General features: G+C 47.3%; 3 protein-coding genes across 3 annotated transcripts; 1 reads left to right on the top strand and 2 right to left on the bottom strand.

Annotated features, from left to right (window-relative positions):
• Positions 1 to 443: 443 nt before the first annotated feature.
• Positions 444 to 5,515, top strand: LOC109747522 (tRNA (guanine(26)-N(2))-dimethyltransferase 1). The gene is made up of 12 exons (XM_020306567.4): positions 444 to 851; positions 1,752 to 2,048; positions 2,187 to 2,274; positions 2,354 to 2,475; positions 2,932 to 3,071; positions 3,164 to 3,236; positions 3,513 to 3,601; positions 3,708 to 3,813; positions 3,911 to 4,123; positions 4,595 to 4,789; positions 4,901 to 4,978; positions 5,070 to 5,515. Exons 1-12 carry the CDS (start codon positions 747 to 749, stop codon positions 5,373 to 5,375), a joined length of 1,812 nt encoding a protein of 603 aa, XP_020162156.1. The 5' UTR covers positions 444 to 746; the 3' UTR covers positions 5,376 to 5,515.
• Positions 5,516 to 29,279: 23,764 nt separating this feature from the next.
• Positions 29,280 to 30,225, bottom strand: LOC109747524 (small polypeptide DEVIL 11). The gene has a single exon (XM_020306569.3). The coding sequence runs from the start codon at positions 30,124 to 30,126 to the stop codon at positions 29,827 to 29,829; it is 300 nt and encodes a 99-aa protein (XP_020162158.1). The 5' UTR covers positions 30,127 to 30,225; the 3' UTR covers positions 29,280 to 29,826.
• A 14,325-nt stretch (positions 30,226 to 44,550) lies between these two features.
• On the bottom strand, positions 44,551 to 47,160 carry LOC109747523 (laccase-10). The gene is made up of 5 exons (XM_020306568.4): positions 46,973 to 47,160; positions 46,624 to 46,775; positions 46,011 to 46,384; positions 44,965 to 45,927; positions 44,551 to 44,882 (listed from the first exon to the last, which is right to left on the bottom strand). The coding sequence occupies exons 1-5, from the start codon at positions 47,060 to 47,062 to the stop codon at positions 44,752 to 44,754; spliced, it is 1,710 nt and encodes a 569-aa protein (XP_020162157.1). The 5' UTR covers positions 47,063 to 47,160; the 3' UTR covers positions 44,551 to 44,751.
• Between the last annotated feature and the right edge of the window lie 24,232 nt (positions 47,161 to 71,392).

Raw genomic sequence — 71,392 nt, 5'->3', positions numbered from 1 at the left:
ACGGGCAACCGATTTCAATGTGGTAGATAGTTGTCCCATCTTGTATAGTCTAGAAACGTCTCTCCGACGTTTAACATGCGAGGAGATCGGGGCTCAGCCGGCGCGCCACTTCAATGCCGTCTGTAGTGACCGATTGCGCCCGCTTTAGACTAGCATGAATGCAACACAGAGAGTAGAGATGCGTTCGCGCGGGAGAGAGTGGGGCATGAGAGATGATTTTGAGTGGGACCAGAGCGTCGGACACACACGTGGCGACGGTGTCGAAAGCTCTCGCTTGTTTGCTTTCAGTTTGCGGGATTTTGGATAACCGAATACATTCGCAAACAGACGCGACACCATATTGAATGGCAAAGTGGACGTTTGCAGGCAATTTGAGAGTCGCGTTGGAGACGCCCTTATTTCCCTTCCCTATAAAATAAAATAAAAAAAGTTCCCAAATCTTATTTTGATGATATTTCCGAAAGAACCCTCACAGCCTACGTTAAGCCCTGGCTGCTAGTTTGGGTTCCGCGAGTTTGTCTCCCCCCCCGCCGCCGCCGCCGCCATATACCTCATCTCCGTCCCAGTTTCTCCTCCCCGCCCTACTGCTCACACATCTCGTCGTCTCTCCCGAATCCGCGTGCCACTAGCACCCAAACCGCGCGTCGCTGAGCGCTAGCTTCCGCCCTCTCTCGCCGAACCTCGTCCTTCTCGCCGCGGGCTACTAATTTCTGTTGGATTCCGTGGTTGGGTTTGGATTTGGAGACATGGGGGAAGTGGAGGACATTCTCAAGGACTACGAGGTCAAGAAGGAAGGCGAGGCCGAGATCCTCATGCTCGCGAGTAACGCCGTGTTCTTCAATCCCGTCCAGGTATCTTCGCGTTCATATTTGTCTGTTGTTTTTATTATACGCTCTGGATTAGGGATTAAATCTGCACTCCTTAAGTTAACCTTTAGGGCGTAGGCGTCTAGTGATTGCGGGGCTTTGCTTTATTGCTTTAGTATGTATTGTTACATCCACAGCTGGCTTCTATTTGATTGGGGCGTAGCAGTTTTAGAGCTTTGAGTTACTTTAGGACTCCAGATTGGGTGCTGGGGAACGATTAATATGTGATTGTGTTTGGATCTGTATGTGTCAACTTGAACTCGCTGTATTATAATGGTGGTTTCTGCCTAGCTAAACTACTTTTTCTTAATTCTGTTGATAGTTTATGTTTGCCCTCCACCTTATACTGTTTTAAATTCTAAGTTTACAAATGTTCAGAGATATATCAAAGCCCCTAACAGCTAAGCGTCTTTGCCTACGTGGTATTCTGGAACTGGACAAATCAACTGGATTGATATCTGTATGGCTTCAAATCCTATGACTTGGTTTCTTTATAGTACTCCCCTTTACGGCAAAGTTTTTCTAAAATTAAAGGGTTTCAAGTTGCATTGTGACTTTGTGAGTCCCTGAACTTTTGCCGTAGAGAAACATGATGATGAATGCAGAGTTTCTTTTTTGAAATAATTAGTATCTGTTAATAATTATATTATCAGGTCAAATATCAGCCAACAGCTCGGGGTATGGTGTCTGAAACAGCATACTAATTGGACAATTTGTTGCTGGTAGGTGGCTAGATGGGCAGTATAGATGCTTGGTTAACACTAGCTATTTTTTTTAATAAAAGGGCCATAGGGAAACTGCATACCATTGTAAACTTAGGGTTACTCCTGCAGCTAACCATCATGCATATATTTCTGTAAAGCTCAAGTTTACTGCTTTGATTAGGTGCACAACAGAGATATGTCCATTGCTGTGTTAAGGACATTTGTTGCCAAGCGCAAGGAAGAATATGAGGAACTGATGAATAAAAGGAATAATAAGTCTAATAAAAAAGGCAATCAGGTTGAAACACCTGTTGTAAATGGAGACACTGCTTTAACTAGCCAGCATGATGAAATCGGTGTTGTTCATGAAAAGGAGACAAATCAGCCTACAAATGAAATAGAAGATCTGTCAAAAGAAGAAACGAAGACACCTTCCAGGAAAGTAACCAGAGAGCTTAAGCCACCAATTGTTCTTGAGGTGAGACTTCTAGTACAAATGAGACATGTCGTATCTCTTTCTGCAAGAAGTTTGGACCATAGCGACATCCAGTCAATTATTTATTCACATATTAACACTACCTGAGGTCGGATTTGCACTGGCAACAAAAAAATGCAGGCTTTAGCTGCTTCTGGGTTGAGGTCTCTCCGTTATGCTCGTGAAGTTGATGGATTAGGAAAGGTAGTTGCTCTGGACAATGATAAAGGTAATACACACGTTTCTAAACTTCTTTCCTAGTTATGAATGCCGCCGTGCTTGCATTCAATGTGGTTTTCTTTCTTCAGCTTCTATTGAAGCTTGCAAGAGGAACATCAAGTTCAATGGGGCTTCTGCTATTAGCAAGGTTGAAGCTCACTTGGCTGATGCTCGAGTTTACATGCTCACACATCCAAAAGAATTTGATGTGGTAAGGCTTCTAAACATTTTCAAGATGCCACTGTGCTACTTTGCAGGAGGTTTGGTTGGTGTTTTGTGTTCATCTGACTGTTTGTTGGGGGATGAGGGCGTTTACTTATATTATGTTCTGTCTACTCACTTCCTGACAACTCTGGTAGAATCTTGGGCAACATAATTGTGGATTTGCTCCCTTACATGTTTATAGATTTTATGTACGCTACTCAGGTAGACCAAGGTTCTACTGTTTGAAGTGTTTGGAATCTGTATGTTGTAAGGCTTTATGTGAACCTTGTTATTGGTCTGAAGGCCCAAAGTACTAATGTAAATAGGACATTGGGTCATTGCATTAAGTATACATGATCATTACAGTAATTTTACAAATAAATGTTATTTAAGATGTTTTTCGCGTTGCTTGTTTTTCTTCCCCTACTTTCTTGCTGGTTTATGTTTCTCCAATGTCTTTTAGGTTGATCTTGACCCCTATGGGTCACCATCTGTATTCCTCGACTCAGCTGTACAGGCTGTTGCTGATGGTGGGCTATTGATGTGCACAGCCACTGATCTGGCAGTACTTTGTGGAACTAATGGAGAAGTTTGCTACTCCAAGTATGGGCAGTACTCACCAAAAAGTTCCAACTGAAGAGTTTGTATGTTGTTCAGTTGTTCTGTAAGTTGTAACAATCAATTCTGTTGTGTAGGTATGGTTCCTACCCAGTCAAAGGCAAGTATTGCCATGAAATGGCTTTGAGAATCCTCCTTGCCTGTATCGAGGTACACAACTCCAAAGCAAATTTTGAATGATTTCACTCTGAACTTTTGTTATGCTGAACCATGATCAGTTGATGAGCTATCATAAAATGCTATCATGAAACATATATTACTTGTACAGTCAAACAATTCACAAATTTCAATATCTATGAAGGTACTATATTTTTAGTTTCAGTTACAAGCTTTTGCTGAATGATCTGTAAATTTAACTCTAGTTCCCATGTTTTGTCCTTCGGGTATCTTAATTCTTCCCATGCTTACCATTTCTCTTTACATCAGAGCCATGCAAATCGGTACAAGAGATATATTGTGCCTGTTCTCTCTGTGTATATGGATTTCTATGTCCGTGTTTTTGTTCGAGTATTCACGTGAGATTCTTTGTACCTTCTTTCTGTGCAAATACTCTATTATGTTCTTTATTTAGTTCTACTTGGCAGTGCTTCTAATCATCATAACATATGGATTTCACTGCAGTTCTGCAAGTGAAATAAAGAATACCCCACTTAAACTTTCTTATGTATATCAATGTGCCGGCTGTGATTCTTTCCATCTTCAGTCCCTTGGGAGGACTGTTACTAAGGTATGTATTGCGTATCATTCACCCATCCTATAACTTCCCTCAAATTCCACGCCAGAGTCTGAAGCTTTCTTCCTTGTTCTTTCTGTTTGGACTGAAGAATAATAGCTTGAAGCATGCGCCTGGTATTGGACCTGTTGTTCCTCAAGAATGCAGCGACTGTGGAAAGAAATTTAATGTGGGTGGGCCAATATGGTCTGCTCCTATTCATGATCAAGATTGGGTACTTTCTACGCTGACAGATGTTAGGCAAATGAAGGATAGATATCCCGCATACAACAAAATTACTTCAGTTCTAACTACTGTATCAGAGGTATTGCCATGGCTAGTATCTCTCTTTTGCCAAGTTTTATTGTTGATGCATATGTGATTATGCAAAACTGGTCCGTCAATCCAGGGTGTTATTGTATCGCCAGATTGATGGGAACTCTTGAGAATTTTTAAGCAAGACTGCTCAAATGAACTATTAATCATAACCCATGGTAAGATAAAAAAAATGACACATCTAGAACCAAGGAAGAATTTTGCTGTCCAGTAAATTGGTTACTCCAGCTAGAAGTAGTAGACCATTTCTTGGTCTGTTTTTTCCCATTTTGCTTGATAAAAGCCGAAGCTTGTAAATGGTCCTTGGTTGTAGCGAAGGATTGGAATGATTTTGCAGTAATTTAGACCATCTAGCTTAGCATTTATTTGTTGTGTGCATATTTGTGGATAGACTATATGGGACTGATAAATTATTATGTGTTCTCTTTAAACTGCATTCATGTTTTCTCTTGTTATGCAGGAATTGCATGAGATTCCATTATTTTTTAGTCTCCACAACATATCTGGGACTGTGAAGTGCACATCACCATCTGCAGTTATGTTCCGGTCAGCGGTTATAAATGCAGGATATCAGATCTCAAGCAGTCACTGTAATCCGCTTGGGTTGAAGTCTGATGCCCCCTGGGATGTTATTTGGGACATCATGCGCTGCTGGGTAAATATTGATTGTTTGTGACTTTTGATCACAACTTCCATTCAGTATGTAGCCTCAAGTACCCCATGAACTTCTATTTACCTTATAGCTTTCTGGAATATTTGAACGCAGGTGAAAAACCATCCAATCAAGGAACAGCCGCGTGACTCTCCGGGCACTGCAATCCTTTCTAAATCTCCACAGCTAGAAGTATGCTATTTGTTCAGATTACAGTGTCCCTTATATGCTTGTATGTGAACAAAATTGTATATTTACTCCTCATTTTGTGTTTTCATGATAGGCAAATTTCTCTAGAGCAGTTGCTGCCCTCAGCAAGGCTCAGGTTAAGAAGGTGAATCGGTTCCTTCCAAACCCAGAAAGTCACTGGGGTCCGAAGGTCAGGGCAGGTCGGAGAATTACTAGCAAGCATATCTCTCTGTTGGGCGCAGAGGCTCTCAATGGAGCTATCAGCCACCAAGATGGAAATGGAGCGGTGACAGATAAGCCAGCTTCAGATACTGGAGCGACTGTCACGAATGAAGAAGAGAATGAGCCTTCAACCAAACGCCAGAAAACTGGCGATGGTGAACAGGCCAGCGAACCTTGATCGACATGGTCATCTAAACTTTTGTTCGTTAATCTTGATATCACTAGTTGTTTCTTTCTTGTGAACCAACAGACTATTGATATTACCTACGGTGACATGTTTTGGGCAGTGAATTTTGATCAGGCGATATATTTTTTCTACATGTATGATGTGCCAGTTGATGCTGATTTAGCTGTGACAGGTGCATTAAGTACTAAATCAATGCACGTGTATCTCGCAACTCTTTGACGAGCGACCAGCCCTAGCCGCTGCCGCCGCCAGGAGAGCCAACCCTGTGGCTCCCCTCCGCCGGTGACCTCTTGGTCGTCGGTGGTGAGGGGTATTGCCAGATCCCACGCGTGTGGATTGTTTTAACTTTAGGTTCCTAGGCCCCTAGTAGCTTAGGTTTTTGGAACATTCGACCTCTTGGTTTTGGCGGCGGCGATGATGATGCTGAATAAAGAAGCTTTGGATTCTTCTTCGAGGCGATCGTCTATTTATTCGGTGATGGAGTGGGAAACTGGTCTGTTCAAGCGGGTATCTTGTGGCGGTGGCGTCATCCTTGTGGTGGACATGTGTCCTCACGCTCCACCGTTGCGACGACGTCTGCTCCAACGTCGGCGTGGAGCATCGACGACAACTAGAAGACAGAACCAGGTATGGTTTCCTCCTTCGGCGTCTTAGTCGTGGCGGGGTGCCAAATCTATAGTTCGATGGCGTGTCCGGGGTGTTGCACTGGTCTAATTTGTTCAACGACAATGGCTTATCAGTGATGGAGCCGCGTTGAGCTCGAGTGAGGAGGTGGTCTGTCATTTGTTTTCTTTCGGTGGCTGCTGTGGTGGTGCCTGAGGCAGGTGATGGGCGTTCGTGTCAAACTCAAAGACGTTCTGCTGTCTTTTCAGTTTTGTCATGTCGGTCTTTATGTAACTTGTACTTTGATCTTTATAATATGAATAAGACACATATTATCGTGTAAAAAAAATGTGACATGTGCTATACAAACGAAGGCTGTACTCATGTCTAACCCAACAGGACTCACGTTATGTTGGCTGCTTAGTTGTGAGACCGTCCTTTGTTGTCCTGCAAAGGTCACAGGAGCTGGATAGACACATTGCGCAGGAGATTAGCGCAACAGCGCAATATTCTAAACCGAATCCCGTGCAAACCCACAGTTTTTCCTTTGCCAAATCATAAGGGCCTGCTTGGTTACCTACAACCAATTGTGTATGTGGCCGGGAGCCTGACTTCTGCACTTCGTTTCGCTGCATGTCTTGCATCATTTGTTACCTGACGTTTGGTTGAGGATTATGTTTGTTTGTAACTGGGAAAGGCGCGCGTCAAATTCATTTCATTCAGCTCACATACACAATACAGCGTGAATTACAAAGCCCTGAAGATGAACTTGGGAGATCCTAGAGATGAAAGGGCAAGATCTATGTCTATGAGCTGAAGAAGTACATGCAAAGACATGTTCTTGAGTATTGCTTAGAACCTGATTGTCAGCGACGCACGGGCGCATGATACTGAAGATCATCATCAGGCGGCAACAGGTTCAAATACTGTTCACCATCCGGCAAGCAAGGAAACAACGGCAAGGAACCAGGCTTCGAGCGGGCCCACGGCGCGTCCCACTCGAACCAAGACGAAGCCCAGGTGGAACGATGGCCCAGAATGGGCTCGGTAGTTAAATACCACTGTGTAACGTTCGAATTGACTTGGCTTGGACTTGGACGGCGGCTGCGGCCGATTGTAATTGAATTGTAGCTGTGAGGGAGGTTGGGAGGAAATACACGCTACCGAATTCCCCATTTCGCCATGAACCCTAGCTCCTCACTGTAGATCGATCGAGACCCTTACACTTGGTATCAGATTCGGCGGTCCTGGCGCTTCCTCAACACCATCACGAGACGCGGTGATGAGATCGGCGGCGAGCGGCGGCGATGGAGAAGTTGTCGGAGGATGGGCGCGGCGTCTACGAGCTCCTCCGGGCGGATCTCGCGGTCGACCTCAACAAGCGCTTCCGAGAACAAGGTGCGGATCTCCTCAAGGCCATGGAGAAGCTGATCTCGACGAATACCTTGACCCTCGACGGCTTGCTCTCCTCGCGGGTGGACGGGGTCCGCGAGCTGTTGATGGAGTTGGAGCAGATCCGCGGCGACCAGTCGAAGGGGAGTCCTTCGCGACATGAAGATCCGTCCCCGCCGCGTGTGGCTGGGAATGGTCGCGGCGGTGCCCCGACTGTTTCCCTCGGCTTCGACCACGATCACCGGGGGGAAGGCGCATTATGTCCCTCCTCCGGCCAGAGGTGCGCGCGAGTCCAATTTCCCGTTCCATCCATCGCTGGGCCGTGAGTCGAATTCCTTTGATGCTGCTGATTCGTTTGCGTTTGGTGCTCGCCTGGAATTGCCACGATTTGATGGAGCCAATCCGCGTCTGTGGCAAACGTGTTGCAAAGATCAGTTCCGGCTGTGGTGTACCCCGACTCACCGATGGATTTCTCTGGCCACGGCTCAATTTGAGGGTGCTGCTGCTCGTTGGTTGGAGTCGATGCAACGTCGTCAACTGCAGGCAAGTTGGTCTGAATTTTGTCAGAGTTTGCAGAACCGCTTCAGGCGTAATCAACATCAGACACTCCTGCGTCAGTTGTTCAGGATAGCTCAGACTTCTTCTGTAGCTGATTATGTGGAACGTTTCGCTGATTTATATGACCAGCTGTCTGCGTATGAAGAGGCGCCCAATTCGCTGCATTACACTACCAGGTTCCTGGATGGACTCAAACCTGGTGTTCGTGTTGCTGTAGCTCGCTGGATATGGAGAAGAAATCTGCTAATGAGTACCTGATGCTCGAACGTAAAGGAAATCTGTAGGTGCTGTTGAGGCCTGCACTTGAAGTTGTGTCCCTCCCTGTCCATCTGGGATGTCAATGAAAAGACCAATTCCCGTTGCTACTTCTTGTGGTTGAATTCCTGGGATTCTTTAGCACATGAAAGAAGCATCAGAGAAGATCTTTGTACCTACACCAAGCAGATCAGATTTGATTGTAACAGCAAAGAATTAGTATCTTGGACAAATTGAGTCTGAGACGTGCTATGATGTTGTTCCTTGGAATTACCCTACAAATCTTAACAATCAGCAAGTGCTTTTGCAGCGTGATGAACCTGCAGAGGGAGACCATTTCTTCTGGCAAAAAGGCAACCATTCCCGGACTTCCAAAGGCACCAGAGAAAATTGAAAATATTAGAAATGTTGGCATAGGGATGATTAATGCTCAACAGCGCCTGAATGAGTTGATGCACGGAATGATTATTCTCTACAAGATGATCTACCAAGAATGACCAAACCAAGCAGCCCTGGCAAAAGGGCAGCTAACAAATATATGCATATCATCCTCCTGTTGGTCACACCAACAGCAATTAGTGGCAATGTGCTGAGAGAACCTACCAGCTCGCATACCTGTGGAAAGGGCTTTGCAAAGGAGCCTCCATGCAATGGTTTGGACCCTTGGGGGACAGCTGTTTTGTCTTCCACACCTGCTTATGCATGTCCTTAACAAAAGAACAAACCTGTGCGGGACGATTGTTTGGCTGATTTTGTATGTCCTGCAAACAAAGCTTATATGCACCTTTTGAATTGCATTTGCCATCAGGTGTGAGATCCCAACAGAGAATGTCAGGACAATCATCATTAATAATAGGAGTGTGAATAATGATGGAAGCCGTAGGATCCTGAAAGAGCAAAGTGATCAAGTCATTGTTCCAAGTATTATGTCCCGGGTTCCATAGATCTTGGACCTTGGCTGGGTAAACCAAGTGTGGGTTATGGTTGTGAAGATGCACCAAAAACACGGCGTTTGATTGCTCCTGACACAATGTCGTGGTCACTCTTTTTCAGTAGTGATGATTTTACTACAAAGCACACTAAGTGATAGTGTCAAATAACATCCTGCAATATGAAAATAATTTCATATGCCATTGAGATGAAGGCACGAGCAGCTCACGGAGGGGAGGAGCATGTCAAGTGCAGGAGATCTAAGCTACCGACGCCGCCTCTGCTGGCATCACAGATCTAAGTCACCACCGCCATTGATGTCGATGTCGAGACTTAGCCTCGATTCGTGCTCCCGCTAGAGGTAAGCGAGTAAAAGGAGGTGAGGCGCCACATTTCGGGGCAGCCTCCACATGCAGATCTGGGTCTTCCATCATCTTCATGCCCGCACCAAAGTGTACGCTGCTTTTCCCTTGCGCTCGCCTCAGTATGTGGGTTGCTTCGATTCGAGCGTTCCTAGCGAGCCAAGCTCTGAGCTGCTTTTAAGTTTCATGCGCGTGCGGATCATTGCCTTTTCTGACCAACCAAACAAACCTTTTTTATCCACTCGACATGTTTGGAGGGATAGCCTACCAAGCATACTCTAAGAGCATCTACAACCGAACTTGGCAAATCCGACCCTTCAAACGCCCGCGGACGCGTCCGTCCGAGCGCGTCGGCGACAGTGACCGGTCACGCATCAAATAATTCATTCCACAACCGGACACCACAATTATCATACCTCAAATCCATACAAACTCATGCAACTGCCTAACGATGCATTGCACACATTGTCCGGCTACTACATCAGGACATGCTATCGGACTTTCAAAATTCGGCATGTTCTACCTACATGCTAGCTATGGAGAAGATCATCCATGGTTTCCCTTGTCCTTCCCGGCATCCTTGTTGTCCTTCTTGCGGAAGTAGCGGTCAAAGACGCAGTATGGACCCAGCCGGATTTGCTCATCGCCGGAGTTGTCTGAGTTGCCCTTCTTACCCTCCTTGGGGAAGGGGGGGGCAGTCCGGCCATGGCACGGACCGCCTGATTCTGCTCTCGGGCGAGGGCGCGCGTGTTCCTCCGCCGTCGCTTCTTTACAATGCGGGCGCGGATGGCTTCCTCCTCTGCGGTAGCCAGCGCCGCCACATCAGCCGCCTCCGCCACCGCCATTTCGGCAGCGAGCCGGGCCTTGGCCCCCCTTATCCTCTCCTTCCCACGGCGGCCACATCGGTCCCAGTAGCTATCATACTCCTGCGGACCGGTGATGGGGAAAGAGAGATTGGAAGGATCCCGGGAGGACCTTGACGATCCCGCCCCGGAGGATCCGAGCGCCCGATGCGCCGACGCAATGGACTTGTGTCGTACAGATCCCGCCGTCGGTGGGCGATGTCCTCCTGGGAGCGGCGGAGTACAATGTAGACGACTATTGCCTCCTCCAACCCGCACGGAACGACACCTGTTGAGGATATAAACCTTAGAGTCACCCGCCAGGAGGGGCCGGGTTACTCATAATGGTCATCGCCTGAAGCCCGGCGCCAAGCTTGAAGACGGCGGGCCAAAGATGGGCTTAAGACCCGGATATGGCTTAAGGCCCGTAGTTACAACCGCCATTATGATAGAACTTGTAGTGTAAGGCAAGAATAGTTGAGAGTCCGAGCCGGACACTCTTATGAGCCGGCCGGGACTCTGAGAGCTGCTGGGCGTCAACCTCTCTATATAAAGGGACGACCCGGCGGCGGTTTAGGGAGAAGAAAGATCTCGTCGAGAGCCAGGCATAGCAGTTAAGCTCCCTGGTCATCGAAATCCTAATCAATACCACCTCAACTGGACGTAGGCTTTTACCTTCACTGTAAGGGGCCGAACCAGTATAATCCTCGTGTTCCTTGTCCCGTTTAACCCCTTCAAGCTTCCTAGCTGCGATGGCTCCACGACTAAGTCCTAGCTCGAGGACATCTGCCGTGACAATTCCACGACAGTTGGCGCCCACCGTGGGGCCAGCGCACGGTGGATTTGAGTTCTTGAAGGGCAGCTTCGAAGGGCTCAAGGGATACGCTGTGGGCCGGATGACCAAGAGTCGTCGCGGCAAGCTCTACATCGACGATGCAAACTGGGGCCCCGGCGCTGGCTCAGTGGAGTACAGGTACCGGGTCCCCTTCGGCGGAATTCATGTCTTCATTGGCAAGATTGGTGAGCCGGGCCCCGAGCCGGATCTTTGCGCCGATCTCATCGAGACGGCTCAGCGTGCACGACCCGTCCGGGCCCTGCCTGCCTTGAGGCATGCTTTTGTGGGATGTGTCCATGGAGGGATCTCTGATGGATCTGGTGATGAGACGGCCGCCGGCTCTGACGGCGAGTCGTCCACAGATGAGCCAAACTCGTTGTATCAACTTCAAGATGGCAGGCTCAGGGGCTGTTCCGATGATGACAGTATTCCGGACCCTTTTGAGCCACCGAGCCGGGTTGGAATCTTCATGGCCGGTGCACAGCCTGTTCAAAACCCTGCGGCCGGGTCAGGAAATCCGGTGCCCTCGCCGGCTCAGGTGCTGATGGATCTCACGGACAAGATGACGGCCCTGTTGACCGCCACGGTCGACCCGGCAGATCAAGCTCAGCATGACGCGGAGATGGCGCAGTTAAAATTAGATCTAGTGAAAGCCAAGGAGGATCTGGCAGCGGAAGGGATCAGGATGGCTGCGGAGAGGGCGGCTCTCGACGCCCAGACTCAGCTGATTCAGGCGCAGTCCTTCCGGCTCACAATGGATCAGAACGCGTCCAATGAGGTCATGAGAAGGAGGCATCAAAAGGCCCAATCTCGACTCCCTCCGGTCTACGATCCTCGAAACCTCTTCAACATGCCAGGTGCAGGGTCTAGTAACCCGCCGGGGGTCATAGTGCCCGGGTCTGGGACCCCTGTTCAGCCACAAGTGATGGGGCCTCCCCGAGTGAACCCTGCCCCGCCTCAGTACGTGCCAATACCACCGGGTCATTATGCTAACCCGCTGGAGAACATGGTCGCCGCAGCAGCACGGCTGGCGGCTCTCCCAATTGACGGCGACTCTCCAACGGCTGTTGAAACCCGCCGGGTTAGAGAACTCCTTCAGACAGCGCTGGCACAGTAGGAGGCGTATTCTTACAGCCGAGACAGGATCCACTCAACCCCTCGTCCAGGCCGGAGTCCGAGTTACAGCAGACACATGGTCTCTGCGACCGGCTCAAGTAATGTCTGACGCCATGACCCGCCCCATGGCCATGGCCCGGCTCATAACGGAGTCTTTCACGCAGCGGACCAAGACAGAGCGCGACAAGAGGCGGAGCAGGCGCCTCAGTTGACGGCTTACCAGACACCCCCGGCTTATCCGACGACTTCCGTCGACGTGGGTATCCCTACGAGGACCGGAGGTGTCCCTTGTTTAGTGCCGGCTCTCCGTAATGAACGTCTACCCAAGGACTTCAAAGGGCCGAGGAAGGTGCCTAATTACACGGCTGATTTACAACCCGGGGCCTGGATCGAGAGTTACGAGATGGCCATGGAATTGCTGGAGGTCAGTGAAGCTGCGATGGCCAAGTACTTCACCATGATGTTAGATGGGACTGCCCGCACTTGGTTAAAAGGGCTACCACCGAATTCCATCGGGTCTTGGGCTGAGCTGAAAGCCCGTTTCATCCAAAACTTCAAGGATACCTGTAGGCAGTCCATGTCAATTGTGGATTTGACTAACTGTAAACAGCAGGAGGGTGAGTCTACGACACATTGGGTTCGCCGGGTCAAAGAGATCATACATTCATCTGATAAGATGGATGCCGGTTCTGCAGTCTTAATGTTGGAACAGAATTGTCGTTTCCTGCCCCTGAAGATGAAACTCGGGCGGCTTAAGCGCGACTGCAATGATATGGGTACGCTGATGGCGGCTCTCGTCAAATATGCCGACTCTGATAGTACTAAGGACCCCGCTTCAGATGATGAAAGGACAGGGAAGGGAAAGAAGAACGGCAATGGCAAGGGTCCTCAGCATAACCCGGGGAACCAAGGAGGTGGCAAGCGTAAGGCCGACGGCAGCCTGGAGTTCGTGGCCAACGCCAGCTCACAGGGTAATAACCAGCGACGCAAGGGGAGGCCACCTCCCCGAGCCAGCGGGTCAGGCCCGACGCTGGAGCAGCTGTTGAATGAGCCTTGTCCAAGGCACGGTTCTAGGGAGAAGCCAGCTACTCATTTATGGAAGGATTGCGCGATCATGAAGGCCTTTAAGAATTCCAATACCTTTAACGGTAATAATGGCCCGGGCGGCGGCTCAGGCGCTGGCGGTTTTCATGGCCCGGGCGGCGGCTCAAATTCTAATCCTCAGAACGGTCAAGGGGGCTTCAATCAGCAGTCTGGCCAGGGTCATCAACAGCAGCAGGGGGGTTATCAGACCAATCCGAAGCAGCTGAACGATGGACAGTATCACGTATTTACCACCAGTCTGTGTAAGCGAGATCAGAAGCTTCATAAGAGGGCTGTGAATGCTGTTGAGCCGGCGGTTCCACGCTATTTAAGATGGTCTGAGCAGCGTATCGTGTGGAGTAGGGAGGATCACCCTCCCCGGGTTGATAATCCGGGTCACTTGGCCTTGGTGGTGGCTCCTCAGGTGGGAGGATATAAGTTCTCTAAGGTGCTCATGGATGGAGGCAGCAGTATCGACATTCTTTATTATGAGACTTTCCGTCGTATGGGGTTGATTGATAAGAACCTCAGCCAGTCAAACACTGTTTTCCACGGTGTGGTGCCTGGTAAGTCGGCTTATCCAGTTGGCAAAATCGAGTTGGAAGTGGCCTTTGGAGACGAGTACAACTACAGGGTGGAAAAATTGACCTTTGAGGTGGTCAAGATAAGAAGTACGTATCATGCCATATTTGGGCGGCCGGCTTACGCCAAGTTCATGGCACGGCCGTGTTACGTGTATTTACAGCTCAAGATGCCGGGTCACAATGGGACCATTACGGTTCACGGCAGCCGGAAGGTGGCCTTGGAGTGTGAGGAAGGTGATGCAGCCTATGCAGAATCTGTTTGCGCAACAGATGAGTTGAAATTTTACAAGGACAATGTCGACCCAACAGATATGACCTCTCTGAAAAAGCCGACCACGGAGCATGAGCCGGCAATGAAATTTAAGTCGGCCGATGAGACTAAGCTTGTTGATTTCGTTCCAGGTGATTCATCTCAGCAGTTTAGCATTAGTGCCAATCTGGATCCAAAATAGGAAAGCGCGCTCATCGAGTTCATCCATGAGAATAGGGACATTTTTGCATGGAAGCCTTCTGACATGCCAGGTGTACCTAGAGGACTCGCTGAGCACACTCTCAATGTTGATCCGAAATTTAAGCCGGTCAGGCAATTCCTTCGGCGGTTTAATGAAGAGAGGCGGAAATCCATTGGTGAAGAGGTGGTCCGGCTCTTGGTGGCCGGCTTTATTATTGAAGTCTTTCACCCGGAGTGGCTAGCTAACCCGGTGCTCGTACTCAAGAAGAACGGCACCTGGCGGATGTGTGTGGACTACACGGACTTAAACAAGGCATGTCCGGCTGATCCTTTTGCTCTTCCCCGTATTGATCAAATCATTGATGCTACGGCGGGTTGCGAGCGCTTAAGTTTCTTGGATGCTTATTCTAGATACCATCAGATTAAAATGGCAGTTAAGGACCAGGAGAAGACGGCGTTCATCACTCCCTTTGGAGCCTTCTGCTATGTGTCTATGCCTTTTGGGCTCAAGAGTGCACAGGCGACTTATCAGCGTTGCGTGCAGAACTGTCTTCATAACTAGATTGGGCGCAACGTTCATGCTTATGTGGATGATATTGTGGTTAAGTCCAGGGAAGAGGAAACCTTGATAGACGATCTGAGGGAAACCTTTGATAATCTCCGGGTCTACAAGATGATGCTTAACCCGGCCAAGTGTGTTTTTGGTGTTCCTGCAAGCAAGCTCTTGGGTTTCTTGGTTTCTAACTGAGGTATTGAAGCTAACCCGGAGAAGATCAAGGCAATCACCTCTCTGGCTAAGCCGGCATGTATAAACGACGTCCAGTGCCTGGCGGGTCGTATCGCTGCTTTAAGCCGGTTCATAAGCCGCTTGGGTGAGAAGGCCATGCCATTGTACCAGTTGATGAAGAAAACTGATAACTTTGTCTGGAATGATGCTGCTAATACTGCTTTTGAGGATTTGAAGAGACAGCTGGCTGAGCCCCCGGTCCTTGCTGCTCCGGTTGACAAGGAGCCTTTATTGCTGTATGTAGCTGCTAACACACGGGCCGTCAGTGTGGCTGTGGTGGTGGAACGCAAGGAAGAGGGCAAGGAGCATCCGGTTCAGTGGCCGGTTTATTACATCAGTGAAGTGCTCATCGAGTCCAAATAGCGGTATCCACATTGGCAGAAGCTTGTTTATGGTGTGTTCATGGCAAGCCGGAAGCTTAAGCATTACTTCCAGGGTCACCCTATCACTGTGGTTAGTTCTGCTCCCCTTGGAGATATCATCCAAAACAGAGAAGCTACAGGAAGAGTGGCTAAGTGGGCTATAGAGCTCGGGCCTCATGGTCTGAAGTACGTACCACGCACTGCGGTTAAATCTCAAGCCTTGGTGGATTTCATCAACGATTAGACAGAGTTACAAGTGCCCGAAGAAAAGCCGGATAACACATATTGGACTATTCACTTCGATGGGTCCAGGCAATTGGAGGGCTCGGGGGATGGAGTTGTATTGGCTTCCCCTAAAGGTGACAAGCTCCATTACGTGCTACGGTTGATGTTTCCTTGCACTAACAATGCGGCTGAGTACGAGGCCTTACTCCATGGTCTTCGGATGGCTAAGGAGATGAGCTTGAGCCGGGTAAGATGCTTCGGCGACTCGGACTTAGTGGCTCAACAAGTATCGGGCAAGTGGGATTCCAAGGACCCTCTTATGGCGGCTTATCGCCGTGAAGTTGATGCCATTGCTGGACACTTTCAGGGTTACCAAGTAGAGCACATCGATCGCAGGAAGAACGAGGCGCCTGATGCTTTAAGCCGGCTGGGCTCTCAGCGAAAACCGGTGCCGCCTAATACTTTCCTGGATGTCTTGCATAACCCTTCTGTTAAGTTGCCCACAGAGGAAGACTTGGCTGTCCCTGACCCGGAGGCACAATTGGTGGCGGCTCTCCACATCATCCCGGACTGGACAGTGCCCTATCTGGCTTACATGACCCGGGGAGATTTACCTGAGGATGAAACTTTGGCGAGACAAATAACCCGGCGGTCTAAGTCAATGGTTGTTATCAATGGTGAGTTGCATCGCCGCAGTGTTACGAGAGCGTTCCAGCGTTGTGTCTCCCCTGAGGAAGGCCAAGAGATCTTGCGTGAGATTCATGAAGGGGATTGTGGCCATCATGCCGGCTCAAAATCCCTTGTGGCCAAAGCTTTTCGTCATGGCTTTTATTGGCTGACGGCTCATGCTGATGCGGAGGACTTGGTCAGTAAATGTGATGGTTGCCAAAGGTTCTCACGACGGGCTCATGTGCCGGCTCAGGAGCTGAGGATGATACCAATCACTTGGTCGTTTGCAGTCTGGGGGCTTGATATGGTTGGGCCTTTTAAAAGGTCCAAGGATAAGAAGACCCACCTCTTGGTGACAGTTGACAAGTTCACAAAGTGGGTTGAAGCAGAGCCAGTTAGCAAGTGTGACGCGGCCACGGCGGTTCAATTTATGAAAAAGGTGATATTTCGCTTTGGCTTTCCACACAACATTATAACTGACAATGGTACCAATCTGTCCAAGGGCGCCATGGAGGAGTTTTGTCAACGAGAGCATATTCGACTTGATGTTTCATCAGTGGCTCATCCTCAATCCAATGGTCAAGCTGAGAGAGCTAATCAGGAGATCTTGAAGGGCATTAAGCCCCGGCTTTTGGTCCCTTTGCAACGGACGCCGGGTTGTTGGGTGGAGGAGTTACCCTCCGTGTTATGGAGCATCAACACTACTCCTAACAGGTCTACGGGTAACACGCCTTTCTTCATGGTTTATGGAGCAGAAGCAGTCCTCCCCAGTGACATCCGTCATGACTCGCTTCGAGTGGCGGCTTATGTTGAGGCGGATAATGAACAGGCGCGCCAAGATGCTCTTGACTTGTTGGACGAACAGCGTGACGTGGCCGCAGCTCGTTCAGCGATTTACCAACAAGACCTGCGCCGTTATCACAGTCGCCGGGTTAAGTCCCGGGTCTTCCAGGAAGGTGACCTGGTGCTCCGGCTCATCCAAGATCAAACAGATGCGCACAAGCTATCCCCGCCTTGGGAAGGACCCTTTGTGGTCAGCAAGAACTTGCCCAACGGGTCATATTACCTCATTGACATTCGGGAGCACAAAGATTCACGCAAGTCGGAGGAGGAGACCCGTCGGCCGTGGAACATGGCTCAGCTTCGGCCTTATTACACTTGAGCCACCGGCTCTCGTAGTGTACATATTTCTATAAGCCATGTATATATTATGATAAGCAATAAAGCATGACCTCTGTCATTTTTCTCCTCCAAAGGTAAATGTGTTGTTTCCATTGCAAGATCACATGGTAACTTGGAGGTGGATCCAGCTTATGATCGTATTCGAATCTAGCCGTACGTAATATAGTCACTTGGGGGCTTCCTGTTCAAACATAGGTCATATTCGAACCAAAGAGAACATAGCTGTCGATATCGATTTGATTGGCAAAGTGCCGAGCTCATTGGGGAGTTTTCCTTGATCATATTTGAATCATGGCTCAACCCCCTTTGGGAACCGACGTGGATCGTATTCGAATCAGCGTCGTTAAACAATTCTCAAGGTCATTTGGGGGCTTCCTGTTCAAACATGGGTCGTATTCGAACCCAAGAGAACATAGCTGTCGGTACCCTCTTGATTGGCATCGCTGAACCCACTGGGGGCTATGTGATCGCATTCGAATCTTAGCTTAACCCCTTTGGGACGGGTCTCTGGTCGTATTCGAACCAAAAGCCCCTAAGTTTTGATTTTTCGGCTTACAACAAGTTCTTCTGGTTGTATCAACAGTGTACACGGCGATTCTTATTCCGCCGACTTAACTTTGATTCATTCACAAGGTTAGTTACACGCAATCAGTATTATCAAAACAGGTAAACCGGAGTTGAGGTACCAACCTTATTATCCGGGTTATACAAACCGGAAGCGGATTTGAAGGCCTGTAAGTATGTTATTACGGTTATATCAAGGATTTAATTGAGGACCGGTCTTGGGTGATTTAGATTCATATTCCGGGTTATATATATGAGACGATGATTTCTCAGTACGGTAAACCGCCAGGAGACTTGTGATTTGTTTTTCTATGCAGGATAGTTAAAGACAACTATTTGAGCTTAAGGAAAATGAATGATCAATTATGACCCGGAAGAATATAAGGAAGCCACTTCAAATGGAGTTAAGCATTCAACAGGTGCACGATGGCACGACAAAGTTAAAATATTGATCCTACTCTATTACAAGACTCCCCGAGTCCAAAAGATGAGGCATTGTTTTAAAGATGTAGTCATGAGCCGCCTACAAGTTAAGATGCTTGTCGAGTTGAAGCTTCCGGCTCATCCCTCTCCGCTCCTCCGGCTGTTCACAAGACCTGGAAGGTTGACGATTTCCAGTCAATGCCGCTCAAAGCTTCAAACTGAGCTTCCTCGTCAATTAACCCGGCCGGGTTAATGTCCGGGGAAAAGGTGTGCTTACGAGTCGGCGGGACTAAGCTGATGGCTTCATAACGCGGAGTGGGGATCCTCTGATTCTCTGCATCGTAGCCCGGCTGGTACTTGGTCAGATCAGTGTCATTCCCAATCAGGGTGGCCACCGGGCGCACGATCTTCACACAAGCAGCAAAGTCCTTTTGGTCGAAAGGGGTGCCGTCTTCCTTCAAGCTGGGGTAGCCAAGGGCAATGTCCGCCGGGTCTAGCTCTGGAAGGAAAGCCTTGGCCCGGCTCAGAGCAGCTATGGCTCTGGCTCTTGCAGAGGCCCGTCGTAGCTCTTGAACACGCTGAGGAAGAACGGCCAGCCGACGAAGTACTTCCGCCAGGTGAGTCGGAACCTCATTGGATAGGGCCACCACGACCAAGGCGCGCTGTGACCCGGTGTAGAGTTGCTCCACCAGGGTGTACACGGCCTTCAGCTTGGTCAGCACGCTCTGATTGAGGTTGGCGCTTCTGGGGCCTGTTTAACAGAGTAAGATAAGCAGCTGGCAATGATGGGAGTTATGAGACATCAAGATTATAAACTTGACGAGAGCCGGTGGAATGACTTACCGAAGATTGCGGCGACCATCTGTGACACGTGGCATTTTAAGCCGGAGAGTTCGGTGGTTCTCTCCGACAGAGCCTTCTCCGCCTGTTCAGCCCGACTCACCAGAGTAGCTTTCTCTTCGGCCCAAGTTTTCCTTTCAGCTTCAAAGTTCTTCTTCAGCTTCTCTTGAGCAGCAATACTGGACTCAAATTTGGCGTTGGCCTTCCGGGTCTCAGTTTCCTGAGTCTTCAAGCGGCTCTTCAGCTCAGAGATATCAGTTTCAAATTTTTTGCAAGCGGCCTGCACAATTTCCGGGTTATAGCCTGAACAATTATTATGAGATTTTAAAGTCCCAAGCACTTTCCAAGCAAAGACACTTGGCACTTGGGGGGCTAATGCATGTTGAAAGTTTCCATCTACAAATTACCGGTTCATGGAAGTAAGCCGGAACTTAAGTCTACAACATATTCTATCATAAGTAGTAGACTTGGGCGCTAGAGTATGGTAAAGATACCTATGTGGTAAGCAATAGAGTGGTACCTTAGACTTCTGCTGTATCTAATTCACCATGTCGATCTCCAAATCCCGGCTCTTGTGCACCTGACTAACATAGCCGGAGACGATCTCTCCGATGCTCAAGTGAGCATAGTTGGTGAGGTCCAGATTGGCCCGGCGGCGCTCTAGCAACTCTTCCTTGGCGGAGCACTTGGCCAGCGCAGTAGGTCTCCCCGGCTCAACAAACTCCGTCTGGGTGATTACCACGTCCGGGTCATCGGCCGGCTGAGCCGGGCTGGAGGTCTCCGGGTTAGCAGAAGTCTCTGCGATTGGCTTGTCGGTTGGAGCGGTGGCTTCAGGAGCAGAGGCAACTGGCGGTTCTTGAGCTGCAACCTCCGGCTCAGGCAAGTCCGGCTCTTCGACCGGCTTGTTCTTCTTCGCCCTCTTGTTGAGCTTTGCCTGGGCACTGAAAGGACAAAAAGGTTAGTACAAAAGTATGAGTAAAGATAAGCACAACAAGAGATGATCATCATTACCCGGGTACGGTCTTGAAGGCCGGCAGGTTTGATTGCATCGAGTCACCAGAGGAAGGTGAGGTTTCCTGATAGTTTGAATCAGAAGAATTGAGCGGTTGACGTATAACACCCGCCAAAGGATGAAAAGGGTACAAGTGGGAGATAACCTCGGTCCTGCGTTTCCTCGACGCTTCAGGTAAACCGGAGGAGAGGTCAGCGTCCTTGTTTGTCCGGGTGTGCCGCCGGCTCTCATGAATCTGTCGCTTCAAAAGAAATTGAGGATCTTGATAAGCTAAAGGATGTGAAAATCTTACTTTCCGGGTTACTCTTCGGACTTTCAGCCTTGGCAAGGGCTCCGAGTCGGAGGAAAGTGTCATTACCTCTTCAATCACCGGGTTACTTGCTCTGGTGTCATCCTGCTGATGAACAGTATTGATAAGGTGGACAGAAATAAACAAGAAATACAGCAAGAGCTTACAGGTTCAGGGGTTACCTCTGACTCGGAGCTGTCGCTTAGTTGGAGCAGATCTGAAGCAGTAGGCCTGCTTCCCTTCTTGCGGGGAGCGGCTCTCCTGGCGGCTTTCTTAGCCTTCCTGGCCTTCTTGGCCGCCTCATGGTCATACTTAACCTTCCAGAATTTATCATCAGCCTGAAAAAATACAATGAAGATTTCTTAAGGTTCAGATGAAAACTATCTAAAGGAGAAAATAAGATGTTTAGATCAGCGGCTTACCGCTGGAGCCGGGTTGGTCTTGCAGAAGGGGCTTAAGCCGGTCCTCCCGCAGTCTGCCAAGCTCTCATTCAAGAGGGCCTTGGTCATGTCTTCAGCAACGTCTTCAGGAAGATCGTTGCGGCTGTGTCGCAGGGGGTCATCTTTCCGGCCTGTGTATTCACACATTAAGCCGGGGCGGCGACTCAAGGGGATCACCCGCCACGAGATCCAGACCCGGACCAGATCAATTCCATTGAGGCCATTTCCCGGGAGAGCCTTGATTTTGTTGATGGTGAGGATCAGAGGTTGGCGCTCCGCCTGCGATAGCTTGTCTGACAGAGGGTGAGTTGGTTCCAGGCGTGAGGGACGAAAGCCGGGCAGCGGGCTCTCGTCAGCCGGCGAAGTGTCCTGGCAGTAGAACCACGTCTGGTTCCAGTCCTTTGGGTGGCTTGGCGGCTCGGCGTAAGGAAAAAGGCAGTCTCTCCAGCGTTGAATAGAGATTCCACCAAGTTCCAGGCTTGGTCCGTTGGCGCACTCATTCTGGCGGTTCAAATAGAATAGCTCTCTAAAGAGCAGAAGGCTGGGCTCTTCTCCAAGGTAGACTTCGCAGAATACTTGGAAGTTGCTTATGTTTGACACGGAATTGGGTCCTATGTCTTGTGGCCGCAGATCAAAGAAATTCAGCACATCTCTAAAGAACTTTGAGCCGGGCGGTGCGAAGCCCCGGCTCATGTGATCCGCAAATATTACCACCTCCCCGTCCCTTGGCTGTGGTCTCTCCTCTGACGGATCAGGGGCGCGGTAAGACATGACGTCCTTCTTGGGCAGGTAACCCGTTTTCACAAAGTCTGCTAAGGTTTCGTCAGTGACGTTGGACCTCATCCAGTTGCATGTGATGGGTGCTTTGGGAGCTTTGGGAAGCATGGTGAAAGCCGGAAGCCTATGATAAAAGGAAATGTCCGGTTTAATTATAAGCCGGAGGAAATTTACAGTTCAATGTTTAAAGTGGCGGCTTATGAAAGGGGCCTAATGACATATAGCTAAATGCATCGGGTTATATAAGCCGCTGGTGGTATTGAGAGTAATTCAATTGTCTACAGCTTTATCATAAATGAGCCGGAAAATTTTACGGCGCGTGGCTTCTTTGAGCCGGACATGTAAGCCGCCATGACTCAACAGATGCAGTTTTTACTAAGTGTGGTGAAAACAGGTTTCACACATCGCAGTAACTAATTTGGATCAAAATGGTCGACTTAAGAGGAAAATTTCTAGACCTAAAACAGACGCAGAAGAAGTTCGCGGGTTCGAACGGAGCCTCTATGCAGTAAAAGGGGATCTATGTACATTGGGAATGGAAGTGAAACAACTACCGCAACAGTCTATACAGTCTAAAGATCAAGAAGGGTGGTAAAAATGAAATCTACCAAGGGCTCGCGATGAACGGCGAAGAACACGGGAAGAACAGCCAAGAACCTAATGTGGATCTACTCTACGGAGTAACAGGGACTTACGGGTGCTGGAGAGATGCGGAGATCGCCGCCGTTATCTGGTCACGACAGGTTGATGCAGCGGCCGGAGTTGGTGAAGACAGGAAGACCCACGGCGGCGGCGGCGGCGGCGGTGGAGCTCGAGCGCAGCACAGTGGCGAGAGGAAGAAGATGGAGGTGGCGAAGTGACTGGAGGCTCATTGGGCCGGGCTACTTATAAGGGCAAGCTCATAAGTGGGCGCGAGAAACGAGGAGGCCACGGCGCGGTTATCTCACCGTAACAACGCCTCGATTTTCGGGACGGCAGTTAAAGATAAGATCCGTTGCGGATATGGTGGAGTAAAAATGGACTTAATGGAAGATGACGTCACGACGGGTTACCCGGAATCCAGAAGATGACGTCACGGCGGGTATGGCCTTCACACAATTGTAAGCCGGAGATTTTCTGTTGAAAGGATTGAAGATTGACATGAGCCGGCTCAAATCAATCTGGGGCCTAATGTTGAGGATATAAACCTTAAAGTCACCCACCAGGAGGGGCCGGGTTACTCATAATGGTCATCGCCTGAAGCCCGGCGCCAAGCTTGAAGACGGCGGGCCAAAGATGGGATTAAGACCCGGATATGGCTTAAGGCCCGTAGTTACAACCGCCATTATGATAGAACTTGTAGTGTAAGGCAAGAATAGTTGAGAGTCCGAGCCGGACACTCTTATGAGCCGGCCGGGACTCTGAGAGCTGCTGGGCGTCAACCTCTCTATATAAAGGGACGACCCGACGGCGGTTTAGGGAGAAGAAAGATCTCGTCGAGAGCCAGGCATAGCAGTTAAGCTCCCTGGTCATCGAAATCCTAATCAATACCACCTCAACTGGACGTAGGCTTTTACCTTCACTGTAAGGGGCCGAACCAGTATAATCCTCGTGTTCCTTGTCCCGTTTAACCCCTTCAAGCTTCCTAGCTGCGATGGCTCTACGACTAAGTCCTAGCTCGAGGACATCTGCCGTGACAATTCCACGACAACACCCCAGTCGACGTCGATGGATCCAGACCGGTCGGAGTCAGATCCGCTGCCTACCATGCCGGAGAAGGTCGAAGATCGCCGGACGGGAGCTTGGGGGTGAAGGGGAGTGGTTAGGTTTTAGTCCGGGGAGCTGATGGGGACAGTTAGTTGTGGGATCGGGTGGGCCAACGTGTGCTGGGTTCGACGTGGCAGACGTGCTCGGTCACGTCCGGGCCTCCCCATATGCACCCCATATTTGGCCTAGCTAGATGTGAGGGGTGCCGGTCAGCCCGGGCGTTTGAGGTAGGTTTGAGGCGGACGTCTAGGTCGTTTTTTCTTATCGGTCACTGACTGGACTGTACGCCCAGACGTTTGAGGCGGATTTAGGGTCTCCGGGTGTAGATGCTCTAAGTAAAGAAGATTTATTGGGTTAAAATAGACAAAACTGACCCTTTTTCGAAACTTCAACACAAAATGACCCAAATCTGAAAATATTTCATGAAGTGGCCCTTTTGCATGACACTCGGGGCTATAGCATGGCGCCCCGGGTTAGGGCGCCATGCTATTTGGCATGGCGTCCTAGGCCGGGGGGCGATGCTAGATATCGCTATCATGGCGCCTTAGCACCGGACGTAATGCAAAAGAGGGGCATTTTATAAAATATTTTTAGATTGCGTTCATTTTGTGTTGATGTTTCACAAAAGGGATAGTTTTGTCCATTTCCACATTTATTGGCTGTGGGCAAAACTACACGCAAGTGTGAAAGTCTACTTATACTCCAAAGCAGGTAGCAAGTCGCAGAGCAGCCTTGTGCTGGTGCCAGAATCAACTCGGCCTTCAAGTAGTCACCTGCACGCCTGCACCGTCTGCGCTGCACTTGCACGATGGAAGTGGAGTTGGTCGTGCGTGCGTGCGTGCGTGGTCATCCGTCACAGATAGTCAAAGCCACCCACTTTTGTGCAGCAGTATTACCATCTTCTCTCACGTGCACATGCATGCGCATGCGTACTACTCCCTGAGCAGCTGCGTGGGTGTGGTCTAATTTCTCTGGAACTTGTTGAGTCCACCGGCAGATCTTCCAGTGGCCAGGCGCGAGAACTCACATAAAAAGGAAGTACGTACTCTACACAGGTTTTCAGTGTGGGGTGTGAGTGTGAAACCAGTCGCCATTCATGTGAGCACGCACGTCGTGCCGGGGCTATGCGTCCGCGAGCGTGCCGTGACAGACAGTACAGAGGCTGGCGAGGGCCCGCCGCACGTGGCCCGGCTCCCCGGCTCGCCGCCGTGGATTCCACGCCGTGAGGCGCCGACGTACGACGTGACGCGCCACCCACGGGCAGGGCAGGGCAGTATGTATGTACGCCGTCGCGGTCCCGGCCGCCGGGGTCCGGGGGCGTCGAAATCAGCGGGGCGGGCCCAGGTCCGGTTGGTGGGGGAGCGTGGGGCCGCCACTCCCACGTGTGATGTTGAGCCTTGTCGCGGTTCCTCGGCTCTATGTGCATGCTTGGACGCCGGCCGGGATGCTGGTTACGTATCGCCGGACGGCCTCCAGCCCATCATGCATCCGTCCGTGGGCTCCGCGCACCGCTGTGTCTGGCTGGTCAACGGTCAGCGTCACGGCCCATGATCCCGCCCCTGTCGCAGCCGGCAGCGCAGCGTTGATCTTCGGGCACGCACGGACGCACGTCCATGTAGTACATGTGGTGGCACGACCAGCTCACGCTCGGGGACGCCGTCTGGGAGCTAGCGAGCGTGCCGTCTCCACTCTGCACCACGCCCGCACGCACGGACGTCCGCGGCCGATTGGATAGCTCAAGCCGGCAACGCCGCGCGCGCGTGCGTGCGTGTGGGGATCCATCCATGCCGCTTGTGTATTCACCTCCATCTCGCGCGGTCTGGAGCATCATCACATCTGCTGGCGGTGGTGCTGAAACCTATTTCGATGTTGAATGATGACCCACCCAGCCCGTCCTCTCCGGCTCCACCTGCGTACGTCTCAGTGCGTGCGTGCGTGCATGCGGCGGCAACTCTCGAGAGCACGGAGAAAAAGGTTGTCATCTGTCGCATCCGCGCGCACGGGTGGGTGGTTGCTTCGTTCCGCTGTGTACTCGAGTGGGAAAAAAGTCGCGGCCCGTGCTGCGTTGCCGGGAGGCGTTTCCTTCCTTCCTGCATTTCCTCGTCTCGTTTTGCGCTGCGCGGGCAAAAGGAAACGATCGTGCAATCACACTTCCGTTGCCTCGCCACTGCTTCCCAAAAAATGCGGTTTGTTGTTCCTTTCTGGCATCTTCTGTGTGAATTAGAACTGGGAACGTACCCAATTGATTTGTCACCGGTGCTATTGTCCCCGAGATCACAAATCCCCCTTGTCGTCTGTGTTATTGCGCAGAATACTCTGCAAAAAGAAAAAGGACGACCTTGCCGCCGGTAAGAGCAGGCCATTCAAGTACGTTCAACGGCACGCGCACGCCATTCCGTTTCAAAAAAAAAGTACGTTCAATGGCCCCGGGGAAAAGAAGCGGAGTAGTACGTTCAACGGCACATTTCTGCCAGTAGATCTAAACTACATATGCTGCTGTACAACTACATGGATTAATAACTATCTGCAAACCCTGATGTAGCACATGCATAAGGCGACTGAGGGGGAAGAACACAGACATGTTTACAGAAGTTGTGGCAAAGATGAAACCGAAACAAGGGGCCCCAGAGAAACGACGCACGAGGAGCGCCAGCCGGATCGAGTCAAACGAACGTGCGACAGGATTTAGCACGCGCGCTCTGACATGGATTTTACTACCGATCGCAAAGATTCGGGGACAAACTTCTCCGTTACCGAAGGAAGGCAAAAATATATCATGCCGTTTTCCACAAGTGCATCTTGGGCCGGCGGCTACAATCATCAGAGTATCTAGCGAGCAATCACTCGAAGAATCCAGCAGCAATCGGCGACATGATGAAAAAGCAAAGCATCTGGCTCCATCCTCATCATATAGTCATACGTGGTAACAGTGCTCCCGCTATCCATAATCCAATCGCTCCCTTTTTAGTTCCTTTCTTTCATACTATATGTATACTAGAGGATATATCTCTTAGGGTCTAGATGGATAAATTCTCGTTCTATAGATACCGGGAAGAAAATGGCCCCAGGCAGCACGTTTTTATTTGCACGGTCGGTCCCTGTCACTTGGGCAAGTGAAGCGAGCATCGTATCGTCTTGGCCAATGGGCATGAATGATTGGCACAGTGCTTTTCCAGCCGATTGATCTACTAATCAGTTGCCTGCTCTGCCGTGGCACGCATGGCGATTGTAATTGCCGAGCCGTGCTTATCCTTGCTACCACTACTATTACTAGACTTGTTACTAGCAGTACCAGGCAGGGCATGACAAGATAGGGAGGGTCACTTCGGTGTTTGGTGCGGGCCGGGCACATGGACTGTCTCGCCCAGGACACGAGAGGAGGGGCCACGGAGGCACAGTGTTCGTTCCTGTGCTGGGTCGACCACTTGCGCTCTTTCCTTCCCCTTGTGTTGGGTTGGGTTGTGCCTTGCACCACGGGGGTAACGTTTCCCAGCTAGTAGCTGATGATGGTGGATTGGTACAAGTAGTAGCGGTGTAATAGTTCCACAGTGCACCCATGTCCGCCGTGGCAGCAAAAGCCGTGATAATCTCCCTATCTATCTCAGCGCTCTGCTTGGGCGTGAAGAGCCCATGCATCTCCGTCAACCGGCCGGGGTCCGGTATAACCCACCGAGGGGACCCGAGTCCATCTCATGGCTAATTACTTATAAAAGTACTTCTAGTACTAGTAGTAGTAGTTTAGCAAGCCTGAAAGCGCACGTCTTCTCTTGACCTGACTTTGCCACATTCTGCGAGATGATTCAGTCTGTCTCTTGGGAAATCGGGCAGGAGTAAGCCGATATCGTAAACTAACCGGCATGCCTAGGTTTGTGCGATGAGAAAGATTAGTTTTCGCGCGATCCGAAGGAGAAAAAGGGTAGGTTGCCGTGGTGGTGGACCGGATCGAGTTCCTTCTCATTCTCAATTTGGGGCCTCAGTTCGGCACCACCACAGTTCCGTTACTCTTTTTTTATTTTTGACACGAGTTCCATTACTCTTTTGACGATACCTCACGTAGCTTTCCCCAGCCACCAACCTGTAACAGCAGACTAATTGCTTGCTCCTGCTTGCGCTCGCAAGAGCCCAAACGCCCGGGCCTACCTGTTCTGTTGCCCGTAGCCAGGTCCCCGTCACGCTGCCGACCCGTTCCAGCAAAGAGTTTCGTCCGGGCGACGCCTCGCACCAGACCACGTACTGATTGCAGCGCAGATTTGCCTAAATCCCAGGATGCTGTGAAGGATTGATCGCTGCCGTGCGCTTGGAAGAGACGATCATCGGAAGATTGTGATCGCCATGCATGCGGGTGCGCGCGTACGCTTTGGCGCATCTGCGGGTGCAGGCGTGTGTAGGTAAAGATTCAGGTGCTGCCCGGTGCGCGCCAAACGCCTCCCCAGCTGCTAGAGATCACGGGCCGTCGTCGTGCGGCGCGTCGTCCGTACGTGCGTGCGTGCGTGCACGAACAGCGAAGGCGACCCCGGCCCTCGAGATCCAGTCCACACGAGCGCACAGCGTCCTCCCGCGCCGCGGCCAATGGCGGCGTCGCCGTGCGGCGCAGAGGGGCATGATGATCGATCGGCGGAGTACTGCGTCTGCATGCGTGCATCGGCAGGAGAGGCGTGGCCCGATTCACCTGCAGCAGGGTGAGCGAGCGAGAGGGGCAAAGCCGAAAGGAGCGGCATGTGCTAGTGGTACTGCTAGCAAAAACCTGCCTTGCACACTGTTTGATGCTTTGATTCCCTCCGTTGATGTTGATCGATCTACCGCTCCAACCCCCCGTTCCCCTGCTATTAACAATGGGTTCCGAGGCCTACTCCACTGACGCAATGTGACTGCACACGAAATTAAAAACTGCATCGGCCGGCCGGCCTCAGATCAGAGCGTCCTAGCTACTACTCCTACCACCAAGTGAGGCACTCATGGCTGAGTGTGCGTATTTCTCTGGGTCACTCTGTTTTTGCGTTTGTTCCAAGCTGAGACTAGCCACAATGGAGAGTAACATACACATATCCCTAGACTATGTTATTACCTTCATAGTGGATAGTAATATAAGTGTGGTAACATGTAGAGCTTCATTTATTAGGCTATAGACTCATATTGCATTGGGACATGTGATGTTACAGTAACTAGCTAAGTTACTACAGCTACCTCTCTCCTCATTAGTGTCACGTAAGCAAAATTGCTGAGTTGGATTCTATGTTACTGCTGAAAGTTACTCTGGCTAGTCTGAGGGCGAGGGAGAGCGCAATAATGGAGTGGCGTCAGCTGGCCACGCCGGAAATGGCAGTCCCATAAGGGTGAGGACAAGGGAGAGGATGCCATCACCGTCACCACCCCCATTTACTGCCCCCTCCCTGATCCCAAAGCAAACGCTCTTCCTCTGCTCACCACTACTCTTCTCTTCTTCGTCTTCCTCCACCACACCATCCATTTGATTCCTCTTATGTCCACTTGCAACTCTCTACTTAGCATCCTTGCCGTGGGCCGTGGCCAGGAGAAATGACAAGATCGAGGAGGAGGAGGATGAGCACATACTAGTATATGCTGTGGCGTCTCATTTCTTTACCTATACATCATACAGTAGTCACAACTTTCCAGCCTTGCACTGGCAGTAGGAGTACAATAGTAGGAGTAGAAGAAGATCCACTAGATTTCAGCTAGGCCTAGCTAGCCCAGCCCTGTCTCAGATTTCTCCTAGCTAGCCTCTGCTCTGCAGCAGCAGCAGCAGCTGAACAACAACAACAACAAGATCCTCCCTCTCCTTCAGATGGCGATCCCAAAACTTGCCCACAGTACCACCTCCTCTAAGGTTGCAGCACTAACTACTCTGCTGCTAATCACTAACTAATCAAGCACTAGTAGTAGTTTCTCCAAGAACCGTCCCAGAAATGGGACGAGAAAAAAAGGAAGGAAAAACAAGACTGACTCCTAGTAAGAGGCTGATCTGTACATACATCACCCAATTAGCCGCCTACTCGACATCCTCGATCTCTTGCCTCTGTACTGTGGCTAATCCGGGGGAGAAACGGCGGGCGGGGGCGGGGGAGATCTTGAGCGCGGCGGCGGCGGGAGGCCATGGCTACGAGCAGTCCTTCCAGCAGACGAGCATGGTGACGCAGCGGCGCATGATGTAGAAGCGCGCCCGCTGCTCCTTCACCAGCCCCGCGCACCGGCTCGAGAACGAAGGCGCCGCGCACCCGCTCGCCGAGGCGGCCGCGGTGGCGCTCGCCCGCCGGCCGATCGCCTGGTCCCTTGTGCTGGCCGACCTCTTGAGGAACGGGTCGCCGCCGCCGCCCCCGCCGCTGGAGACGCGCCTGCAGCTGCCGTTGTTCCGGCTCTTCTTGGAGAACTTCCACTTCTCGTCATCGTAGAACTCCATGGGTTTGCGCTTTTTCTTGAAGTGTTGTATGCTTGGAGGGGAGGGTGAAGTGGTGGAGACTGAGAGAAGGGGAATGTGGGGAGTGCGAGGACTGAGGAATCCACGCTATTTATAACGGGTGAGGCTGGAGAGGATGGGGGTGAACTGGACCATCCAGTGGGATGGATGGATGCTTGGACTGGGCTTGGATTTCTAGTAATTGCGAGTTTCTTCGCGTATACAGATTATGTTGGCACCTGTTGATTTTTCTTTTTGCTGGGATAAAAAAAGTTTTATTTCAATATAATAGAGTTACAATTAAGAGGCAAGAATTCTTGGGTACATGGTGCCCTCTGTGTAGCGACACCGTTGTGTTACGTTCAGTACGACTATATCTTGCCAGACAATCTGTAACTCTATTCTGGCTACGATGAAGCTTTTACGAAATAAACTCCTGGTTCTCTCTCAGGGAATTAATCTCCAAAACTAAATGACCATATCGAGACTGAAGTAGTGAATCACCACTGAAAATCGACAGGGCCAAGGACGAATCCGACAACACGACAACGGGAAGCTCGGGATGTTATAGGGCTAGGGCCATGCCCTGCATTAGTGCACGTATCTCTGCTTCCCGTGCGTCATTGCAGTGGAATAGATATCTGTAAGTAGCAAAAATGATCATCCTTGATTTTGCAAGGTTGGAAATAACTCATGGGTATAGTCGTCAAACATGCTTGTTGTTAAGAGTTTGCCAATCATTTGTTGTCATAAGTAATCACTCTAGTTAAACGTATTGCCACAAAATTGAATTTGGGTGACTCGTTTTTTCTAACCGTTGATTGTTGCCCCAAGATTTGTACTCCATTTTTCCCGTCGAGTGGTGTGTCTTGTTTTGGGCTGGAATTTTTTATTGACTTCTGTTTTGGGCAGTCAATTTCTTAATGGGCTTCACCCGTGAGAACGAGCGACTTCTATCAAGCCCATTTGATGACCCAGCCTTCCAATTTCTCACTTTCTTGTTTTCTTCAGTTTTTATGTGTCTTTATCTTCAAGCTTTACCTTATTTTGATCGCTTAGAGGGCGATCGCGGAGTCACTGAATGAAGTTCTCCCTCACATTTTTTTTGTTGGTTTTATCTATTTCTCTTTCGTGGGTATTTTTACGATGTTGGGAAAGTGTAAATGAGTACATACAAAAATTATACAATTTGTGTGAAAATTGAAGTATTATGTGATTATTCTGTGGATGCCAGAAAATTGGCAATTTCAATGCAAAGTTATGTGTAAGACTTTTAAATTTGTTTTCATTTTGTTTCTTCTTGAAGGGTAATACAAAAGTCACTAATTCATTATTCCCTATAAACTTCATTGTTTTGATTTTTAGTTTTTATTTAATTTTTTTCTTCTTTAAGGGTACCACAAATGCCACTAATTTATTGTTTCTTAGAAAACTTTCTTTTTGTGAAAATTCACTATTACATGCCTATTTTTCACACTTTTTGTATATTGTGCGTAAAATTTTCATTGTTTGTCTTGTATTTTTTTACGTTTCTTCTAAAAGGGTGATACCAATGTCACTAACTCTTTCTTAGAAAATTTATTATTTTGATTTATTTATTATTTTATGTTATTTATTTTTAGAGGTAATACCAATGCCACTAATTATTATTTTTTTACAAACTTCATTATTTCGATTTTTAGTTTTTATTTCCTTTACTTTTTTAAAGGGTAACATCAATACTACTAATTCATTCCTTCTTAATTTTTTTTTGCAAAAAATCCACAATTATATGTTTATTCTTGCATATTAAAAAAATTGCGAATATTGTGTGCAATTATTGCCATTTATTAGATTATCTATCTGCCTATCTATTTATTTATATTAACGGGCAATACCAATACAACTAATTATTTTTTCATGAAAAAACTTTATTACATGATTAAGTTTTACTCCCTCCGTTCCTAAATATTTATCTTTCAAGAGATTTTAAGAAGTGACTACATACAGAGCAAAATGAGTGAATCTACACTCTAAAATATGTCTATATACATCCGTATGTGGCAGTCCATTTGAAATCTCTAAAAAGACAAATATTTAGGAACGGAGGGAGTAGTTTTTATTTTCTCTTTTCTTGATGGGTAATACCAAAGCCAGTGGTTAGTTCTTTCTTCGAAACTTGAACTCTATTCTACTTTTTATTTCATTTCCACCCTTATTTAAGGGTATATCAACTACACCTTTCGTTCTTAGGTTCTTCTTTTAAAACATTTTTTCACTATTATATGCTTATTCTTGCATATTATAAAAAAAATGTAAACTGTGTGCGAATTTTGTCATTGTTTGTTTTTGATTTTTTTAGTTTCTTTATTGTTAAAGGGTAATACCAATGCTATTAATTCATTCTTCTTTAGGAAACATCATTATTTTTGCAATACCAGTGCCATTAATTCATTCTTTCTTAGCAAACTACTTTATTTTGCAAAAATTCCAGTATTATATTCTTATACTTGCATATTAAATAGAGCGCAATTTTTATGTAGATTGTCTACAAAATTGATCATTATTTTTTTCATTCTATTTCTTCTTAAAGGATAATAGCAATACCACAAATTTATTATTTCTTAGAAAACATCAATATTTTAATTTTTAGTTTTTATTTTATTTCCTTACTTTTTAATGGTAATAGAAATGCAAAATTTCATTCCTCATTACTCCCTCTATTCCATAATGTAGTGCATATAGTTTTTTTTTTGGAAAGTCAAACTTTACAAACTTTGGCCAATTTATAGAGAAAACTATTTATATCTACAATACCAAAAGTATCAAATATGAAATTAAATCAGATGATGAATCTAATGATATATGTTTGGCATTCTATATGTAAATGTTTTTCACAACACACTTGGTCAAAGTTTGTGAGGTTTCAGAAATCTGGATGCAATACATTATGGAACGAAGAGAGTAGAAAAATTATTTGCTGTGAAAATCCGCTATCATATGCATATTCATAGACATTGTAAAAAACATATTTTCTGTGTAAACATGTGCAAGTTTTGTCACAATTTGTTTTCCTTTATTATATTTTCTTTCTTGTTTGAGGGTAATAACAATGGCACTTATTCATTATTTCTTAAAAAAATTATATTCTTCATTTTTTTCATTTTTCCTTTAAGGGGAAACAATACAAATATAAGATTCCTAATCTAAATTGAATTTTTTTCATTTCTAATCCCTTAATATGTTACTAAGTACTCCCTCCATTCGAGTTTATTGGGCCGGAGGTCCAAAATGTAAGAAATGTATCTAGTTTGAAGATCTCGACATAACAAATGTAATGGTGCAAATGGTTTATAATTTGGATGCACAATTCACGATATAGTTCGTTTTGAAAAGATGAATCTAAAAACACCACAAGACAAACACACCCATTCCTCCTGCTTGGAAAGAAATCCTATCCTCCTAGTTTTTCATTTTGTTGTTATGGTTATTCTTCTTTTGGTTTCCTATATACTACAAACATTTCTTCAGTACACTCTGAACATTTTTTTAATTACTCACTACACAATTTTCTAAAATCTGCCATAGATTTTTTTCTATATACAATGAACTTATTTAATGTACGATGAACTATTTTTAACATAATATGGTTATCTATGCCAATTGAACTATTTATAATATGCGTTGAATATTTTTAGTACGCACGAAACTTTTTTAAAACACATATAGAACATTTTCCCTAAAAAAATCGTGCTTCCTTCCTCGCGGAAGGACAATTTAGTTTCATTTGGGAGCACTGGTTAGTACAATTTGGAAGAACATGTTAGTTCACTTCGAAAGCATAATTTCACATAAAAATGTTAGATTAATGTGATCTAATTTCGAAGATCTCAACGTAAGGAATGTGACTGTGAAAACATTATTTAAACGCACGGTTTAAGACATATGATACTGTTTTGAAAAAATGAATCTACGAAAAAGCCCAAACAAACTCACTCATTTCTTTTGCACATGAGAATAAATCTCACTAAAGTTCGCTTGTTGTGACAAGTGACACACATACGATGTTCCATTTCATCATTGATCGCCATCAGACAAGGTGAGGATGGCGAACCAACATGTGATTGGATGATAAGTAGGACAGTGGTATCCTAGCCAATCAAGGTTCAAGTCCTAGATTTGACACCGGTGCTCGCAGTTTTTTGAATTTATTTCAGGTCTTTCGGTGATGTGTGTTTGATAGGAGGAGATGTTCCCGTCGATTACAAAGGCGTGTGTGGCGGCTTCGTCAATCTTAAATTGATGCGTCAACTCAGTCACTCGGGGGTGCTCATAAAGGTTGGGTATACGTGCGTGCGTTTATAGGGATGAGTATATATATGTATAGGCATGAACGCCTGCGTCTGCACCGTATTAAAAAAAAGTGAGGATGTCCTTCGCAATTCATTTTTCAAGGGAATTTCCATTTTCAGTCCAATCTGGGCTGAGTCAGATGGGCCCTGAAGCGGGGCCTGGCCGTGTTCCGTCGTGTTCCCAGGGGGCTAGCAGGTGATTTAACGCACATGTCTTCTGGCGATGCAGCCCCACAACCACCGCCGTCCGTCTGTTCATTTTTTTTTCCCGTCCAATCGGCGTTTTCGAAATGTAAAGTCATTTAGGCCAACTACACCGCGCGACCCCAAACAGACGCCCGGTTTGGCTGGATTTTGTCTTTTTAGGCACCGATGGGTTCGCCCGTGTCCGCGTTTGTCCGATGGGTCATGGGTGCGCCCAACACGCGGCCACACCCAAAACCTATCCGGGGTGGACGTGAATAAAAAAAATAAAAACTTAAATGAAATGACTAAAAAAGTAAATAAACGCAGTTAAAAAAACATAAAACATATATAGGGGTTACAGCTATAAAACGGTCCAGTTTCTCAGTCCACTTAAACGACCCGGTTTCATAATTAACTTAAAACCAAAATAAAAAACGCCTCCCGCGCCCGTCGATGCCGTGGCCGTCGCCGTCTTCACTGGCCGCCGGTGTCGTCGTCGTCGCTGACGAGGTCGACGTAGTACGGCGGTGTCCACAGGTGGGTCGGCGGTCCGTGGTGCATGGGACGGCGGGCTGGAAGGTGGCCGGTGCCTGCACCACCTCCTCCCGAGGCGAGGCCTCCCGCTCCGGCGACCGCGGCGGCGTGGGGCACCAGTTCATGGCCCCCAGGGCGGCCGCCATCTGTTCAGCGGAGCACGACCAGCTCCACCCCTGGCCCACCAGGTCAGGGTGGAACGCGGCCACCGGCGGCTCCTCCACCACCTCCTCCTTCAGCACCATCTTCAGCTTGGGGATGGCGACGTCGCCGGCCGCGGAGAGGGTCGTCATCTCCTCGAGGCCCTCCCATTGGAGCTCGTTGTGCGTGTGCATGGAGTCCTCCAGCACACGCGCCATGAGCCGGGCTTCCTCCTCCGCCGTCACGCGAGGAGGTGGGGGTGGCGATGGAGATGGCGACGGCGTGGGCGTCAGGCCGCGCACCCGCGTACGCCCGCGCGCCTGGGGAGCCGCTCGGGGCTCACGTGGCCGCCGCGGCCCCGTCGACGTGCCGGCGAAGAACGACGCCCGCCGCACGTCGTGCTCATCGCGGAGCCAAGTGTCCCACAATGCCGAGTCGGGGCGTACCTCTCGTCGTAGTAGAGGTCGTCCGGGAGGAGGAGGCGGCGGCGCTGGATCTCCTGGCGGCACGCACGGCCGCTCTGCGGGACGGGCGGGATCGGCACGCGGTCGGCCGACAGGTGCCAGTTATTGGGGAGGTGGACGTCGCTCCAGGGCAGCGGCGTGCTCGTCTCCCAATAACGGCGGCAGACGGCCGCCTCGATGTAGTGCCGGTCGCGCTCGCCGGCGACCGTGGGCGCGATGGAGAACGCGGGCGGCGCGGGGGCCCGACGTGGTGGCGATGGCGACACGGGCTCTTCCTTCTTCACCGAGCCGCAACGGCGTCCCGATGAGGAACCAGCCTCACGGTCGTGCTTGCCTCCGCGGCCGTAGTTCCATAGCCCCATGGCGGCGGGCGGCCGGCCGGCGAGTTCTTGGCTAGGGTTTGGGACTGGGGCTGTCGGGTTTCAAGGAGGCCGCGGGGTGGCGTGGGACAGTGTGGACGACGACCGGTCCACGGTTCCCATTTAAGAAGGGCCGCGACCCCTAGCCTGGGCGGATGACAGGCGGGGCCGCCCGCGCGTGCGCATTGATGTGGGAGGGTGGGAGGTAGGTGGCCGCCTGCCACGCGGCCCCGACGCGGACGAGGCGCGCGTCCGTTTGGTGTCCGCCGCGGCCCAAACCCGGCGCAAGTTTGCGCTCGAAATTGGTCGGCCCGGACACAAAACGAACCAGATGGGTCCGGGCCGTCGCGCTCTGGGCCGCCTCGTTTGTCCGTTTTACCCCAAACAGACGGGGCCGGACAGGATAGGGTCGCGCGGTGGAGTTGGCCTTTGGGTCTGGATCTGTTTTGCCGGCGTAAAATCTTGCAGCCGGTTTGGTTGATTCAGCGTCCAGTTTATTTAGGGATTCACCGCCACATTTCATCATGAGGTTCTACATTGAGTTAAATACACTACGGGTGCCTCAATTTGTACGGTGCGGTCACTTTGGTGCCTAAACTTGTAAAATACATGAAACTGGTGTTGTAATTTGTTCGAGTGTTCAAATATGGTGCCTCCATCCGTATCCAGGCGTATGCACTGCACACATGGCGTGCCACCATGGCATTGGCCCACATGTCAATGGCTGTGAGTGGATCGTGCTGGTTGTTTTGCAAAAGCACCTCGCATTTTATTTAAATATGACGAATTGCATTGATCGCACCTGTCAGATCAGGTTTCCACATGGATAAAATAGTACTAATAAAAAAAGAAAAAAGTGCACCGGCTCGATTCAAAACAAGTACCTGAGGACACAGTGTGCGCACATGTGCCGATAGTAGTGGTACGTGCAGTATGGAAACGGATTCCTATTTATAAAAAGGAGTGATACCGTGTGAAATAATAAACAGGAAGAAAAAAAATAAGTTGCCTTGCCGGAATATGAATCCAGATGCTCAGAATGGCGTCTTGTGGACCGGCACAAGGTTTCCTTCCATTTATTTTTCCAATTTCGTGATTAGTTTTTGATTATTTTTCCCATTTGAAAAGAAATATAAGAAAATATTACAACCACCATTAACTTAAAAAAGTGTTAGTGCATTTGAAAAAAAATTCAACATACTTTTGGAAATTCTCACATGTATTAAGAAATTGTAAACGTATTCTTGAAAAATGTTGAACATGTAATAAAAATTTATTGTGTAAAACTATTCTTACATTTATACAAAAACATTTAACATGTTTTAACATATTTTATTGTTTTTACACAATCATTTTTAATACACGCTGAACAATTTTTAAAATGCAACATTACATAATAAATAAAAATTTACACAATATTTTATAATATATGTTGAACTGTTTAAATCCACATAAATTTAGAAAAAGGTCATGCTTACCTCTTCGAACTACAGAATAAAGATTTAAGGTAATTATTGTATTTCTAATTTTGCATATCATAAAACCAAACAGCATACTGAAAAAAATGGAAATTGCAGAGCAATACGTAGACTATATTAGTTCCAGCTAACAGTTGTTCAGAAAGTATTCGTCGTCCCAGTGGCTAGTGTACATACTGTTAAACCTGCAGGTACCAAGATCGAAACAGTGACTGTTGTTTTTCCCGCTTACCAGCATAAGCGAGGGTGTTTTTATCACATTTAATCAAACCTTAGGGTGTTTCGAAAAAATAACTTGCACGCACCTCACCGGTGCAGGCGACACTCGCACACACTGATATGTGGGGCAGCCGCCAGCTGCCACATCACGCGTACAACACATATGGCGTCATACGGGCGAAGCCACCGTATATGCACTATGCGACAAGTTATAGCACCACTTTTGCGTATTTTACAAGTTTAGGTATTAAAGTGACCGCGCCGGACAAGTTGAGACACCCATGATGTATTTAACTCTTCTCCGTTCCGTTCTTTGGTTCGGTTCGGCGCAGTCGTGCGGCACTGGCGATCTGTGTCCGATTCGTGTGATGAGTGCTTTGACTGGACGTGTGGACGGGCGCGCGAGGCGGCACGTCCGGCCGTTGCCGTGCCCGTGATGCCCACGTGCAGCCGTGTGCCGCGCGGCCCGCCCGTGCGCGCGGCTCCGCGCATCCCCATGGAGTCGTCGTCTCGGTTGATTTTTGCGTGCTTTTTCCGCACGCCCGCAGCATAGGTCGGTCGGTCGCCGAATCTTACGCGCCCGCGGCGCGGCGGGTGCCCTTTCGGCCATGCCCTTATCACATGGGCCGAAAGCTCGAAATGCAAATGGGATGGCTTCACCGTATTGGGCCAAGAAACCGAGAATGGACGCACCAGTGGGTTGTGGATGCATTGTCGCCGAGAAAAGGAGAAACAAAAACGCTCGCGCGAGAGGGCCCCCTCCTCCACTCCAGTCCAGTCCTTATCTCGGCGGCATGGCGAGCCTGCATTCCGTGATGGCGTTTCCCGGCGCGGCCATGCCGTCTGCTCTGTCCAAACCGAAGCTGCTTCCTCGTCGTAGGTTCGCACGTCAGTGCAGACTTATCCCCTCGCGCTTCTCGAGAAAGAAAGGCCCAAGGAATATGTTACTCTACCACCTCCCAAGTTTTTTTAGATCATCACGGGGTTTTGTCGCCCCCCGGTTCCATTCAAAATAAATGAAACCAAGCCAGTCCCAACAACCATGCATGCCTCAAAAAAACGCATGTTCTGAAAGAGCAAAAATAAACAAGGTAAAGAACAAAAGGCGTGCAGCCTATTACAGGTTCAGAAATCCAACTCCCCCAAACCTGAAAACACTAAAACTGATGAAACACTACAGCAGTGAGATCCGCATTCCACCTGCATCAGCCAGCATCCTCATGTCTTCTGCATCAAGCATCTTGCGGACCTCCTTGATATGCTCCATAAGGCCCCCCTTCATCTTCTTGAGGGGTTGAGTTGGTGTGCCAGGCCAGTCGAGGGGCGACGAAGGACTGGAAATCACCTGGACCGCCTTTTTTGATGGTGGATCACTCGGCCTTGAAGAGTCTGGACTCTGGAACCCCTCTTTGCGAGCCCCAGAATTAAGCTTGGAGTAGGAAGAGGCATGAGTGGCACCTCCAGTGCTCATCAAGTTCCTTTTCACTTCAAAGTCAATTGGAGTGGGTTTTTGAGTATGCAGGATATCCAGTGTAGTATCCCCTGCATTTTCTCGAGCGAGTCCTTGGTGTACAGAATCATCCACCTCTTGAGGGTCCTCCAGACCAGCCACCAGATCTGTTTAACATCAGACCAGATTGCATTGTCAAAAACATGTTTATTTGTAGTTTTCCACAAGCTCCAAAAGACACAAGCACAAAAAGCATTAAGTACTTCATGTTTCTTGTTAGCAGGCCAAAATTTGGCAATGGAAAAGTAGCTAGATCCTACTTCTATGGAAAGAAACGAGGAGACTGCACCCCAGACGTTTTTTGCAACCACACAGTCAAAAAACAAGTGATTTACAGTTTCCTGTTCAGAGCAGAAAAGACAGTCAGGATTCCTATCTATCCCCCTTTTAAGCAAATTGTTCTTAGTCATAAGTTTATTATGCGCCAGGAGCCAGAGAAAAACCTGGATTCTGGGAGGCACAACAATGGACCAAACAGAAGGGGTATAGACAGGTTTCACCCCTCTAAAATTAATAATAGCATACAGAGAGCTAGAGGAGTAGACCCCCTTGGATTCATACTGCCAGACCATTGCATCATCATCTGTTTTGAGCACAGTCTCTTTTATGATTTGTTCAAGGCAGTACCACTCTTCCATCATGGTAGGGGTAAATATCCTCCTAAAAGTAAGTTTAATGTTACTCCCATCCCAAACTTCAAAGACTGTCACACATTGCTGGCGACAAATGGAGTATAAAGGCCAAAACTGAACAGAGAGTGGGGAGGTTCCAAACCAGATATCCTCTCAAAATCTAATCTTCCTACCATTTCCTACTACCCATCTATAGCCAAACTTAAGAGCTTTGGCAGCCCACATAACCCCTTGCCAAAAATTGGAGGAGGCCTGTGGCCTACATGCAAATATATTAGGAGCATTCCTAATATACTTGTTGTGTACAATGCTTTTCCAGATTCTGCCCTCATCTTGGGCATATCTCTTGACCCAGCTACCCAGCAAACACAGGTTAAGATCTCTGATGTTAGGGACCCCTAATCCTCCATGTTCTTTCTTCATACAAACTAGGTGCCAATTGGCCAGATGAAGCTTCCTGTTCCCCTCAAAGTCACTCCAAAGACAATGAGCTAGTTGACTGTTAATCAAATCTAGGGCCCATTTAGGAAACTTAAAGAAGGACAACAGATATATAGGAATACTGGCTAAACAAGCTTTAATGAGAGTTAGTCTAGCAGACTAGGACAGTAGCTTCCCCCTCCAGCCAGCCATCCTCTTTAAAATCTTATCAATAAGAGGCTGGATATCTTCCCTCCTCAGTTTATCATAGTGTAAAGGAATCCCTGAAATGTATCAACAGTACATCCAAAGGTATTCACAAAGTTGGTTAATTCTTCCCCCTCAACCCCTAAAGGAATGAGTTCACTCTTAGCATAGTTGATTCTCATACCTGATACTCTCTCAAAACAAGTCAAGATCATTTTCAGGTTAGCAGCTTTAGGTTCATCTTTGTCCATGAAGAGGATAGTGTCATCTGCATATTGCAGACATATCACTCCACCAGGGATAAGGTCAGAACAAAGCCCTTTTATCAGGTTATGAGAAGCTGCTTTAATGAGCATTCTAGATAGCACATCTACAACAATATTAAAAAGTAAAGGAGATATAGGATCTCCTTGCCTTAGTCCTTTGTTGGTTACAAAGAAGTCACTATCAACCCCATTGACTTTAACTCCCACAGAGCCCATGTGAGTAATTTGATAAATCCATTTGGTCCAAACAGGACCAAAGTTTCTTTTTTTGGAGAATCTCCATTAAGAAATCTAGGTTAACCTTATCAAATGCTTTCTCATAATCTAATTTAAGAACGAGACCTGAATTATCAGAATGATAAGTAGAATGCAAAACTTCATGAGCTGTCACTACACTTTCAAGGATGAATCTCCCTTTTATGAAAGCTGACTGGTTGCTGGAGGTTAGGAAATTCATAAGAGTAGCCATCCTATTAGTTAGCACCTTAGTAAAAACCTTAAAAATATAATTCAGCAAACTAATAGGTCTGAACTTCTTCATTTCAGTAGCATCTTCCTCTTTAGGAATGAGAGTAATCATAGCAAAGTTTAACCTATAAATGTCAAGATTTCCTGCATGGAAGTCATCAAACAGGGCCATGATATCCTGCTTGATAATTTCCCAGAATTCTTGAAGGAAAAGAATGGATAGGCCATCTGGTCCAGGTGCTCCATCAGAGTATGAACCAAAGATGGCATCCCTCACCTCTTTTTCAGAAAATGGAGCTTGGAGTGTTTCATTATTATCCTCAGAGATTTTCTCCTCATCAGAGAAAAAATCTTGGCTTAAATTGAAACCTCCTCTATCTTCCTTATTAAAGAGATTTTTATAGAAATCAGAGGCTATTTTAAGCATTTCTCTTGTGTCTGAGGTAGAACCATCAGGACCAACAAGGGAATGAATAAGGGTTTTCCTTCTCCTTTGGTTGGCTACAGCATTGAAGTATTTGGTGTTTCTGTTTCCCTCTAGTATATCTCTATCCCTAGATCTTTGTCTAGCTTTGGTTTATTCTTCTTTAATCCAGATATATCGAAGCTCTTTTAGAATATTCTGCATCCTAACATTCTCCACATCAGAGAGACAAGTTGTTTCAGATTTGATATCCAACTCATCATACTCTTCTGTGAGGACAGTTTTCCTCTTCCTAATTTCTGCTTCTACATTCTTACTCCATGCTTTGGATAATTTCCTGAATCTTATAACTTTCTCTTGCCAGACATCTATTGATTTGCCTTTTTTGACTGGAGCTGTCCAGTTTTTGATGGCCAATTCTTTGAAATCTTTATGTAGCAACCACCATTTTCCAAATTTGTAACTGGAGCCCCTAGGACTGCTCCCCAACCCTGAATCCCATAGAAGGGGAGTATGGTCACTCCCAATTCTAGGGAGAGCTTGGGAGGTGCATAGAGGGAACATAGCCTCCAGCTTAGTGGTGCAAAAAATCCTATCTATGGTAGTCATGATGTTATTCTCTTGGTTATTAGCCCAAGTGAATTTCCTACCTGACATCCTAATTTCTAGAAGACTCCATATCTCCACCCAGGCATTAAATTTATCAGCCCATTGGTGGTTAATATTACCATTGCTTTTGTCTTGCTGGTATCTAACTAGATTAAAATCTCCCCCTATAAGAGTGGGCATTTGGTCATCTACAAAGAGGCTATGGAGTTCAGAAATAAAAGCATCTTTACCCTCCTCATATGGGGACCCTTAAACAGCTATAACTCTAAAACAGGTCCCACTAGATTTAACTTTCAGGTTGCAAGACACAGAGTAATTCAGTGAGCTCCATTGCAGAACCTCAAAGATATCTGCATCTACACCAACCAAAACACCTCCAACAGTGCCTACAGCAGGGAGATGATGCCAAAGAAAATTCTTGTTTCCACTAATGGACTTAAGAAAGGCAGTAGTAAGCTCTTCTTTCTTGGTTTCCTGAAAAGCAACTATACTAGCATTTGTCTTAGTTAGTGTATCAATGATACATGTTTTTTTTCCTGGGGTAGTGATACCCCTGATATTCCAGAATAAACAATTCATATTAAAAGAGTGCTTTCTTGGGGTGCTTGCCCCGCCCATGTTTGGAGATTTTAGACCAGATAATACTCTGGTCATCAGCAGCAGTAGAGACCCTGTTTAACCCCACAGGTGTAACAGGAGAATCTAAGCCAGTTTCATAATTTTTCAGCCCAACAGGCTTACCCGGGGGTCTAAGTTCTCTACACCATCTTTTCCTAAAGTGTTATGTATAGAATTCCTAGCTATGTTTTCTGCTTGAGCATTTTCCCCCCTAAGTGGTTAGGCCCTGTAGGCCCCTTAGGGATATTTCTCTTAGAGACTACAGAAGCATAGCTTTCTCTATGTTCATCAATCTCTACCCCTACCATTCTAGCTACAGAAATAAATGCGGGATCATGAAAATTCTCAAATGAGTTTTTCTTAATTGTACCTTTGTGTTTACCTTTAGGTTCTTCAAGGTTCTGAACTTTCTTTGATCCTATAGCAATTTCCATGATTGTTCTCCCACCAATGTCAATTCTGGAGCTCTTCCTCTGTGCCTGAATTGGGCCCCATTTTTGCAGAATGGGTTGAGCTTGGGTTGTGTTTGTGGTGGGAATTGGACTGAAAACCACTTCCTCCTCATTCTCTATTGCCTCCCCAGCCTGGTCATCTAGCATGTTGATGTTAACCTCCTCCTCATCATCTCCAATCTCCATCTCTTTCAACATTCTAAAGCTTTCATTCAAGGAAATGGGGTCCTGGAGCTGCTGACTGGGCCTATCAGTATCAGGATTCAGGAGTCACGTACGTACACGATGCAAATGCTCTGACTCACCAGTTTCTCCTTATCTGAAGATAACAAACAATCCCCACTCACCGAGTCATTCCACCCCGACACATTCGTCCGTGAAGCTTCGTCGCAAGCGGAGACGCCGCAGGCTGTCCATCTCTGCACTTAAGCAGTGGTCGATGACAGGAACTCAATCCGGGTTACCAAGAGAAACCAAGCGCAGCCGAGACATTGTTGGCACACAAGCAGGCGAGCTGCCTGTCATGAGTCATGTACTGTACTGCCATCGATGGAATCGACAGCCAGCCGGAACTGATCTGATGTAGTGTAGAGAGATAAATGGTGCAGTGATAGTTATAGCTGATCAACACATGACCCGGCCTACATACAGGCTGTGGCTGTCGCGGGTTCGAACTCGATCAACAGGAGAGCAATGGCGGCGGCACACAGGAGCGTGTCAACTTCGTCGAGACAGAAAAGAAGGCCACGAGTTGGCACGTGGGAGCGATTGGGCCGGGCGAGACGTGTACTCATGTTGGGATCGGTCCCCATCGCTTGGTCGGACGACATAGCTCGCGAGAGAGGGACTACACGGTCAAGCGCACCGAAGAGATCATGTACAAGATCCAGTATGTCCCGGCATGGGCAGACCGGCCGCGCATTGCTGATATCGACCAATACTGCTCTGGTCCCTCTCTACGAATGCACTTCTCTCGACTGTTCTTATCCTAGTGTAGCAAATCATCTGGCTTTATGCCCAACCATAGGCAGGTAGCGTATCAACCATTCTTGTTTCAAACAAAAGCTTCCAAACAATGTCAAGTAGGAGTAAAAGCAAGCAAAGCATCAATGGCAACATGTCACAAGGACAGAGCATAACACTGGAAAGAATGATAATGGGAAAATACATACAAGATTAAGTACTAAGTACATCTTTTTAACCTTTTTGTGCTTATGTGTGTGCGGTAATTAATTTATCCACCACTGTGTTTATGCAAACCAATCGAAAAGAAATGAATAGCAATGTTGGTCAAGGTCAACGGCCGGTCTCTAACATTTGGGAAGATCGGACGGCGGAGGCATCAGCTTCTGGTGAGGCAACGGACCATCGTTGACCACCCATGCCATCTTCAGGCCCCAGCTCGTGTGCACCTCAAGGTGGCAATGCATGAACCATACACCTGCTCCGGCATGCAAGGAAAATTGTGAATTAATCAACCCCATATAACTTGTGCAGTTTTGCCAAGTGGAGTATGAACTTACCAGGGTTATCAGCGAAGAACCTGATGGCGACCCAGCCTCCGGCGGGGACGCCGACGGTGTTCCGCTGCACGGGATCGAGCAGGTTGAACCCGGCGGGATGGCTGGACGGGTCGTAGTTGCCGGCGCCTTGGCCCACGACAAAGAAGTCGAACCCGTGCAGGTGCAGCGGGTGGCTCTCGGCGCCCTGGATGCTCGTGTCCTGCAGCACCACCTCCACGCTCGTGTTGTACGGCAGCACCACCACCTTGGTCCCGTTGGAGACGTTGGTGTTGTTGGGCGGCGTGCCGGTGTAGTTGAACGGCTCCGACGGCGTGGTGGGGAAGTCCGACGTGTACACGCCGGCGGTGTTGCCGTCGTAGTGCGCAATCAGGAGCGCCGTCGTGGGCATGTTGAAGGACACGTTGTTCATGGACGCCGAGAACTTGGAGTCGTTGGTAGGGCCGTTGCACCCTTGGTACGTCGGGCACGGGGTCGTGCCGAGTCCCACGGTGAAGAAGAAGGGCCGGTCTACCCGCATCGGCACCCTGGCCGAGTAGTCCGCGCTGGCGAGGCTCCGGAGCTTGGCGCTGTAGTTGGCGGCGAACGCCGTGTCGTTGAACACCGGCAGCGTTGGCCACAGGAGTGGGCGGCTCTTGATGTGTCCCGCCGGCGCGTACTCGAGGATGGCCGCGACGGTGGTGTTGTCGTAGGTGCCCACACGTCCCGTGGCGTAGGGTCGCGCCAGCATGAGGTGTGTGGCGGCCGGGGAGCCGTCGTCCGGTTTGGCTAGGAGGAGCACGTTGGTGGTCTGCCCCGGCGTCACGAGGACCACGTCCGTGTCGAACGGCTTCACGTAGGCGGCGTCCACGTCGACGACGGTGAGCGTGTGGTTGGCGATCGAGAAGAAAAGCTCGTCGTTGAGCGCAGCGTTGATCAGCCGGAGCAGGTACCACTTGCCTGGCTGCACCTTCAGCTTGAACGTGTCTGCAAATGTTCATTCCATGATGAGCTAAAAAAAACGACATGGAAGCCGAAACCCTTCTCTTTTTTGTGTGTTACCAACCAACCTTTGGTTGAGCAGTTGTAGAGTGGGCCTGGAAGCCCGTTGATGGTGTAGGCCTCGGAGACGTTTGGCCCTCCACCGGTCTGCAGCGCCTGCGCTATGATCGCCTCGGGATCCGCGTTAAACCACTCGCCGAAGACGACGGGGACGTCCTTGTAGGGTTTTGGGAAGGGGAACGGCACGCCGGACTTGGGGAGGATGATGATGGGGCCGTAGAGCGTGGCGCGCATCCAGGAGACGTGGGCGTGCCAGAACAGTGTGCCTCTCTGCCCGGTGATGGTGAAGTTGTACACGTAGCTCTGCCCCGTCTGGATCGGGCACTGCGTGATGTACGCCGGCCCGTCCGACCACCCCGTCCGCAGTTGCCTCACCCCGTGCCTGCGCTCACATCACCGCCAGTTACCCGTAGTAAAAGAGTACTACTACACCAGAGGTGGAGTAATTTTTCGCAGAAAGATACTAGAACTGAGTCGTCTTCAGAAAAGTGGCTGCAGTTGCTAGTAGTACTACCCAACTGTGATGACCATGACTTTGTTTATAAAAATGTAGCTAGCAGTACGGTTATCGCCGATAGAATTAAGTACTAAGAGCAACTGAGCAAGGCGCCAAAGATTTACCAGTGGATGGTAACGTTGTGCTTCACATTGTTAACCACCTTGACGACGACGCGGTCGCCTTCCCTTGTGACTATTTTTGGGCCGGGGAACTTGCCGTTCACCGTCGGGATGGCGCGGGTGGTGCATAGCCGCGTCACCTTGTGCATTGTCACCTGCAAATTAATCCACACATCAGGCGGTATCTGTCAGAACAAATACACGCAGCACGGTCTCAACTGGACAACTCATGCATGCATTTGAGAGGTGCAATCTGTGCGCTCGCTTCAGATCGATGTTGAGATGCAGCATAATTCCACAAGCACCAAGGGGAAAAAGAGATCGAGAGAAAATGCATGGACACAGTACGCACATTGAAGGTGTAGTATCTGGTCGTGCCGGCGAGCAGCAGCTGTGGCAAGGTGGCAAGGAACACGAGCAGTGCGAGGCGGTGTGCTCCCATTGTCGTCCCAACCCTTTGATCGATCTGCAGTGCAGACGTTTCGCAAACGGGAGGAGCGGTGCGCGCGCGCTCGTACCATAACACGAGAGAACAGGTTATATATGGAGGATGCCACTAGCTAGGTGGGGGTGCAATTTATTAGGTGAAGATACGATGTTTTGCCTTTTTTTCTTCCGAGGTGATTGAAAATATGAGAAGTGTTAGGTGTTGATGATCAGCCAAGCTTTTTCCGAAAGCGTCATCAGCGAAGCTTGTTTGGGAGGAAGATGACAAGAGAAAAGAGAGTTGCCAGTGCTTTTTGCTGGTGATGCAGTACGAAGGAGTTGGGTCGCGCTGGGTTTTAGAGTGCGGGCAAAGGGATTGTTTCTTTTTTGACAGGAGCTAGCCCTGCTCACACGGATATTCTCCAACATCAGGAGCCAGAACTTGATCGTTCGCTTTTGAACAGTTGGTTGAATCGGAGTACGCCTCAAGAATCATGATGCCAAGTACGTATGCGACTGGAATCTGCCGTGCCTAGCCATGGTCTGATGTTCAGTTCCTCTGGAAGGTCGAGGCAACCTTGACAGCTAGCATTTGTTGCCATCTCCTTGTCATCTCGTCAGTTCAGTAGCGACCTTAAGGATAATGTGGAGATGATTGGTTCGCTCGGGGGTTGATTCATTCAAGAGTTTCATCACTGTGCATGGAGTGACTGATGAAACTGGGATTGGAACACTTCATCTTATAGGGTTCTGTTCTTCATGGGGTCCAACTAAAAGATTGCACAGCAGCATAGCTGCATATAGGGACCTAACACAAGATAAGGTACAAGCTTGGTTTAAGTTCCTAAGTTCCACCATTGCACGTACCCCAAAGACAGTTAAGATTGGTGTCTGAATGACCTGCACATCCTGTCGAGCATCAACCGCATTGGTTGGACGTCGGCTAACCGCACTAACTGGGTTACTTGCACCCCAGTTTATGTAGTTGGAACGTCAGACACGCTATGCAACAGGCGTCAGCGTACTACACCGGACACACTGCACTTCGCCACCCTAGCTTCAGTAAAATAATACTCCCTCTGTCCCAAAATAAGTGTCTCAAGCTTAGTACAATTTTGTACTAGAGCTAGTACAAAGTTGAGACACTTATTTTGAGACGGAAAAAGTACTAGTATATCACATCAAAAATGGATTTGATGCAATATAACCGCAACTTCCAACACACACGTGCTTCAACCGGACTTTCTAATAAAATGTAAAAAACGTATTACCTTGTACATTTATCTTCCACACGGGTGCGTAAAATCGACTAGTATCTTCCTGACAATGCCATTCTCTCTGTAATTCTATCATTGCAGCCTGTGATAGTGTGGCTTGATTACAGCCATGCATGTCTTTTGGAATTTGTACGCTCTTGTTCTTGTCTGAACATGCCTGGCCCGGGCATCTTTACCCTGTCTTCGACATCAAGGAAAACGCTTTGAGTAAAACTATGATCTCGCACAGGGCAACCGGATGGTTTCTGGTGGGTGACAAGCGACGGGACGAACGCGCACCTCATCTTGATTGGGTTTTAGGTTGCTTCCGGGACAGTGACGCGGCATCCTACTTGGACTCGAGCTGCACACGCGGGGCGTAAGTATCGAATCGGCTGTGGAGTATGCTTGACAGTTTTAAACTCTTTTGTAGGGTGTCATGTCAACGGTGTCCAGTTGAGCACGAAGGTACACGTATTTGTTTTGGTACTTCCAGAAAAGAAAGAAGCTGAGTTAAGACGATACTCTTAAGCCTCTCAAGATCGAGGAAATGGTGTTGTTAGCTTTTTCCATCTATCTAACATTGTCTTTGAGATCGCCCCTGGGCGTGGGCTGTCATGTAAGGAGGCATGCCCTCTTTGAGATCAGCTGCAGGAAACAATTGACCACCTCTTAGTAGCCTGTGTCTACTCCAGATCGGTTTGGCACACGGTGCTGACTGCTTGGAGTAATGCTGAGTGGACACCGGGTCTGAATGATTAGATGTTGCTTTGGTGCACTTCTCATAGGCCAGTGGTTCACCATAGGAAGGAACTCCTTTCGATTATGTGCTCGGTGCTCTTGAAGATTTGGAAACACCGGATTGCTATCGTCTTCGACAATGCTACCCCTTAGATGAGTGTGGTGCTGAGCAAGAACCCCGGAGGAAGGTAAAGCTTGGCATTTGGCGAGCCTTGTTGCAGACTTAGGCAATTTCGTGATTAATTTCAGAATATAAATCATGATTAAAACTATTGTTAGCATGCAACGGTTTAGCATACTAGATGAACAGGGAAACATGTACAATAGCATCGCATATGTAACAACAACCATAATTAGAGACAAGAACAGATCACCACACACATACTCGTTTGTAGCCGAGCTGCCCTAGGAGCGATGTTGTTGACGACGAACTTGGAGAAGACTAGGTGAAGCAGATGATGCTGGAGATGCCGGTACACGTGTCCGACTTAGATGGAAGACGACCCGTGACGAGGAAGTTGACCCGTTGCGCGAAGTGCTCCCAAAAACCTAGTTTGTCCTCTCCCAGTGCAGGATCACAAGGACGAGAGGTTCTGGAGACCTGCTCTTCCGCTCGCCGGTGCAACCCACGCGGTGTCGTGTCGCGATCACGATCTCAAATCGACTTGATTTCCAAGTCGTGAACTTACCAGACAAGAAAACAATCTACTTGTCTGCCGATGAACAAAAAAAGGCGAAAGGAAGCCGCTGTCACATCCCAGATTTTCCCCAAATCTGTTATGTTTAAAATTTCACAGGAAATTAATTATTTTGTAGAATAACCTTTGCTTGCTCCCTAGTTAGCTAACCTTGCATAGGATGTGCTTGTTGATTGACTATGTTTGCCTTGTTTGATCACCCAGAGGCTCAAAGACCCTGTGGCCACATTTAAAAGCCTAGTTGAAATTCGAGGAAAACAGAATGAACCCTAAAATTTATAGGGAATAATTTTGGATCCCAAAATAGGGTGACAAATTGAATTATTTATTTGGGCATAAAAGTATTCCTAATAAGCCCCAAATGATATTCAGACCCCCGATAAATTTTCTCAAAATGATTGAATGGATTGATGGTGGAATCAATTAAAAAATCAACATAAATTATTTAAAAGGGCCTTGCATTTATTTTGGCCGGAAATGATTACCATAAGTCCAAATAAAAATTTAACTTTTTGTTAATATTCCAAATTGGATTTAGAGCATATTTGGTTTAAACCAAATTGAATTTCAAAATGAATTGAAATAGAAAAAGAAAATGTACGGTGGGAGAAGCTATTTGCCCAAAAGGGGCAAATAAAATGTTTACCATGTAAGGAATACTCCATTTGGAATTTAGAGCAAGTTTGTTTTTGGAATAAAATTCAAATTCTAAATCAAATAGAATTTAGAATAAAATAAAAAATAAAAAATAAAGAAAAAGGGGGGGGGGCAACCACGGCCCAGCTAGCCAACCCATCAAGCATGGGCGGCCTAGCACACCCCTGCACCCTCTCTCTCTTTCTCTCTCTCTCCTAAGTTGCTGACCAGTGGGCCCTACTAGTCACAGTCGTCTTCCCCAACCGCCAGCACACCTCACCGACGATCCTGACACGCTTGAATTCGACCCCAAGCGCCCATCGTGCATGCCGCCCTTGCGGTCATGTCCTTTAGACCCCCCTGATCGCCCTCTTCTATCTGCCCCAACTAATCGACGCCCTCGCTGTCAAGCTGCCCGCCGGCGAACCCTACCTGTACGCCTCTGCCCTAACTAGTCCGGTCTCGATTCCGGCCACTTCAGTTGTCCCGTCGACCCACCGCTGCCACCACTCAACTCCGACGCTGTGCGCATCTGCTGGACACCCTCCGCTTGAGCTTTGCCTCTGGGAACGTCGACTTCATCTCTGACGAGCCCCTGCGCGATGGCTTCAAGAAGAACTTCAAGTTTTGCTCCAAGCCTCCATCAACTAAGCAGTGGCATGCTACTCCTTCCATCGAGGATTCTGATTATTCATCTTCCGCACCAACAGTTCATCGAGCTTGATTGACGAAGAAGATGATGCCACTTCCCCTGCGATATCTTCACTGCATCAAGATTCAGCGTCATGCCCTTCCGCTCCACCCAACACTAACATTAACCCGATTGCTCCAACTTCTTCGCCGCCTCCCGGGAACGTGTAGACGCTCTATGTCCTCGAACCTTTTCGGTCATTCGATGACAAAGGGGGAGAAGCATATGAGTTGATAGCCTTCAAGCGGGCATATTGGGCTGGGCTGTTTATAATTTGTTAAGTTTGCAACTCCCTTTGTGTTCATTTGATGCTTTGGGTTGTAAACTTAAGTCCTGATCGTCTGCTACATTTTCTACTTTTCATTCTAGCGTGTCACCAGTACTTAATCCTATGCGCATGAAGTCATTTCACAGACGCCCATTTTTCATTGTGCATTTCATCAACTTCAAATCATTCTTTGTATGCACAATGTCTTGACTTCATAATAAAGAGGGAGATCTCCACTTGTCGTGTGCATTTGCATTCAAAAGCAAATTACTTATATGCACATCTTCAGGGGGAGCCCTTTCAACTTCATGAAGCCAAACACCCTATTCCTCAACTTTCACATACTATTACCCGTTGAAAACTTTAACCAATTTGTCATCAATCACCAAAAAAGGGGAGATTGTAAGTGCATCTAATGGCACCCCTTGTTGATTTTGGAGTATTGACGACAAACTTGGCCAAGGGACTAATGTGTTTGTGAGATTCACATGATAACACAGATAGAAGTCCTTGGAGATTCGGTTTACCCATCAAAGATGACCCCTAATAATGTATGAAGACATTGAAGATAATGGTGGTACGCGAAGACTTTCGTTTGAAGACAATGGAGTGTGAAGACATAGTCTTTTGGTAGTTTCATTTTTTTCTTTCTTGACTCATAGGAACTAGCGTACTGTTAAGTGGGGTCAAGGTAAACAAGCGAGAAACTGGCGCGATGCTCGACCTAAAGTCCTATGTCTTCCAGTGAAGACAATGAGAGAAAACCTCTTCTATAGAGTTGGTTGAGTCAGCTTTGCTTGTAGCCCAAGCCAAGCTGCCGCGTGTGTTTGAAATCTCACCGTTAGTACACATGTCGGTTGGCCACTGACCCAGGGTCAGTTCGATCATATCATGTCGGGTTGCCCTTGGCTATAAATAGCCACCCCTCCACCATAAGTTGGTGGCTCCTCCGAGTTATTGCACGGCTTTTGTCATTTGAGAGTAAACCACCTCCAAAGCCATTGAGAGAGAATTCCTGCGAGGAAAAATCCAAACTCCCAGAGCCAAAGTGACTGAGCAACACTGGAGACATTCTGTTCTGAGTGAATCGAAGACTTATTACACTTGATGTGACACCCCCGAAATTAATCGTCACTAAACATCCACGCTGCATGCACGATCAAGATCAGTGACTCACGGTAAAATATCACAACACAACTCTACGACTCAAATTTGAACAAAGAAACAATATATTACAAGCCAGGGTCGTACGACCCGATATTAAATCAAGATTTAGGTCTAATTACAGACAAATACAAGGGCGCCTTAAGAAGGCAAAACCAAAAATGACTTTAGATCGAAAAGGCGCAGGCCTCCTGCCTGGGACCTCCGAACTACTCCTCGACGTCGAACTCCAAGCAGTAAGCACAATCGAGGAACCTACATCCGCGGTGCTAACAACTGTTGCAGCAACCGGGTTGGATGAAAAGAGTAGCGAAGCAACGGTGAATAGTCATCCAAAGTACTCGCAAGACTTACATCAGAACTATGCTAGATATGCATCGGTATCAAAGGAAAGGGGCAATATCTTTGGACTAATCTGCAGAATTGCTAGAATAAAGGGGGGAAGCTCTATGTAACACAAGTGCCTCCATCTTGCAGCATTAGAAGAGGAAGAGAGCTTCTTGCAGCAATAGAAGAGAATGAGAATGATCTTGCCACCTTGAAGAGAGAGAGCGCAAACGAATACAACTAACCATTATAGCAATGCACTACCCTTGGATTCAATCCCCATGAGAAAGCGGTCCTCGGGCATGCTACAACTCTTGGTGAATTTTATTAAGTATCGGGTTTAAGTTGTAGAAGTTCAGGGTACAACACCAAGTCGTCCATTACGGTGGATGCGGCTATTCAAATAGTTTAACTTCCCTGGAGGGGTGCACCCTAAGTATTCGAATAGTCGCCTGATACGCTCGATTACCTCTGGCCAGACACACTTTCTGGGTAATGTCTGGCCTCGGGCAATCGGCACGCCTTAGTCCTATCTAGGACCTTCAGAGAGGTCCCCGCCGGTCTACACCCTAAGCGCGAGGGGTAGTTCGGCCACTCACCCCTAAGCACTCCTGCATGTTGCAAGCAGGGTGCAGCCTCACCTCATACGGAGGATATCTGCTGTCTACCGTACCGCCTCTCTAAACTGGACACCTGACAGAGCTTTCGAGAGAATCTTATGATGCCGAGGGCCCCATAAACCATTATCCCCACACAGAACTCGTTTAGTCGTGTTATTTTAGTAGCTCACGGACAACGATGAGGGCCCAGGCACACCTCAACCGGAGGGTACCTACTCGCCCTGTCGCACCCACTGGGTGAAACATGCGCGGACAGTACCAGCCTCACCAGCATCCTCTGGATATCTGCTGGGATCCCGTTCCGCCTCCGAATGTAAACATAACATAAGATAACATTATGCAGTAATAGTCTTTGTATTTGTCGGCATCTTATTGCAGTCCATCTCGCTCCATGTCTTAGTCCACCGAAGTCCGGGGTCCACCGTAGAGTATATATAGTATGTAGTATAAAGTATATACGCGATCATCGCCCAGATGGATCACAACATGGTCATAACATGGGAAAACAGACAAGGGTGTATGTCCAACTGATGGACCATAAGCATCACTAACTAGGCATGCTAGGACTGTTGGGAAACGTAGTAGAAAACAAAAAATTGCCCTATGATCACCCAGGAACAATATGAAGATGCATATCAGGTTTGGATCTACGATCGTTACCAACTTCGGAGTGCAGCGGAAGTAAACAAGTCAGTATAGATTGTACTTGGAGTCCCTCGAACGTCAATGGCGATCCCTTGAACCTCCCTCGAATGATCCCTCGAACAGAAGACCTAAAGCACGGCCTCTCTACTTGGATGCAAGCGTACAATCTTCACGATCCGGCAGCGCTTCGCCGTCCAGAGTTAATCGTCACCGGTGAATTAGAGCGAGGAGATTAGAACCACACGGGGCTTCTAATTATGAGGATTATAGGTGGCTAGGGCTAGCTCTAATTGATCAACTAGGACCAACAAGAACTAGAACTAGATCAACTAGAAGAGGCTCCAAAACTTGTGTTAACATTTAATGGAAATCCTCTAGTATATATAGGTTAGAGGAGAGGGAGATGGCAGTCACCAAAGGGGGAAAGTTCCCCTTGGTGCGCCGGCCTACGGGTAGGAGTCCCACTCCTTCCCCAAGTCCAATTCGCCCCCCACGAGGAAAGGGGGGCGCCTTCCCTAGTTGGGCCCTTGTGGCCCAAGTTGCCTTCCACCTCTTGGCCTTTTAAGGCCCATTGATATTTAATTTAAATATAAAATGTTCTAAACATTTTTAGAGCATTATATATGTAATTTAACATCCCTGGGAAACATTTTCCACCTATATATATATTAATTGGTAATACCCAGTATTACCCGATATTCACTGAAACCCTTCCAGTGACCCCGAAACGCTTCCGGAACCTCTCGGAACTATTCCGGATATTAATAAAACAATTCCACAAATATATTCTCATCACTACCGTCCCACTAACACTCGACAGATCATGATTACCTTAAGCTTGTGACCCCGTAGGTCCGGTAAATCACAGACATGAACAAAACCCCTTCGTTCAATGACCGATAGCGGAACCGTGGACATTCATATCAGTCGCTATGGTTACACGAATGATATTCGAGTGAACCTTTGGTTATCATGTGATGTTCCCTTTGCTTTGTGATACTTTACAAAAATCAGTGTGCATCGGTATCCTCCTGAGTCATCATGCTCACTATACTGTTGCTCCCGTTACCGGTTATGTTCTTCTTTCTCGTTGACGTGTTTTGGCATCCTCGTGACGTAGTCACCTGTGTCTAGCCAGACGATGATTGATGCCATTAAACCGAGAGGTCCTTAATAATATCTCTCCATTGTCGGGGGAGCAAATCCCACTCTTGAGCTATCCGATCACTTGTCAAACTTTCCGGTGAGCCTGGAAGTTGTCATTATGATCACCTTGTTACCAATGACGTTTGAGCAGCCCCAAAGCCCACCGTGTAGTAGGAAGTGACCGAGAAACTCTCATGGTCTAAGGAACTAAAACACATGCTAACACTCAGTGTTACAACAGATGATTTCGGGCGATGTAATCACAAAGTATAACAGAAAAGTATTGGGTCAATTCAATATGATCGTTCTTCTAAAGTCATACCCTCGGTGTTGTTTTAGGATTATCGTTACACTTAACGATATCCTAAGATCCGGAAAACATGATCACCAACAACACTTGAGCCAATCTTAGAGGCAAGACCAGGAACCTATGGTTATCGTTTATTACTTCACACGTACATAAGAGTTTTCCACTGAATCACATATTCTAGGATCATAGCAGTTATAGCATGAAATATAAACTCTTAATTATGTATAATTGAAATATAATAATACAATATTATTGCCTCTAGGGCATATTTCCAATAGTCTCCCACTTACACTAGAGTAAAAAATCTAGCTGCATAGTCTTCAAAGACCTATGGCTTATCTAGCGTTGCTCATGCATTGCTTGTGGTAGAGCCTTTGTCATTAGTTTTGACATATTCAAAATACCTGTAATATTTGTGTTAATCTTGTCTGATTTTAAAGATCTCAGTCCATCTTGCTTTGAACTATATATAACATTTTATTCAAAATAAAATATCATTGGACTCAATGCACTTATAATCACACCAACTATATCAAGACTCTTCTTGATTATACTCATAATATATTGTAACTGGTTTCATCATACTTTGGATCCATCCATTTATATTAAGACTCTTCTTGATTAGTCATATTCACAATATAATGTTTATGGGTTTCTTACAACTCTTAACATCCAACTATATCAAGATATTTGTTGATTCAGACAATATTGAAACATCTAATGTTTTCAAAACATATATCGTTACAGAATCAACAATATTGTTCATAAAATAATACTAGGTAATTATCATAGCCCTATTATATCAATTATGAAGTAGATGTTCATATATTCTTAATAATGAACTTTAACTTCATATTCTCAAAATAATACATTTATTCTTTTGAGATCCCTGATATCTGCTACTAACAATTAGTAAAAACTCTTTTGGCCCTTTTATACATCATACCTATCAAGATGAATTCATTCATCTTCCCATGCTTATCAATAGATTCTCATAAGCATCTAGTTATATGACATTGAGATAAAACATTTCCTCTTTTTAAACCTTTGTCAATAAATATAAACTTATTTTAGTTCAATCAGACATTTTGATCTATCTTTATAGATTCTTTTATGCCCAATATTTGCCTTACAGTTTGATAGAAAACATGTTTCGAAACCATTTTGTTTGTGCTCATAAGCTTTATTTTATTTCCATTCCATAATATGTCATATACATACGAGATTGGAAATACTATATAGCTCCCACTGAGTTCTATACACACACAAAGTACTTTTATCATTTTGACAAGATCAAAATCTCAATGCCAGCTCACTTGTTATAATCTTCAAAAACTCTTTTGAAGTTTGCACATTTATCCGGTGTCCTGAGGATTTTAAAACTTTTCCGGTTGTATCATTCATACATCCATTCCTATTTAGGAAACTTGTTTTGATATCCATTATATTTACTTCATACTCTTTGAAGTATCAAGTTCTAAACTTGTTTATTATGTATGAAAATTAACAACTAAGTTCTAAACTTAATTGCATACGAATTTTCATTCCAGTGTGCATGGCTATGAGCCACTCCTTGAGCTGGGCGCTGCCATCGCTTCCCTGTAGTGTGCTATTCCTATTTCATCGTCTTCCAAGATGTATATCTCATCATGAAATTTCAAAAAATATAATGATATTCCTGATTTGCATACTCCTTACAAGCTTTAGAGTTTCTATATCTAATGCTGTAATTTGCGGTTTATTTTGCGGACAATCTATCGAAACAACTTCCGGTTTGTTAATCCTGCTTATTACCGTTTAGAGATACAATAATCCTCTCCAAGCTGTAATGTCCTCCCACTTATTTCTTTGACAAGAAACTCTTTCTTAAAAAGTGTTCACCCGTGACAAACACTTTGCCTTTTGAACATTCAGTGGAAGGAATCAAAATCATTTTTTTGAGATATGCTACAATTCAGTATTTATCTGGTTTATAAATTCCAAAACTCATATGGTTTCAATATCCAGACTTATATTTGGTGCTCTGTTTAGTGTATATCTTGTTATTTCATTTATACCCCAATATTTATAAAAGCAGATCGGTAATAAAATAATTCCACAATTATTCGAGTGTTCTGTTAAACTTATGACTGAGATAATTTTCTTCAATATTGAAGAATCACTTTATCTTTTGTCATAATGATCCTTATCTTCATTATATAATATTTGAAATCTTCAAATAATATATTCTAAAATTCCTTTGAACCATTCAGATTTTTTAGTTTTTATGTTAAGTAAATCATATTCACCTAATCTTTAATGAAGCATAATTATCCATCGCGCCCTGTGTTATTCATCGGACCTTATACATCACTATGTATTATTTTATTTGATTTCTCAATCAAGATAACTCAATACTTCATCTATATGAAGATTATTTCCGGATATAACCAAGGAGTGCCACATTTAAGTGGAGCTTATCAGTCTTCTTAAGACGTTTAACATTAATGTTATAAAATTTTCAAATCAAGATTCATGAATAAATCATCAAAATCTGAGGTAAATCCGAACATATTCTTATAATCACTTCAACAACTATTGTTCAAAACTTTATAAGAATATCGTTGCATAATCCAAAACAGAATGTCTTACATAGCTCCACAACGTAATAACTATTATCTGATCCTAAGATAAATCTTGAAGATAGACTCCATCAGTCTCGAGTAGCAATCCCATCACCATCCTTGACTAGCATCATGTATTTATTTCTTCTCAACTTGTGAGCTTTTTGTAGTCCCTGCATTGGATTGCAAAGGAGAGCAATTGATCAGTATCAAATACTTGTGACATATAAAAACAAGTAAAACAACATTAACTTTGTATAACTTTTATACCTTTACCGGAAGAACCGTTCTTCTTATCCACCAAGTACTTCTTACAGTTACACTTCCAGTGACCCTTCTGTTCGTACTAGAAACATTCAGTCTCCTTACGGGCTCCGCCCTTGTTCTTCTTCTGAGAGAGGTCTTACCGGCACCAGTAGATTTCTTCTTGGACTTGCCCTTCGTATTGAAACTAGTAGTCTTGTTGACCATCAACACTTCTTTGTTCTTTTGCATCCCAGCTTCCGCAGTTTTGAGCATAGCAAACAACTCGTTTGCACTTTCCTCCATCCCTTTCATGGTGTAATTCATGATAAAACCATTGTAAGATGGGGGTAGTGAAGCAAGCACAATATCTGTACCGAGTGTTGGCGGAATTCCAAATTCCAGTGAAGCAAGTCTATCAAAATAGCCAGCAAGCTTCACTATATGCTCACTCACTGAGGAACCCTCTTTCATCTTGCACTCAATCAGGGCCTTGGTTAATTCAAACCGTTCGGTCCTTGCCTGTTTCTTGTACAGAACCTCCAGTGACCCAATTATAAATTGAGTGGTAGATCGTTCAAAACGCTTCTGTAAGTAAGGATCCATGCAAGTTAACATGAGACACTAGACTGCCTCATAGTCATCACTACGAGCAGCATAAGACGTAACTTCTTCTGGTGGTGCATCCTTTGAGGGAGAATCACCCAGGGGCTGATCCCACACGTACTCCTTCTTAGCACTCCTGAGAACAAATCATAGATTTTGGATCCAACCCACATAGTTTCCACCATTTGTAGCCAACTTTCCTTTCTCAAGCATAGGGGCCAAGCTGAACATATTGCGAGCCATTTAATCTACAACGATAAACACAAATAATTTCAGACATAATTCATAATTAATATTGCACTAGTTATTAAAAGAAATTTTACTTTAAAGTGCACTCCCACTCAAATTAATATCTCTCATAATTAATAGTGAGTGATTCAAAATCTAAGTCTAGTTCTAAGCCATTGATGTGGACATCACCGATGACGTGAATTTTGACCGGTGGGCAAAATCTTCATCGATCATATCTCCATATGAATCTTGTTGATCTTTTGATGCTTCATGCTCCGAGCTCAAAACGATTCTGCTAGAACTTCAAGACAACCGAGTGCTATCTGCATCCATATGGTCTGGCCATCCCCGTCTTACACCTCATGTCCCATTTGTACTCATGTGGACATGATGCACTCCGGAATGTTGCGTGTTATAGACGGTTGCAACACTGGGAAGGGCACCTTTTAACATGATAAATATGCCCTAGAGGCAATAATAAAGTTGTTATTTTATATTTCCTTATACCATGATAAATGTTTATTATTCATGCTAGAATTGTATTAACCGGAAACTTGATACATGCGTGGATACATAGACAAAACATCGTGTCCCTAGTAAGCCTCTACTAGACTAGCTCGTTAATCAAAGATGGTTACGTTTCCTAACCATAGACATGTGTTGTCATTTGATGAATGGGATCATATCATTAGGAGAATGATGTGATGGACAAGACCCATCCATTAGCTTAGCATAATGATCGTTAAGTTTTATTGCTATTGCTTTCTTCATGACTTATACATATTCCTTTGACTATGAGATTATGCAACTCCCGGACACCGGAGAAATACCTTGTGTGCTATCAAACGTCACAACGTAACTGGGTGATTATAAAGATGCTCTACAGGTATCTCTAAAGGTGTTTGTTGGGTTGGCATAGATCGAGATTAGGATTTGTCACTCCGAGTATCGGAGAGGTATCTCTGGGCCCTCTCGGTAATGCACATCATAGTAAGCCTTGCAAGCAATGTGACTAATGAGTTAGTTGCGGTATGATGTATTACAAAACGAGTAAAGAGACTTGTCGGTAACGAGATTGAACTAGGTATGAAGATACCGACGATCGAATCTTGGGCAAGTAACATACCGATGACAAAGGGAATAACGTATGTTGTCATAATGGTTCGACCGATAAAGATCTTCGTAGAATATGTGGGAAATATGAGCATCCATGTTCTGCTATTGGTTATTGACCGAAGAGGAGTCTCGGTCATGTCTACATAGTTCTCGAACCCGTAGGGTCCGCACGCTTAACGTTCGATGACGATTTGTATTATATGAGTTATGTGATTTGGTGACCGAAACTGAATGTTGTTCGGAGTCCCGTATGAGATCACAGACATGATGAGGAGTCTCAAAATGGTCCAGAGGTAAAGATTGATATATTGGATGATAGTATTCGGACACCGGAAGTGTTCCGGAATGTATCAGAAACATATCGGAGTACCGGGGGGGGGGGGGGGGGCTACCGGAACCCCCCGGGGGAAGATATGGGCCATAGGAGGGAGGCACACCAGCCCACAAGGGGTGGCGTGGCCCCCCAAGGAAGGAGAGGATTAGGAGGAAGGGGCGCCGCCCCCTCTTTCCTTCTCCCCCCTCTCTTCCCTTCTCCCCCTTCCGGTAAAAGGAAAGGGGGGAGGCCGAATCCAACTAGGAGCCCAAGTAGGATTCCTCCTACTTGGGCGCGCCTAGGGCTGCCTCTCCCCCCTCTGCCACCTCTTGAGCACAGCGTTGGTTTTCCCTTGAAGAGGAAAGGGTGATGCAACAAAGTAGCGTAAGTATTTCCCTCAGTTTTGCGAACCAAGGTATCAATCCAGTAGGAGGCCACACGCAAGTCCCTCGTACCTACACAAACAAATAAGACCCTTACAACCAACGCGATAAAGGGGTTGTCAATCCCTTCACAGCCACTTGCAAAAGTGAGATCCGATAGAAATAATAAGATATTTTTTTTGGTATTTTTGTTTTATAGATTGGAAAGTAAAGATTGCAAAATAAAATAGATCGGAAACTTATATGATGGAAAATAGACCCGGGGGCCATAGGTTTCACTAGTGGCTTCTCTCAAGATAGCATAGGTATTACGGTGGGTGAACAAATTACGGTCGAGCAATTGATAGAAAAGTGCATAATTATGAGAATATCTAGGCATGATCATGTATATAGGCATCACGTCCGCGACAAGTAGACCGAAACAATTTTGCATCTACTACTATTACTCCACACATCGACCGCTATCCAGCATGCATCTAGAGTATTAAGTTCATAAGAACAGAGTAACGCATTAGGCAAGATGACATGATGTAGAGGGATAAACTCAAGCAATATGATATAAACCCCATCTTTTTATCCTCGATGGCAACAATACAATATGTATCGGTTCCCTTTCTGTCACTGGGATCGAACACCGCAAGATTGAACCCAAAGCTAAGCACTTCTCCCATTGCAAGAAAGATCAATCTAGTAGGCCAAACCAAACTGATAATTCGAAGAGACTTGCAAAGATAACAAATCATACATAAAAGAATTCAGAGGAGATTCAAATATTGTTCATAGATAATCTTGATCATAAACCTACAATTCATCGGATCTCGACAAACACACCGCAAAAAGAGTTACATCAAATAGATCTCCAAAAGAATCGAGGAGAACTTTGTATTGAGAATCAAAGAGAGAGAAGAAGCCATCTAGCTAATAACTTTGGACCCGAAGGTCTGAGGTAAACTACTCACACACCATCGGAGAGGCTATGGTGTTGATGTAGAAGCCCTCCGTGATCAATGCCCCCTCCAGCGGAGCGCTAGAAAAGGCCCCAAGATGGGATCTCATGGGTACAGAAGGTTGCGGCAGTGGAAATAGGGTTTCGTGGTGCTCCTGGTTGGTTTCGGGGTATATGGATATATATAGGAGGAAGAAGTAGGTCAGTGGAGCTGCGAGGGGCCCACGAGGGTGGGGGGCGCGCCCAGGGGGGCAGGCGTGCCTCCCTCCCTCGTGGCCTCCTCGCTTCTTTCTTGACGTCCACTCCAAGTACTCTGGATCATGTTTGTTCCCAAAATAACTCTCCCGAAGGTTTCATTCCGTTTGGACTCCGTTTGATATTTTCCTTTTCTGCGAAACACTGAAATAGGCAAAAAAACAGCAATTTGGGCTGGGCCTCTGGTTAGTAGGTTAGTCCCAAAAATATAATAAAAGTGTATAATAAAGCCCATTAAACATCCAAAACAGATAATATAATAGCATGGAACAATAAAAAATTATAGATACGTTGGAGACGTATCAAGCATCCCCAAGCTTAATTCCCGCTCGTCCTCGAGTAGGTAAATGATAAAAACAGAACTTTTGATGTGGAATGCTACCTAGCATATTCCTCAATGTAATTTTCTTTATTGTGGCATGAATGTTCAGATCCGAAAGATTCAAGACAAACGTTTAATATTGATATAAAAACAATAATACTTCAAGCATACTAACAAAGCAATCATGTCTTCTCAAAATAACATGGCCAAAGAAAGTTATCCCTACAAAATCATATAGTCTGGCTATGCTCTATCTTCATCACACAAAATATTTAAATCATGCACAACCCCGGTTTCAGTCAAGCAATTGTTTCATACTTTAGTATTCTCAAACTTTTTCAATCTTCACGCAATACATGAGTGTGAGCCATGGACATAGCACTATATGTGGAATAGAATGGTGGTTGTGGAGAAGACAAGGAGAAGATAGTCTCACATCAACTAGGTGTATCAACGGGCTATGGTGGTGCTATGCGGAAGTGGTGGTGGTATGCGGAAGTGTATGTGGGCTCCGGAACAAAATTGGACGAAAGTTAGGCGGTAAACGGAGTGGAGGATGGAGTTGATGCTGTCAGGGGCCGGATGTCCGGGCCGGGCCGGATGTCCGGGCTCGGGATCCGTGGATGAACACCGCGTGGAGAGGTCAAATCCGGGGCAAAAATTCGGAAGAATTTGTGGATGGAAATTGGGGAAAAGATGGGGAAAAGCTAGATCTACGTGCAACACACGAAATCCGTGGATCAAATCCAACAAAACTTCATCACAAAAAAAATTTGGGGCTATTTTTGTGGGGCAATTTTCGGGTTAGGACGAAAACAACAAAATCAAGCTAGAAAACAAAAAGAGGGGGCTCCGAAATCGTGATCAACGTGGCTCTGATACCAAGATGATTTAGGGTGGAACCCTAGATGGCCGATCTTTCATGAAAGGAGCGGATCCCAACTAAGAACACGAAGAACACGAGGGGAAACACGAGGGGAAGACACGAGAGAATAACTCAAACGAACAAGAACAATCACACATGTGCTAGATCCTCGAAACACAAAGAGATACACGATCCAAATCGAACAAGGGACGATACATAGGTAACCGGTTCTTCTCCGAAAGGAGGTCTTGAGGGGGGCCACCCAAGAGGGGGTCTTGAATCCAACGTGGATCGTCTCCGAAGAGGGGCCGCAGTCTCTCTCGAGGAGGAGATCCGTATGGATGAGCAATGCTCTATCTCACATATGAGCTAAACCAATGCTAACCCTAGAAAGATGGAGGAGAAGGAGTATATATAGTCTAGGGGGTTGAAGGGGTACACGGGCCTCGGCCCTTACTGTGCGCAGACAGGGGTGGCCGGATGTTCGGTCGTCGGGCCAGATGTCCGGGGCTTCAGGAGGGGCCGGATGTCCGGGCTGGGGGGCCGGATGTCCGGGTTGGAGGGAAAAACTTCTGGATGTTCTGTAGCATGGCGCCGGATGTCCGAGCTTTTGGCCGGATTTTCGGGCTGGGGCCGGATGTCCGGGCTGGACGCCGGATGTCCGGGCTTGAGGGTTCAGCTACTGTAGTTTCTGTCGCGTGGCGCCGGATGTCCGGGCGAGGGGCCGGATTTCCGGGGCTTCGGGAGGAGCCAGATGTCTGGGGCTGGGGCCGGATGTCCGGGCCCTATAGCACTTCGATGGCTGGGCTGCTACTGTTGTTGACATGTTCAGGGGCCGGATGTCCGGGGCCTGGAAGGTGAACTTGCCTTCTTTCGTTGGTTCCCTTCATCCATGGACTTGGTGGCTTGTCCGTCTTCACGTGCATCTTCGTGAGGGTCCTCTTGACACCTGATCATGCATATCATATCGGACTTAGGTAGTAGCCATGTCTCGAGTGGATCATATGTGATATCACTAAGGAAGGAAGTCACCTCGTTCTCGAGAGCTCTAGCTCGTGCTCGTGTCATAGGTCCTCTTGGCTCTTGATGAGACGATGGTAGGTCCATGGGGATGACCGTAGGATGCTCCGCATCATCTCCCCTCCCTTGGGAAAGATCCGACCTCGGATCGAAATCCTCATCACCATGGTACGGGGATAGGTCTTTGATGTTGAAGATGTCGCTCACGGAGTACTTGTCGCGTGGGATGTCGATCTTGTATGCGTTGTTGTTGTAGCGTGCAAGCACCTTGAGGGTCCATCCGCTCGGGGTAGTAGCTTGGACTTGCATTCCTTGGGGAAGCGATCCTTGTGAAGGTGTAGCCACACAAGATCTCCAACATTGAACATCATGGGTTGCTTGTTGACGTTGAGCTTGGTCGCGAGTCGTTGTACTTGGCGCTCGATGGTGTTTCTTGTATCTTCGTGCATCTTCTTGAGGAAGTTGACTCGGGCACTCGCGTCCATGTTTGTGCGCTCTTGTAGCGGTAGAGGTAGAATGTCCAATGGAGACAATGGGTTGAAGCCATAGACGACCTCGAAGGGGGACTTGCCGGTAGTCGAATGTCTTGCACGATTGTAGGCGTACTCGGCGTCTTGTGCATCTTGATGTTGTCGCGCTCGCTCCTCTTGTTCTTGTTGTCGTTGGCGTTGCCGTTCTTGTGCTTGTGCGAAAGCAGCTTGGTTGTGATGATGTCGATGCTCTTGAGAGTCGGTGTCGTGTAGAGGATTGCGGTTAGCTTGACGATCTTGACGCGCGGCACGACGAAGAGTGTTCGATGTCGGTGTAATTGAACCGGAGATGGTGTCATCGTAGTGTCTACTTGAGCGGCTCCGTCTTGACGAGGACGAAGTTGTAGAAGAGCGGACCATCATGGTTCGGATATCTTGTTTGAGGGAACTCATGGATGTGTCGAAGTAGTCTCTTGTACGTTGCTTAGATTGTCGTAGATCGGTGGCGAGGCTGTCGATGCGATTGCTCAAAGCAAGTTGTTCTTGATGCAAAGCTCGGTGTGCACCAAATAGTTGAGTCTTGGTGACGTAGGATGACATGTCGTCGTCTTGCTCCAAGAAGAGTGGATTGGTAGAAGTACTTGGCCTATCCATCATTTCAAACAAAGATATGTGAGTGGGAGAAAGAGAAGAACCAATACCAAATGTACCTTGACCGATGTTGAAAATGGATCAAAGATCACTCCAATGTGTAGCAAGGAAATAGCACAATTGGTACCGTTTCTTGTCGGTTCTCACACCTACACAAGTAAAAGCTTATGGTGGAGCTTGGTTAGGATGGGGGCACAAAATTTGATGCAATTGTAAGTGAGACTCAATAATGTTGGAAAAGATTCACAAATTTGCAAATGCAACAAGTAGACCAATAGCAAGATATGGTACACGGAAACTCACTTGCAAATAGATAAGTGGGGTTGGGCAACCAAGGGTGAACCAAAATGTGGAATCCACCAAGATGCTCTTGTTGCACAACACTAGAGAGACGCTAGCACGATTGCACAATAGGCGGATACGAACTTGTGCACAACCTACTAAGCAAAAATGCAACGACTTCTATCCCAAGTATACTATATGTATGATGTTTCTATGCTTTGATCCAAGATGATCGAGTATGACAATATTAATGTTGTATGATGCTATGGTTCTTGCTTATAAGCTCTTTGCTTATCGTTCCCGTTTGCTTAAAAGCTTGTTTGGCTCTTTGTTGTTTGAGATCTTTTCTCATGCAATGCTTCACGAACCAAGATAGCAATTGTGTATGCGAAGACAACTTTTGTGACACAAGAGATGATACCAAGATATGCAACTCAATGATGGTATGTATGCTATGTGAAATATGAACACTAATGTGCACAAGTTACGTTGTCAGCAATACTCAAAGGCTAGTCTCGATGGGTAAGCTACGCAAAAGTAAGGCCATGGGGTTATCAATGGAAATGCAAGAGAGTATGATGATATCGCTATACCAAGATGATATGAAGGTGAAGGTGATACCAATGTAGCCGTTCGTAGTAGTCCTTGGCGAAGATGAGCGGTGGTGATGTTGTTGCCGAACCGTACCTAGATAGCCGAAACACAATAGGACACGGAAACCACAACTCAAATTCTCAAAATGAAATGGGTCAAAATTGTCGGAGTTGGTAGCGGGAAAGGCTATGGTGGTGGTATGCGGAAGTGGTGGTGGTATGCGGAAGTGTATGTGGGCTCCGGAACAAAATTGGACGAAAGTTAGGCGGTAAACGGAGTGGAGGATGGAGTTGATGCTGTCAGGGGCCGGATGTCCGGGCTGATGGCCGGATGTCCGGGCCGGTCGGGCCGGATGTCCGGGCTCGGGATCCGTGGATGAACACCGCGTGGAGAGGTCAAATCCGGGGCAAAAATTCGGAAGAATTTGTGGATGGAAATTGGGGAAAAGATGGGGAAAAGCTAGATCTACCTGCAACACACGAAATCCGCGGATCAAATCCAACAAAACTTCATCACACCAACAAATCACAAAAAACAATTGGGGCTATTTTTGTGGGGCAATTTTCGGGTTAGGTCTAAAACAACAAAATCAAGCTAGAAAACAAAAAGAGGGGGCTCCGAAATCGTGATCAATGTGGCTCTAATACCAAGATGATGTAGGGCGGAACCCTAGATGGCCGATCTTTCACGAAAGGAGCAGATCCCAACTAAGAACACGAAGAACACGAGGGGAAACACGAGGGGAAGACACGAGAGAATCACTCAAACGAACAAGAACAATCACACATGTGCTAGATCATCGAAACACAAAGAGATACACGATCCAAATCCAACAAGGGACGATACATAGGTAACCGGTTCTTCTCCGAAAGGAGGTCTTGAGGGGGGCACCCAAGAGGGGGTCTTGAATCCAACGTGGATTGTCTCCGAAGAGGGGCCGCAGTCTCTCTCGAGGAGGAGATCCGTATGGATGAGCAATGCTCTATCTCACATATGAGCTAAACCAATGCTAACCCTAGAAAGATGGAGGAGAAGGAGTATATATAGTCTAGAGGGTCGAAGGGGTACACGGGCCTCGGCACTTACTGTGCGCATAAAGGGGTGGCCGGATGTCCGGGCGTCGGGCCGGATGTCCGGGGCTTCAGGAGGGGCCGGATGTCCGGGCTGGAGGGCAAAACTTCTGGATGTTCTGTAGCGTGGCGCCAGATGTCCGGGCTTTTGGCCGGATGTCCGGGCTAGACGCCGGATGTCCGGGCTTGAGGGTTTAGCTACTGTAGTTTCTGTCGCGTGGCGCCGGAAGTCCGGGCGAGGGGCCGAATTTCCGGGGCTTCGGGAGGAGCCGGATGTCCGGGGCTGGGGCCGGATGTCCGGGCCCTGTAGCACTTCGATGGCTGGGCTGCTGCTGTTGTTGACATCTTCAGGGGCCGGATGTCCGGGGCCTTGGTCGGATGTCCGGGGCTTGGAAGGTGAACTTGCCTTCTTCCGTTGGTTCTCTTCATCCATGGACTTGGTGGCTTGTCCGTCTTCACGTGCATCTTCGTGAGGGTCCTCTTGACACCTGATCATGCATAGCATATCGGACTTAGGTAGTAGCCATGTCTCGAGTGGATCTTATGTGATATCACTAAGGAAGGAAGTCACCTCGTTCTCGAGAGCTCTAGCCCGTGCTCGTGTCATAGGTCCTCTTGGCTCTTGATGAGACGATGGTAGGTCCATGGGGATGACTGTAGGATGCTCCGCATCATCTCCCCTCCCTTGGGAAAGATCCGACCTCGGATCGAAATCCTCATCACCATGGTACGGGGATAGATCTTTGATGTTGAAGATGTCGCTCACGGAGTACTTGTCGCGTGGGATGTCGATCTTGTATGCGTTGTTGTTGTAGCGTGCAAGCATCTTGAAGGGTCCATCCGCTCGGGGTGGTAGCTTGGACTTGCGTTCCTTGGGGAAGCGATCCTTTCGAAGGTGTAGCCACACAAGATCTCCAACATTGAACATCATGGGTTGCTTGTTGACGTTGAGCTTGGTCGCGAGTCGTTGTACTTGGCGCTCGATGGTGTTTCTTGTATCTTCGTGCATCTTCTTGAGGAAGTTGACTCGGGCACTCGCGTCCATGTTTGTGCGCTCTTGTAGCGGTAGAGGTAGAATGTCCAATGGAGACAATGGGTTGAAGCCATAGACGACCTCGAAGGGGGACTTGCCGGTAGTCGAATGTCTTGCACGATTGTAGGCGTACTCGGCGTCTTGTGCATCTTGATGTTGTCGCGCTCGCTCCTCTTGTTCTTGTTGTCGTTGGCGTTGCCGTTCTTGTACTTGTGCGAAAGCAGCTTGGTTGTGACAATGTCGATGATCTTGAGAGTCGGTGTCGTGTAGAGGATTGCGGTTAGCTTGACGGTCTTGACGCGCGGCACGACGAAGAGTGTTCGATGTCGGTGTACTTGAACCAGAGATGGCGTCGTCGTAGTGTCGACTTGAGCGGCTCCGTCTTGACGAGGACGAAGTTGTAGAAGAGCGGACCATCATGGTTCGGATATCTTGTTTGAGGGAACTCATGGATGTGTCGAAGTAGTCTCTTGTAGGTTGCTCAGATTGTCGTAGATCGATGGCGAGGCTGTCGACGCGATCGCCCAAAGCAAGTTGTTCTTGATGCAAAGCTCGGTGTGCACCAAATAGTTGAGTCTTGGTGACGTAGGATGACATGTCGTCGTCTTGCTCCAAGAAGAGTGGATTGGTAGAAGTACTTGGCCTATCCATCATTTCAAACAAAGATATGTGAGTGGGAGAAAGAGAAGAACCAATACCAAATGTACCTTGACCGATGTTGAAAATGGATCAAAGATCACTCCAATGTGTAGCAAGGAAATAGCACAATTGGTACCGTTTCTTGTCGCTTCTCACACCTACACAAGTAAAAGCTTATGGTGGAGCTTGGTTAGGATGGGGGCACAAAATTTGATGCAATTGTAAGTGAGACTCAATAATGTTGGAAAAGATTCACAAATTTGCAAATGCAACAAGTAGACCAAGGGTGAGCCAAAATGTGGGGTTGGACAACCAAGGGTGAGCCAAAATGTGGAATCCACCAAGATGCTCTTGTTGCACAACACTAGAGAGACGCTAGCACGATTGCACAATAGGCGGATACGAACTTGTGCACAACCTACTAAGCAAAAATGCAACGACTTCTATCCCAAGTATACTATATGTATGATGTTTCTATGCTTTGATCCAAGATGATGGAGTATGACAATCTTAATGTTGTATGATGCTATGGTTCTTGCTTATAAGCTCTTTGCTTATCGTTCCCGTTTGCTTAAAAGCTTGTTTGGCTCTTTGTTGTTTGAGCTCTTTTCTCATGCAATGCTTCACGAACCAAGATAGCAATTGTGTATGCGAAGATAACTTTTGTGACACAAGAGATGATACCAAGATATGCAACTCAATGATGGTATGTATGCTATGTGAAATATGAACACTAATGTGCACAAGTTACGTTGCCGGCAATACTCAAAGGCTAGTCTCGATGGGTAAGCTACGCAAAAGTAAGGCCATGGGGTTATCAATGGAAATGCAAGAGAGTATGATGATATCGCTATACCAAGATGATATGAAGGTGAAGGTGATACCAATGTAGCCGTTCGTAGTAGTCCTTGGCGAAGATGAGCGGTGGTGATGTTGTTGCCGAACCATACCTAGATGGCCGAAACACAATAGGACACGGAAACCACAACTCAAATTCTCAAAACAAAATGGGTCAAAATTGTTGGAGTTGGTAGCGGGAAAGGCTATGGTGGTGCTATGCGGAAGTGGTGCTGGTATGCGGAAGTGTATGTGGGCTCCGGAACAAAATTGGACGAAAGTTAGGCGGTAAACGGAGTGGAGGATGGAGTTGATGCTGTCAAGGGCCGGATGTCCGGGCCGGGCCGGATGTCCGGGCTCGGGATCCGTGGATGAACACCGCGTGGAGAGGTCAAATCCGGGGCAAAAATTCGGAAGAATTTGTGGATGGAAATTGGGGAAAAGATGGGGAAAAGCTAGATCTACCTGCAACACACGAAATCCGCGGATCAAATCCAACAAAACTTCATCACACCAACAAATCACAAAAAGCTTTGGGGCTATTTTTGTGGGGCAATTTTCGGGTTAGGACGAAAACAACAAAATCAAGTTAGAAAACAAAAAGAGGGGGCTCCGAAATCGTGATCAACGTGGCTCTGATACCAAGATGATGTAGGGTGGAACCCTAGATGGCCGATCTTTCACGAAAGGAGCGGATCCACTCTAAGAACACAAAGAACACGAGGGGAAGACACGAGAGAATCACTCAAACCAACAAGAACAATCACGCATGTGCTAGATCCTCGAAACACAAAGAGATACACGATCCAAATCCAACAAGGGACGATACATAGGTAACCGGTTCTTCTCCGAAAGGAGGTCTTGAGGGGGGCCACCCAAGAGGGGGTCTTGAATCCAACGTGGATCATCTCCGAAGAGGGGCCGCAGTCTCTCTCGAGGAGGAGATCCGTATGGATGAGCAATGCTCTATCTCACATATGAGCTAAACCAATGCTAACCCTAGAAAGATGGAGGAGAAGGAGTATATATAGTCTAGGGGGTCGAAGGGGTACACGGGCCTCAGCCCTTACTGTGCGCAGACAGGGGTGGCCGGATGTCCGGGGCTTCAGGAGGGGCCGGATGTCCGGGCTGGAGTGCAAAACTTCTGGATGTTCTATAGCGTGGCGCCGGATGTCCGGGCTTTTGGCCGGATTTCCGGGCTGGGGCCGGATGTCCGGGCTGGATGCCGGATGTCCGGGCTTGAGGGTTCAGCTACTGTAGTTTCTGTCACGTGGCGCCGGATGTCCAGGCGAGGGGCCGGATTTCCGGGGCTTCGGGATGAGCCGGATGTCCGGGGCTGGGGCCGGATGTCCGGGCCCTGTAGCA

This window comes from Aegilops tauschii, chromosome 4 (assembly GCF_002575655.3).
Source record: "Aegilops tauschii subsp. strangulata cultivar AL8/78 chromosome 4, Aet v6.0, whole genome shotgun sequence".
Classification (NCBI taxonomy): Eukaryota; Viridiplantae; Streptophyta; class Magnoliopsida; order Poales; family Poaceae; genus Aegilops; species Aegilops tauschii.
Note: the sequence above shows the minus strand (reverse complement) of the source record. Positions and strands in the feature narration are given on the sequence as shown.

Excerpts from the sequence above, each read along its gene's own strand:
- LOC109747522 (XM_020306567.4), top strand. The coding sequence starts at position 747 with ATGGGGGAAGTGGAGGACATTCTCAAGGACTACGAGGTCAAGAAGGAA. Across the intron at positions 2,275-2,353 it reads TGCTCTGGACAATGATAAAG|CTTCTATTGAAGCTTGCAAG; the intron begins GTAATACACACG and ends TTCTTTCTTCAG. Across the intron at positions 3,237-3,512 it reads TCCTCCTTGCCTGTATCGAG|AGCCATGCAAATCGGTACAA; the intron begins GTACACAACTCC and ends TCTTTACATCAG.
- LOC109747523 (XM_020306568.4), bottom strand. The coding sequence starts at position 47,062 with ATGGGAGCACACCGCCTCGCACTGCTCGTGTTCCTTGCCACCTTGCCA. Across the intron at positions 46,776-46,972 it reads CCAGATACTACACCTTCAAT|GTGACAATGCACAAGGTGAC; the intron begins GTGCGTACTGTG and ends ATTAATTTGCAG. Across the intron at positions 44,883-44,964 it reads GTTCTTCGCTGATAACCCTG|GTGTATGGTTCATGCATTGC; the intron begins GTAAGTTCATAC and ends ATGCCGGAGCAG.
- LOC109747524 (XM_020306569.3), bottom strand. The coding sequence starts at position 30,126 with ATGGAGTTCTACGATGACGAGAAGTGGAAGTTCTCCAAGAAGAGCCGG.